Source organism: Arachis duranensis, chromosome 8 (assembly GCF_000817695.3).
Source record: "Arachis duranensis cultivar V14167 chromosome 8, aradu.V14167.gnm2.J7QH, whole genome shotgun sequence".
NCBI lineage: Eukaryota > Viridiplantae > Streptophyta > Magnoliopsida > Fabales > Fabaceae > Arachis > Arachis duranensis.
Window position 1 is genome coordinate 2418823 of NC_029779.3, and position 68528 is coordinate 2487350.

At 35.3% G+C, this 68528-nt stretch overlaps 7 protein-coding genes and 1 long non-coding RNA gene across 9 annotated transcripts; 1 reads left to right on the plus strand and 7 right to left on the minus strand.

Moving 5' to 3' along the window:
- Positions 1–383: 383 nt before the first annotated feature.
- LOC107460138 (gibberellin-regulated protein 11) lies at positions 384–1144 on the minus strand. Its single transcript, XM_016078468.3, has 3 exons — positions 1029–1144; positions 898–940; positions 384–803 (listed from the first exon to the last, which is right to left on the minus strand). The coding sequence occupies exons 1-3, from the start codon at positions 1110–1112 to the stop codon at positions 622–624; spliced, it is 309 nt and encodes a 102-aa protein (XP_015933954.1). The 5' UTR covers positions 1113–1144; the 3' UTR covers positions 384–621.
- A 1658-nt stretch (positions 1145–2802) lies between these two features.
- LOC107460128 (putative pentatricopeptide repeat-containing protein At5g37570) lies at positions 2803–6246 on the minus strand. Its single transcript, XM_021129024.1, has 4 exons — positions 5468–6246; positions 5170–5380; positions 3701–3856; positions 2803–2892 (listed from the first exon to the last, which is right to left on the minus strand). Exons 1-4 carry the CDS (start codon positions 6244–6246, stop codon positions 2803–2805), a joined length of 1236 nt encoding a protein of 411 aa, XP_020984683.1.
- A 12708-nt stretch (positions 6247–18954) lies between these two features.
- LOC107460131 (snakin-2) lies at positions 18955–19900 on the minus strand. 2 transcript variants are annotated; one of them, XM_016078462.3, is made up of 3 exons: positions 19759–19900; positions 19591–19639; positions 18955–19477 (listed from the first exon to the last, which is right to left on the minus strand). In XM_016078462.3, the coding sequence occupies exons 1-3, from the start codon at positions 19834–19836 to the stop codon at positions 19296–19298; spliced, it is 309 nt and encodes a 102-aa protein (XP_015933948.1). In that variant the 5' UTR covers positions 19837–19900; the 3' UTR covers positions 18955–19295. The 2 variants fall into 2 exon arrangements, with proteins under 2 accessions (XP_015933948.1, XP_015933947.1); XM_016078461.3 differs by having other exon boundaries at positions 19591–19642; positions 19759–19899.
- A 3487-nt stretch (positions 19901–23387) lies between these two features.
- LOC107460173 (uncharacterized) lies at positions 23388–25572 on the minus strand. Its single transcript, XM_016078505.3, has 6 exons — positions 25177–25572; positions 24840–25039; positions 24200–24340; positions 24030–24110; positions 23629–23753; positions 23388–23532 (listed from the first exon to the last, which is right to left on the minus strand). Exons 1-6 carry the CDS (start codon positions 25400–25402, stop codon positions 23484–23486), a joined length of 822 nt encoding a protein of 273 aa, XP_015933991.1. The 5' UTR covers positions 25403–25572; the 3' UTR covers positions 23388–23483.
- A 10326-nt stretch (positions 25573–35898) lies between these two features.
- LOC110274548 (uncharacterized) lies at positions 35899–40093 on the minus strand. The gene is made up of 13 exons (XM_021129025.2): positions 40026–40093; positions 39854–39886; positions 39738–39764; positions 39338–39640; positions 38757–39175; positions 38446–38708; positions 38011–38349; positions 37761–37909; positions 37558–37660; positions 37104–37452; positions 36790–37004; positions 36089–36241; positions 35899–35919 (listed from the first exon to the last, which is right to left on the minus strand). Exons 1-13 carry the CDS (start codon positions 40091–40093, stop codon positions 35899–35901), a joined length of 2442 nt encoding a protein of 813 aa, XP_020984684.2.
- Positions 40094–40283: 190 nt separating this feature from the next.
- On the minus strand, positions 40284–44546 carry LOC110274429 (uncharacterized). Its single transcript, XR_002366395.2, has 2 exons — positions 44505–44546; positions 40284–40607 (listed from the first exon to the last, which is right to left on the minus strand). It is a non-coding gene; the product is annotated as an uncharacterized LOC110274429 (long non-coding RNA).
- Positions 44547–45238: 692 nt separating this feature from the next.
- Positions 45239–47373, plus strand: LOC107460184 (uncharacterized). Its single transcript, XM_016078523.3, has 4 exons — positions 45239–45597; positions 45704–45871; positions 45984–46054; positions 46921–47373. Exons 1-4 carry the CDS (start codon positions 45340–45342, stop codon positions 47225–47227), a joined length of 804 nt encoding a protein of 267 aa, XP_015934009.1. The 5' UTR covers positions 45239–45339; the 3' UTR covers positions 47228–47373.
- A 4539-nt stretch (positions 47374–51912) lies between these two features.
- LOC107460148 (tubulin beta chain) lies at positions 51913–54921 on the minus strand. The gene is made up of 3 exons (XM_016078476.3): positions 54296–54921; positions 52890–53159; positions 51913–52787 (listed from the first exon to the last, which is right to left on the minus strand). The coding sequence occupies exons 1-3, from the start codon at positions 54693–54695 to the stop codon at positions 52105–52107; spliced, it is 1353 nt and encodes a 450-aa protein (XP_015933962.1). The 5' UTR covers positions 54696–54921; the 3' UTR covers positions 51913–52104.
- Positions 54922–68528: the final 13607 nt, after the last annotated feature.

Consider the following 68528-nt stretch of genomic DNA (forward strand, 5'->3'; position numbering starts at 1 on the left):
ACCAATCGAAATAAAACCAATTAAAAAATTAATTAACTGTCAACACGGATAATTAAAATAAACAATTATTTAGTAATTAATAATACTATTTAAATTAATCTTTATATTAACAAATAGGAGGACATGTAAATATAAAATTCTACCAATTTTATCTTTAAAAACACACACACACTGCACACTGAACCCTTCTGAACCTCCGTTTCTGTATATATAGCCCTCGAACATTGGTTGTATGAACAGTCAATTAGATAGCTTTAACTAGAAGCTAAACCGAAATTCATAATGTAAGATATTATATATATCATCAATGCATTATATACAATTGCATTTTATTACAATTTTATCTCTTTAATAGAAATATACAATTAATAAAAAACATCTTGTTTGCCCTCCCTCCTATTATAATATAGGAAAAGTTTAGGAGCCAACAATTTTATTGATTTTTGGTCAGCATGTAACCAGCAGAGAAAGGTGAGCCATTAGATGAAGTCTCACACCAATCTCACACCATTAAATCATCATTGATAGCTATTTGATGGCTACTAATCACAAAAGTTGCTGGCCCCTAGCATTGCTCTTATATATATTTACAGTTTCGGATGCATCTATATATAGGTAGTTCTATGGACACTTGCGTTTGCCACCATGGGTGGTTTGGGCGTAATAGCAAGGGCAGGTTTCATAGTTTCCAGAAGTGCCTGGTGGTACGCAGTTACATCTTTGACAGCATGTGTTGCACGATCTCTTGCATAGATTTGGATGCGATGATTTGCTGCATCTAAAATCACATTTCCCTTTGCAATCTGATTAAATTCATCATCAATTTAATTATTATTAACTTTATCTCTTGCATATATATATGCCTATTTCGTATTTAACTAATAATTCAATTCGTACCTATCTTTGGACCGGGAACATCCCCCTCCACTGTTGGTACCTCCTGTATAACACGAAACATATGATCATATATATAATATGAAATTAACTTCATGTTATTGTATAGAAAAAAATCAATGAATGTTTAATACCGATTTATCAGCGGCGTCGACGCTAAGTTGGAGGAGGAGAAAGGATAGAATAAGGGAAGCAGCTAGAAGCTTAGAGAGGGCCATGGCTTATTTTTATTATATATAGTAAGTATATTGCCAAATTAAATAAGAGTTCGAATAATAAATAAATAATTATTGATAAGTGCGTGGAATGAAGAAACGACAAGAACCCATTGTATTTATACTAGAAGAGAGAAGGCCATAAACCGAAGGGAAGTGTTTTACGAACCTATCATTTTGGATATGCTCCATTTTTTTCTCTCTGTTTCTTGTTTTCCCTTCTCTCTCTTCTTTGTAGGAGAAAACAAAGGTGGTATCCATACAAAGTTGTGGCTTTACTTAACATTTCTCTAAATAAAAGATAGGCGCTAGTATAGCTAGCAATTAATTTAGATATCCAATAGCAGCATTGATTAATATTGGGAACTTATATTTTTGGAATGTATGTAATTAATCCATCCAAGAATATTATTCTTACACATTAGAAATTATTTATTAATCTTTTTTCTAGAAATTAATTAATTAAAAATAAAAAGTAAAGTAATTATTTAAATAAGTTCTAAAGATTTTTAAGATTAGACACTTTAGTGCTTTAAATTTTAAAATACACAAAATAATGCCCAACGTTTAATTTACAGTCACCCTCTATTAGTGAAATGTTAACTCGCAAGTTTTCCTTTTAATCGTCAACAAGTTAATGTCCTAAAGGCTCATATATTTAATAGATATAAATAAAAAAAACCAACGTAATATCCTTTTCTTGTAGTACTACCGTTACTTAAGCGTGGTTTTTGGGTGGAGAGAATGTTTATAGCATCAAAAAATAATAAATTTTAATCTCTAAAATTTTTAATCCTTTCGAATTATTCATATATAATTCTTTTTAAATTAATGATTTTAATTTCTAAAATGTTTGGCCTATTTATCTCAAATTTAGTTATTTATATACAAAAATTTTTTTATATATTTTCAAAATAAATTAGCACCTTTTATAAAAAATGAATCCTATTTATTTTTTATCATATAAGATATTAATTTAATTTAATTTAATTTATAGGCACCATATTCCATTATCATTTTTTAATGATGAAAAAAAAATAAATTATCACTACAAAAACGGTTGGTTAAAATAGCAATTTTTTAGGGTCATTACAAAAACAGTCCTTATTCCCAAAAATAGCATTTTCAAAAAACGTTATAATTTTGGGCACTATTTAGAATATTATGGTAGATTCCGAAAAATCGCCACAATTTTCATAGTTTAAAATAATGATTTTTTTTATGTTTAAAATGGTAATTAAAACCGCCATTTCAACCGAATAAAATGATGATTTTTTTCGAACGGTGGTTGAAACTATCATTTTAATCGAATAAAGTGACAATTTTTTGTTTAAAATGGCAGTTAAAACTGTCGTTTTTACTAGTTAAAATGGCATATTTTATATTTAAAATGGCAGTCAAAATTGCTGTTTTTACCTGATAAAATAGTAATTCTTTATTATTTAAAATGACAGTTAAAAATCGTTATTTTAACAGTTAAAAAGATAATTTTTACTCATTTTAAAACCACAATTTTAACCATCATTTTTATCTAATTGAAATGGCAATTTTGTGCCATTTAAAATGACAATTTTTTATCTATTAAAAACTCGATGATGGCAATAACAACGGCGTTGCTTATGGCGGCGAGGTGATAAACAAAGAGGGGAGATGAGCGGTGGTGACTAACCTTAAGATGAAAGCTAGATCCAGATCATAAAAGCTCCTTGAAAGCAGTGACACGGTGTTGCTTGCGGCGGCGAGGAGATGAACCACGGCGGTGAGATAAGCGCCAGCAACAAACCTTCAGATCAAAGCCAGATCGAGAACCAGATCGTAGAAGCTCAATGAAGGTAGCAACACGGAGATGATTTGCGACAAGGAAATGAACAACAGTGAGGAGATGAATGACAGCAACGGGAGATGAAAGGCAGCAAGAGATTATAGTTCATCATCCACACCTTTTGATATGTAACTAGGAGTGGAAAACGGGTCGAAACCCGCCGGACTTGCCCATATAACCCGCCCAAAAAGGCGGGTTGGGCTGAAAATTTGAAACCACCAAACTTAAAAAGCTTGCCTAACCCACACAGCCTAATCCGTGGGCTTCGGTCGGGCGAGGTGGGCTTCCCCAGCAGGCCAGACATTTTTTTTGTCAAGGCCATTTTTTTATAAATTTCTATTATATTATTGATTTACAAGAGGATGATGATGATAATTGAAGATGTTCTAAGTTATATTTTGGATTATATTTTATGTTTGATTGATTATAAATTTGAAAATGATTAATTATATATTTTAGACAATATTTGTTTTGCTTTGAACAATGCTAGTTTTATTATTTTGTTTCAAAAAATTTGGTTTATGATTATGTTTATTACATATTTATAATTATAAAGATTTTAATGTTTGTGAATTTAGAAATTATAATTTTTTATATCTTTAGAAATTATAAATTTATTGAAATGGTTGTGACATTATATATATTGTTTAATATTTAATAGTTTATAAAGATTAAAAAAGAAAATTTTGGTAGGCTTGGCCCGCCAGCCCACTGTTAAGTGGGGTGGGAGAGAAATTCAGCACCGCCTCACTAGGCGGGGCGGGCCAACCTGCCAGATGACAAGCTTTTGGTAGGGTGTACTTTCCTGTTTGTCACCCATATATGTCTTAACACTAATCACTTTCAGTCTATCATATGCAATGACACTCCGAGTTAAAAGACCAATGGAAGAATTATAGTGGTGGTTATAAACTGCTATGATAAACTAAAACCGCCACAAAAATCATCAACATTATGACAGAGATTATGAAACCGCTAAATTATAAAAAATAATGGGAGTTATGTAAAATCGTCATAAAATTAGTGTCATTTTAATCCAACTTTTTTGTAGTGTATGTTCTTTGAAGAGATAGGAGAACTCTTATTTAACATTAAATTTTCCACACAAATAATTGAAAATATTTATGCAAATGGTTAGGAAGTCAATACTTTGGGACTTGCATATAATACGAATCAACTCATCTATGAAGTCAAATTTGTAAGTTTTAGTCAATCGCAAGGTCAACGTGGATGGTTTATAAAATTTCAATGTGAAGCTTCTAATACATTGCAATACTTAAAGACGAAATGTCTTGGCAAATCAAAATGTTCTATTAATGTTTTTTAGAAAATTTTGGGATTTACTAGTTCTAATGTTGAACAAAATAGGCTTGTAGTTAAAGTTATTTGTGCTACCACAGTTAGCAATTATGTCATGACTTAGGAATCTTTTCTAAGTTTATTTAGTGACAACATTTTAGAAGTTTAAATAATAGTCTTGATAATGAAATGACCTTTTAGATTTAGTTGTTATTATTATGGCTTCTATATTATCTCCATATAGATATCATAGATTAATTATTAAATAATTTTATTTCTTATGGCATTTTAGTGTTAAGAAATAAAATTATTTTTTAGTACATATTTTGTTATTTTTCAAATTCTATATTTATTATATATTTTTTAATATTTTATTATTTTGATTAATAAAAAAATAAGGGACAAATAGGTTCCTGGCCTTTTTTTTTGCGGACATTTTTGTCCCTAAAGAATGGAAAATACATTCATGTCCCTGACCCCTCTAAAATGTGGACAAATACACCCCTCCGTTGAAGTCATTCAGTTAGACTCAACGGAAAACGCTGACGTGGCTCCCGTGATGCTGACCTGGCCGTTACGAAATGCCACGTGGACTAAAGCTTTTAAAAAGAAGACGTATTAGTCCTAGTCCACCAAAACCGTAGTGACAACAACTGAAACTGCAATCTCAAGCAGAAATCGATAACTGCGTCCTTTCGACTACCAATGCCGATGACTTCGATGAACTTAAGCAGAAATCGATAACCGCGTCCTTCCGACATCTATCCATCGATCTGCTGTTGCATATATGTTAGACAACAGCACATAGTTAGCAGCATTTTGGGGCTCAATCTCAAAAAGTTGATTAGCAGCAATCTCTCCTAACTCTGAATCACCGTATGCTTTACATGCCCCAAGAAGTGCACCTCAGAAAGTAGCATAGGACTCTACCGACATTACTTTTATAAGCTCATAAGCATCCCGTAAATGCCCTCGATCACGGTTAGGTGTTTCTTCAAATAATTTTAATGCCCTTTCCATGTTTCCACATTTAGCATTCATATCCAGAAGTGCTGCAATCACGTGGTCATGTTTCATATCAATATGAAACAATATGAATTCATCAGGTTTCACATTCATTGATTCCATCTCAAGAAATACTCTCAAGGCCCTGTTAGGTTGACCATTCTATACATACCCTGACATCAAAGTAGACCATGCAACAATATCTTTTTTCGGAGCTTGGTCGAACAAGAACCTTGAGGTAGCCATGTCACCAGCCTTTGCATAACCATCAATCATGATCGTGAAAGAAATAATACTCTTTTCCGACATAGCATCAAGCACTACCCTAGCATTGCCTAAATCCCCCACCTTCACAAAACCCCATTTCATTGCATTCCATGATGCCACATTCCTCTGAGGCATTTTATCAATAAGCCTTTTTGCTTCCACCATATCCCCAACCTTCACATAGCCAACCACCATAGCCGAAACTACATTCTTCTCAGACATTCGATCAAACACCTTGCGAGCGTCACCAATCTTTTCAAATTTCTCATACATATCAACCAAACAGGTTCCAACAAACATATCACCTTCAATCCAACACGTTAACGTCGAGCCATGGAGCAATTTTCCTTTGCAGGATCTGCACATGCTTAAACAGGCCTTAATCACAGAAGAGTAAGTGTACCTATCGGGAAGAGACCCATGTGCCTTCATGCGAATAAAAGCAGAGAAGGCATCGAAAAAGTAACTTTCTTTGGTGTGGGCTCCGATGAGGGAGTTCCAGAGGAAAGGGGAAGGGCCAAGGACTCGGTCGAAGATGGCGGTGTAATATGAAGCAGTGGTGGCAAAGGAGGCGAAAAGAAAAATGAAGTGGGAGATGATGAGGTGATCTTGCTCTAGACCTCGTTGGATGATGGAGGCGTGGACTTGGTAGAGGTGATGAATGGTCTTGCAGGGCTTAAGAAGGGTGGTAATGGTGGCAGTTGAACGCAGCGGAGAATAAGAGTGTTGAAATATTGAATTCATTGGAAGAACGGCATCGTTTTGGTGGACTAGGGAGTAATACGTCCTCTTTTCAGAAGCTCCAATCCATGTGTCATCCCATAACGGCCAGGTCAGCGTTTTCCGTTAGGTCTAACGAAGTGACTTCAACCGGGTGGGTATATTTGTCCACATTTTAGAAGGGTCAGGGACATGAATGTATTTTCCATTCTTTGGGGACGAAAATGTCCGCGACAAAAAAGGTCAGGGACCTATTTGTCCTTTACTCAAAAAATAAAAACATTCGAACGGATTATTTTAGAATTTTTTTAATTTTTTAGGAAAACTCTGAGAGTTTTTAAATCTTTTAGTGAATGTTTTATACTTCACCCTAAGGATTGATTTGTCCAGTTCACACATGTGGATACTTAACGTCCATGTGTGCGAGTTTACATTCCACATCAATAGTCACCGTTAGTTCTTAACAGAAGGGGACTTTATTTTCTAACAGAAGTAAATATTTAGAACTATTTTGTGTATTTTAAAATGAGAGATCAAAGTGTCTGATTTTAAAAATTTAAACAAATGATTTGGATAATTATTCTAAAAATTATTAAAGAAAAATTTAGAGTAGTATTGCTATTGATGCGTGAGCGTCTTTCATATATTTTCCTGGTGAATTTACATTTGAATTGTCGAGTTTAATCAAGATTTAAATATCTTTTAACCACTATGAATGCTACTTTGAATTGTGTGCAATTATATTTATTTCAGGTAGCATTTGGATGGATTTGATGGAGTTTTTGTAGAAGAAGAGAAGAAAGTGAATGATGCTGTCAACCATGACCTCCTTGCACTCCAACGAGAATAACTTAAGTTACAGAGATCCAATGGACGTGATTTCAGTGGCATTGGAAAGCTAACTTACAGAGCTTTTCAACGATATATAATAGTATACACTTATTCTCCAGCAGGCTCGGCCATACTGGCGCCTAACTTGGCTTTTCTAAAGTTAGGCGCCAGAAGAAGGATTATGCGTGAACTAGGTGCTGTATTGGTGGCGCCTAACTTGGGATTCTCCAAGTTAGGTGCCAGGACCATAGGAACTCCCAATTTCTTGCTGCCCACTCCAAGTCTAACTTCACAATTGTGAAGTTAAGCGCGAAGCCTAATGACAAGCAATGGTTCCCACGGTTCCTTAAGGCATGCACGAAGAGGCTATTAAATTTTGATTAAACATTTATTTTAATTATAAATAGGAATAGATATTATTTAGTTTTAGAAAATACATTTTACATTTAATTAAGATTAGATATAAAAGGGAAAAAATTCAGCCCTTCGGGCTCTTCTCTTCTCTCTTACCTCATTTCGCACTTTACAGTTTTTCAAAATCCTTGTTTTCTCTCTGAACCATGAGCAACTAAACCTCCACTGTTAAGGTTAGGAGCTTTGTCTATTGTATGAATTGATACTATTACTTTTCTATTTTAATTCATGTACTGATTTCAATTTTAAAAATTATTTTCGTTCTTTATCTTATGAATCTGAGTGGAACGGAAGTATGACCCTTATTCTAATTGAGTTTTTGTAAACCTTGGAAAAGCAATTTACCTAAACAACAACTTGAAAACAAATTCTTCTAAATCGCTAATTATATGGACTTAACAGGATATGTGACATATAATCCTCTTATATTTGGGTAATTAGGGTTTCTGTGGCACATAAACTAGAATTGAACTTAACCCTCTAATTGGAATCAAGTGACCAAGGAATTGGTGATTGATGAAGGTTAGAGGAGACTAAAAAGGTCTAAGGAATTAGGGTTTACACATATAGTTTGCCATGAATTGAATCTTGCATGATTAAAGTAGTTGGTAAGAAAAGTTAATCCAGAAAATAAACATCTCTGAAGCCTTAACTATTTTCTCCATATATTTCACAACCCATTTACTGCTTGCTTTCTGATTTTCTGAATTTACTATTTGATGCAATTGAACTCTCAAAACACCATTTTCTATTTGTCTAACTAAGTGAATCACTCAATCGTTGTTGCTTAGTCCATCAATCCTCATGGGATCAACCCTCATTCGCTTGAGGTACTACTTAGTATGACCCAGCGCACTTGCCGGTTAGTTTGTGGGTTATAAATTCCACACTAGTTATGCAGATATTTAGCAATTGAAAGTTATGACCAACTTGATGATTGCAAACATTTAGAATGGTTCAAAATCTAATATTTGGGAGTGAAACCTACTCCTCTTGTGAGTATCAATCTTATATGCGTCAAAGTCTTTACTTTGTCAATGAAGAAGAATAAGAAAATAACTTTGGAAAATCAATAAAAAGTAAAAAAAAATGAATTTACTTGATAAATTTAACATAAGTAATACTTCACAAAACTTCGGATTAAAAATTACAAATTACTAAAGAAGATAACTTGATAAATTACAATAAAAAAAGGAAAATGACTTTGCATAAAAAGCAAAGAGTGCATAATTGACAAGAACATAAAGGAAATGCAAAATGAAACCTACGCAGAAAACTAACTTAAGTAAATCACAAAAATTCACTGGGATTTGTGAGAAAACGTGTTTTAGAGTGAGAATTTTCCAATCCCTCGTATGTTGTTCATTAAAATATTTAAAAACATTCTCAACCAATCTTGGTTGCCCTGTGTCGACTCTAGAGTACTACAAAAAGTAATTGTTTTCATCAAATGCAGAACTGATAACCATCTTGCACACAATGTTTACCAATTCCCCCTCTTTATTGAAACGATTGTCATCGAACTTTTTTGGTCAAACGACTCATTACCGATATCACTTTGTCGACCAATAAATTGCACCCTAGGATCATCATCGCTGTCGAGGTTTTATTTCAATAGAGTATGATCGATCATTTGCCACAATTAATTTTATTTTTAAATAAATTCATGATACTCTTTCACTTCCCAAGTAACTGCCATCATCATTGTGACTCCATCAAATATTCCCACGTCCTTTCACATCCCATCAATCTTTTCGTGCCTTTTTCATTTCTTAACTTTCATCTTCCAAGACACGCATATAAAACCAAACTTCTTCTTCTTCTTCTAACCCTTCGTTTTTGAAATTCTATTTCTGCTAACAAAAAACGCTTGCCTTTTTTATTGGTTATCTCTGCTTATCACTGTGCCTAACTTTTGTCACTATCATTACTGTTTCCTAACTTTAATCTTTCAACTTTACACTTTTCTGCATTCTTTTAGTACATTCTCTCATATTTTTATAAATCTCTTGCATGCTATTTCTTATTTTCTTTTCCTTTTATTCCATTACTACTTCCCTTGCAACCAATTATTAACAGCTACTGATACACCCATTAGCATAAAATGATTTCTGTAACAACTCTAATTTTTGCACTAATGCAATTTTTTCTTAAAATAATATTTTAAATTGATTAGTTTTAATTTGACGAGTCAATTTCGAATCCTGAAGTAAAATAAATGGTAATATAATTTTATTATTATGTTATTTATTTATTTTACTTGCTCTAATTATAACGAAGCTTAGATAATAATAATATTATTATTATCAAGTTTGATTTTTGCCGATAAAAAATTAATTATTTTTATTTCTTGATGAATTTAGAGTTACTAAAACTCCATCAAATATCTTTTAATTCCTAAGTTACTAATGGAAAGAAGAAAGGAAAGAAGGAATAGAAACGTGAATCACATTAAGCAATGTTATCCCATTAATTATTAACATGCCTTTCTTTTAATTCAATATGACCAAACTGAAGAAAGAAAGAAAAGAGAGATTTCAATCTAAAACTACCTAGTAATATAACATTGACACATAATCCTTCAATCTAAACATATTGCATGAAGAAAGGGTAAAGTGACCGAGAGCTTTCATCAAAGAAACCGTAACCCACTACCATTTTCTTCCTTTGATTTCACTCAATCCATAATCCTAATCAAAAATCTAATCATGTAAAAGTGTTCGTATCCTCTTCTTTTACGTGTTGGCGTTATTTTTGTCCAGTGGAGGTCGACAGTGACGTAGCTCCTTACCCCTTGAGTTTGGCCAACTGGAGTTCTACGAGGCATAGAGAATTCCAGACATTTTTCCCTTCAGCAGCTCAGTCAGAAGACTCCTCCAGAGCTTCGCATATTTTGATTTCGCACGAAGGTAGAGTTTTGGTAATTTTTCACCGGTTAAATTGGTATTTGATAAGTGAATTGATGTCGTGGTTACTTGTCGGTTGAATTTATATTGATATTTGTGATAAGTTTGAGGTTTGGAGGGTTTAAGTGCAGCCAAGAACTGAGTTATTCTGATGATTGTGATTTCTGGATTACGGTAGGATAATTTAAAAATGTTAATAGTTTTCGGTTTGTTTTATTGGAAATGATTTGAAAAGAGTGTTAAAAACGGTTTGGATGGAACTCGAGAAGGGTGGCAGAGTCTGGATTTTAGGGGAGGTGTCGCCAAAATTTTGTTATAAACCTTAAGAATTTATTTGGACGAAAAAGATTGGATTTGAGAAATTGTATTATTTGATTTTCGAATTATTCAAAAAATAGTTTTATGTCGGATTTAATTTATTTAAGAAAAGTATATATTCTGAGTTTGATTTATTTAGAAGAGAATTATTTTATGGTTTTAAATTATTTAAGAAAAGTAATATGTTTAAGTTTGAATTAAAAATGAAACGGGACTGATGTTTTGAATTTGACTCAGATTTTATTTGGAGGTGTTTTAGTGAATTTCAAAAGTAATTGAGTTTTTATTGAATGAATCCATTTGACGACATCTTGGAAAATGTTAAAGAATTTATGTTAAAAATAAAAGGGGGATTAGTTTTGGTTTTAAAAGAAAAAGAGAAGACAAACCGGCACGTGTGTTTATGAAATAATTAAAAGGTCACAAGAGGGTGATGGAGAGTAAATAGTTATAGTGTTGATGTGAAAATGTTAATCCATGGGCTTTATGTGTGAGTAATTGTACGGGAATGCCCGTGTATATGGAATGGTTTCCAGGAGAAAGTGGCACATGCTTCAGCTGGAGAATCGGCGCCTGCAAGTATTTGCAGAGGTCATGATCGACATACTTCAGCTGGAGAATCAGCGCCTGCAAGAGGTTGAGACCTTGCAGAGGTTATGCCGCTAGAATGCCTTATCTGACTTGCGAGTCGGATTGCGTCGGGTGCAGGTCGAAACCGACAAATGAGGTCATTACCTGTGATAGGACTAGACATGCATCATCCTTGTTGTGCATCTGCATTTTACTTGATACGGTGAAATTATTTGTGATTTGTCTTCCTGTGTTTATGCATTCCTTACAGTTACTCTGAAATGTGGTAATTAGATACTTCTCTGTTATTCCTATATTTTTTAATGTGAATTACTTGAATTGTGGTAACCCTGACTAAACTAACTACCCTCGACCCTAGTAAGAACCCCCCAGTTTTTACCCCTTTTCTTCCTCCCCTTCAGATGGAGACTTGAGTTATATTTTACGAGATGGACCCTTGGTATGCGAAATTGTGATTTACACTTTTCACAACTCCGCATAGCTGACCAGCAAGTGCACTGGGTCGTCCAAGTAATACCTTACGTGAGTAAGGGTCGATCCCACGGAGATTGTCGGCTTGAAGCAAGATATGGTTATCTTGTAAATCTCAGTCAGGCGGATTCAAATGGTTATGAGGTTTGATAATAAAAAGAAAAATAAAACATAAAATAAAATAAAGTTACTTATGTAGTTCCTTTGTGAGAATTTTAGATAAGCGTTTGGAGATGCTTTGTTGCCTCTGAACCTCTGCTTTCCTACTGTCCTCATCCAATCATGCGTATTCACTTCTATGGCAAGCTGTATGTTGGTGGATCACCGTTGTCAATGGCTACCATCCGTCCTCTCAGTGAAAACATGTCCTCTACGGTTTCCCGCATGGCTAATCAGCTGTCGGTTCTCGATCGTGTTAGAATAGAATACATTTATTCTTTTGAACACTGTCACTGCACCCAACAGTCACGAGTTTGAAGCTCGTTACAGTCATCCCATTCTAGATCCTACTCGGAATACCACAAACAAGGTTTAGACTTTCCGGATCTCAAGAATGCTGCCAATTGGTTCTAGCTTATACCACGAAGGTTCTAACGTCACGGATTCGAATGCTCTGTTGTCAGGAGAGGTGATTCAGATCCGTGGGTCAGAGACCAAAGAGAATATACTCCAGCTGTCGTCCAATGACTACGTTGAACATCATGTAGACCGCTTTGTGGTTGTCAGGCACGCGGATCTTAGCTAAGCGAGTAACGAAGATTGAGTGATTGTCATGGGTCACCCCTTCATTCTGACTTAACTGAATTAAGTACAAGAGTATATCTTGGAGGAGAAGTAGGCGTGAATTGAATAGAAAAACAATAATACTTGCATTAATACTCGAGGAACAACAGAGCTCCTCACCTTAATCTATGAGGTGTAAAAACTCCACCGTTGAAAATACATAAGAACAAAAGGTCTAGGCATGGCCGAATGGCCAGCTTCCAAAAGGGGTTCCAAGAACTCCGAAAAGGTCAAAGGCTTCCAATACAATAGTAAAAAGTGCTATTTATACTAAACTAGTAAACTAGGTTTATAGAAAATGAGTAGACAGTGCAGAAATCCACTTCCAGGGCCCACTTGGTGTGTGTTTGGACTAAGCCTTGAAGCTTTCACGTGCATAGGCCATCCTTGGAGTTAAACGCCAGCTTTGATGCTAGTTCTGGCGTTTTACTCCAGAAAAGGGTCTCTGGTGGGCATTTGGACGCCAGTTTGGGCCATCAAATCTCGGGCAAAGTATGAACTATTAAACATTACTGGAAAGTCCAAGATGTCTACTTTCCAACGCAATTGAGAGCGCACCAATTAGGCTTCTGTAGCTCCAGAAAATCCACTTCGAGTGCAGGGAGGTCAGAATCCAACAGCATCTGCAGTCCTTTCTCAGCCTCTGAATCAGATTTTTGCTCAAGTCCCTCAATTTCAAACAGAAAATACCTGAAATCACAGAAAAATACAAAAACTCATAGTAAAGTCCAGAAATGTGAATTTTGCATAAAAACTAATAAAAATATATTAAAAAGTAACAAAAACATTCTAGAAATTACCTAAAAATAATGCCAAAAAGCGTATAAATTATCCGTTCTTCACAACACCAAACTTAAATTGTTGCTTGTCCCCAAGCAACTGAAAACAAAATAGGATAAAAAGAAGAGAATATACAATAAATTCTAAAATATTAATGAAGCTTAGTTCTAATTAGATGAGCGGGACTTGTAGCTTTTTGCTTCTGAACAGTTTTGGCATCTCACTTTATCCTTTGAAATTCAGAATGATTGGCATCTATAGGAATTCAGAATTAAGATAGTGTTATTGATTCTCCTAGTTCAGTATGTTAATTCTTGAACACAGCTACTTATGAGTCTTGGCCGTGACCCTAAGCATCTTGTTTTCCAGTATTACCACCGGATACATAAATGCCACAGACACATAACTGGGTGAACCTTTTCAGATTGTGACTCAGGTTTGCTAGAGTCCCCAGTTAGAGGTGTACAGAGTTTTTAAGCACACTCTTTTTGTTTTGGATCATGACTTTAACCACTCAGTCCCAAGCTTTTCACTTGGACCTTCATGACACAAGCACATGGTTTGGGACAGCTTGATTTAGCCGCTCAGGTCAGGATTTTATTCCTTTGGGCCCTCCTATCCATTAATGCTCAAAGCCTTGGATCATTTTTTTTACCCTTGCGTTTTGGTTTAAAGGGCTATTGGCTTTTTCTACTTACTTTTTCTTTTTCTTTTTTCTTTCTTTTTCTTTTTTTTTGCCATTTTTTTCGCAAGCTTTGTATTTTTCACTGCTTTTTCTTGCTTCAAGAATCAATTTTATGATTTTTCAGATTATCAATAACATTTCTCTTTTTTCATTATTCTTTCAAGAGCCAACAATTTTAACATTCATAAACTTCACTATCAAAAATATGCACTGTTCAAGCATTCATTCAGAAAATAAAAAGTATTGCCACTACATCAAAATAATTAAACTAATTTCAAGATAGAATTCGAAATTCATGTACTTCTTGTTCTTTTGCAATTAGAAACATTTTTCATTTAAGAAAGGTGAAGGATTTATGGGACATTCAACTTCAAGGCATAGACACTAGACAATAATGATCATGTAATAAAGACACAAACATAGACAAAACATAAAGCATAAGAAACGAAAAATAGAAAAATAAGAACAAGAAAATTAAAGAACGGGTCCACCTTAGTGACGACGGCTAGTTCTTCCTCTTGAAGATCTTATGGAGTGCTTGAACTCCTCAATGTCTCTTCCTTGCCTTTGTTGCTCCTCCCTCATGGCTCTTTGGTCCTCTCTTATTTCATGGAGGATAATAGAGTGCTCTTGGTGCTCCACCCTTAGTTGCTCCATATTGGAACTCAAATCCCCTAAAGAGGTGTTGAGTTACTCCCAATAGTTGTGTGAAGGAAAATGCATCCCTTGAAGCCTCTCAGGGATTTCTTGATGAGGGACTTCATCATGCTCTTATTGAGGTCCATGAGTGGGCTCTCTTATTTGCTCCATCCTCTTTTTAGTGATGGGCTTGTCCTCTTCAATGAGGATGTCTTCCTCTATGACAATTCCGGCTAAATTGCATAGGTGATAGATGAGATGAGGAAAGGCTAACCTTACCAAAGTGGAGGGCTTGTCGGCCACCTTGTATAGCTCTAGAGGTATGATCTCATGAACTTCCACTTCCTCTCCAATCATGATAGTATGGATCATGATAGCCCGATCCACAGTTACTTCGGATCGGTTGCTAGTAGGAATGATAGAGCGTTGGATGAACTCCAACCATCCTCTAGCCACAGGCTTAAGGTCCGTCCTTCTTAGTTGAACCGGCTTGCCTTTGGAATCTCTCTTCCATTAAGCTCATTCCACACAGATGTCCTTGAGGACTTGGTCCAACCTTTGATCAAAGTTGATTCTTCTAGTGAAAGGATGAGAATCTCCTCTCATGATTGGCAAGTTGAACGCCAATCTCACATTTTTCGGACTGAAATCTAAGTATTTTTCCCAGACCATTGTGAGCCAATTCTTCGGGTCCGGGTACATACTTTGATCATGGTTTTTAGTGATCCATGCATTAGCATAGAACTCTTGAACCATTAAGATTCTTACTTGTTGAATGGGATTGGTGAGAGCTTCCCATCCTCTTCTCCTAATATCATGTCGGATCTCCGGATATTCGCTTCTTCAGGTGAACAAGTTGGTGACACTTGATTTCTAGTATGATCATGACTTACGGGAATTGGGTCGTGACAATTTCAAATATTTAAATTTCTCTTATCAAGTGATTAAAACTTTGTTATTTGTGAGTAACAAAAATGCCAATGCAGAAATTCCATTTTTGTTTTTCAGATTTCTATGATCATGCATAACTATTCGTCTTTCTTAGCTAATTTTGGGTTAAAAGTCTTCCTTTAGTTACCACGTTTCCACACATGTATTGCAGAAATGACTTCTTCCACCTTATCTAAGTCTTCCCCAGCCAAAAGAAAATGTAAAGAGAAAGTTGAAGAATCTTCTGACAAAACCAACTTGAAAATTTTATAGAAGAAATTTGGCATCATCATCGAAGATCCAATCAACACTATTAATGATGAGAAGATTTTGTTCTCCTTTTTTGTCAAAAATGAACTTCACTATTTTTCTAAGCCCCCTGAACTCTTCGAAGAAAGCAAAAAATGTTTTCCACTATTTTTCTTGCAATGAAGGACAAGATATTCTGATAAAGAATGACTTGTATGTTGCCTCATTCGTCGACCATGCTCGACCTTTTCGCAATAACCCAAAGATCGCTTTTAAAAATGTAAACTTCCTTACTTGGTATAAAAGGATGGAACCCCACAAAAAGGATTCTTGTCACTATTGAGGACTCTACGACCTCATGAGACTTTCTCAATTTTACCCATCAAGACATCATTGGATGATAGGGGCTATGTTGTGCTTTTGGAGTAAAACCACCAACAACCTTCATCTACCATGTGGCATGATTAGCACCCATCAAAGAATAACATGCATGGCTTAAAATATAATTTGCCTCCTAGTCATTTAGATTGTTTGGTCGATCAACCAAGAAATCTGCAATGACATGTCCTTTAATAGCCTTAGCAGGTACATACTGCAAATCATATTCAGTCAAGCAAGCATCCGTTTACCAATTTGACCATGCAGAATTAGATAAGATAGCATATATATGACAAGGTCAGTTGTAGAAATTATCTTGACGGTTTTAGCTACCATATAACATTTGAGTTTAGTGCAAGCTTACTATAGTGATAAACACAACTTCTCGATCAGTGTATAACGAGATTCGAAACTTGTCAAAACTCTGCTCAAATAGTAAATGGCTCATTCATTACCATTGTCATCATCTTAAGAAAACATGTAACTAATAATGTTGTCAGCAAGCAGCAATGTATAGTTTTAAAGGTTCATTTGGTTGAACTGTGGCCATCACGGGGGCATGAATCAAATAGGTTTTGATTGAATCAAAGCCATGCTGATGTGCCTGTGTCCAAATATATGCAGATTCATCTTTGAGCTTCACTATAGGAGCAAAAATATGAGTTTGACCAAATAATTTGGAAATGAATCAATGTAAAAAATTCACTTTTTCCAAAAAAAAGATTGAATCTCTTTCTTCGACTTAGGCGGTAGTAATTCTAAAAGTCGTTTTGGTCTTGTTTTGATAGATTACAATACCCTTCTTTTGCATGACATAACCTAAAAAATAACCAGTTGATACACCAAAAGCATATTTTAAAGGATTCGTCTTTAATCATTTACATCTCATGGTGTTAAATGCTTTATTTAAATGATCGAGATGTTGATCGTTGGAGATAAATTTCACCATGACATCGTTGATATAAACCTCCATAAATTTCCTAGTATATTCATAGAAAATAGCATTCATAGCTCGTTGGTAAGTTACCCCTGCATTCTTCAAACCAAAAAGTATCATTACCCATTTATAAGTACCTAAAGCACCAAAATATCGAAAAGTCGTTTTGGAAAAATCTTCAACAATGAAAATTTGATTATATCCAAAATATCTATTCCTAAAACTCAAAATCTTATTTCTGTTTGTAGAATCAACCAACTCATCTACAACGGGCATGTGATATTCATGTTTTGCATTATTTAAGTCACAAAAGTCAATATAAACACGTAACTTCCTATTCTTTTTAATTACTAGAATGATGTTGGACACCCAATTGATGTAACGAGTTGTGCAAATGAATTTGACTTTTAAAGGTAAACGATGTTCGACTAAAGAGGGATCGAGGCCAGATATTTCATCATAAACAAAACAATCTTTGTATTCATTCAAAAATGCAATTAGTTTTTCTCGAAAATTAGGGCCAATGTTTTTGCTAACATATGTTGGCCTCTTAACCTCATTATTTCCTAGATTAATTTCCTCAAGTGAATCTTGAGATTCGAAACATTTTTTGATATGGTCATCATCGATTAAGGCTTTTTCAAAATCCAAAGGTTCAAGACCGTAAATACAATCTGAAGAAAATTTGACAAAATTATTATAGAAAGAACTATTTTTATTTATATCGTCAGATAAATCAGTTGTCGATTCTTTTTTAGTATAAAGTTTTTTCAGATACATCAACGTTTGCTTGACCAACAGACCAAAGCATGCATAAATGACACACAATAAAACTGTCCCACCAAGTGTGATAATTTGTTATGCAGATATTTAGCAATCGAAACTAATGATTAACTTGACGATTGCAAACATCTAGAATGGTTCAAAATCTAATATCTAGAAACAAAACCTACTCCTCTTGCAAGTATCATTCTTATTTGTGTCAAAGTCTTTACTTTGTCAATGAAAAAGAAGAAGAAAAAAACTTTGCAAAATCAATAACAAATAAAAAAAATTGAATATACTTGATAAATTTAACATAAACAATACTTCACATAACTTCAAAGTAAAGGTTACAAATTACAAAGAAAGATAACTTGATAAATTACAACTAAAGAAGAGATGATTTTACATAAAAAATACTGTAGAATTGACAAGAATATAAAGGAAATGTAGAAGGAAACCTACACAGAAAACTAACTTAAGTAGGTTACAGAAAGTCGTTGAGATGTGTGAGAGAATAAGTGTGTTTCTGAGTGAGAATTTTTTGACCCCTTATTTGTTGTTCATTACGCTATTTATAAACATTCTCAACCATTCCTGATTTGCCATGTGTCGACTTTGGAGCACTGCAAAAAGTAACTGTTCCCGTTAAATACAGATCTGATAACCGTCTTGTACACAACGTTTACTAATTCTCTTAACGAATCTTACCTTTGTCGAGACGATCATCAACGAACTTTTTCGGTTAAATACTTCATTGTCGATATCACTTTGTCAACCAACAAGTATTATTCAATAATTTATTAGTCTTCTGGTACTGAAATTAATTAATTATTGTTTTTCTTATTTTAATTATCATATATTTATATATAAATATATATTATTTAATTTATTTTCAACGTATATTTTATATTCTAAAATATATGTTATATTAATAACTAATTTTAATATATACTCATCATTCTCCATTATTATAGATGGTCAAGAAAAAATAAAAAATAATACAAACATACATCATAACGATACATAAATGAAAATTACAAGAAAAGACAATAAAATACATAAGATGAACTTTATTTTACTCCAAAACAAACACTCACAAGGATTCAACACGCATTATTGAAATCAAAACACAGCTTATTATGTTACAGGACGCTGGTCTCGTGACCACATCATTTCATGACCTCTCATACACATATAATAGCAATTAGCAAACACAAACAAAATAGATAGCAATTAATTACTAGTCAACAACTTATTGATTAAATCTCATACACGTTTATCTTATTAAAAGTTGAAAGGGGTATATCCGATTATTATCATCCTTAATTGCTTGTCTTCATATTTAATTTGTAGGCAGTTGAGATGATTTCATTTGCATGGAAGCTGCTAATAAGGTTTAAGGGCACTTGCGCCTGCCACCGTGGGTGGTTTGGTTGTAATAACAGGGACACAGTTTTTGGTTGCCGGAAGTGCCCGGTGGTACGCAGTTGCATCTTTGGCAGCATGTTCCACACGCTCTCTTGCACATCCTTTGACGAGATGCTTTGCTGCATCTCACACTGCATGCTCCACTGCAATCTGATCCATGTAACCATCAAGCTATTATATATATCATTTTTTATTCCCTTAAACCTGGCTTAATAATTAGCCTTCGCCTTTTAAATTTAAAATTAAACTTAAATTTATCGTACCTATCTTCTTATTATTAACAGAATCCTCAATTGTCTGCTGGGGTGCCTCCTGCTACATGTTAGGAATCAAAAAGTAAAAGAGAGTATAATCATAGTGAACTAATATTAATTATAATGCAGAAATTAAGAAGGCAAAAAGAAAGTATAAATATAATAATCTTTAATTACCGATTCATAAGCTTCCCCAAGATGGAGGAGGAGAAAAGACACAATAAGGGAAGCAGCTAGAAGCTTAGAGAGAGCCATGACTTAGTATGGTTGTTAAAAAGTAGATATATATATATATATATTCTCCTTCACAAGTTCGCAGAATAATGGAAAACAAAGAGTTCTATTTATAGTTAAAAAGAGAAGTCCGTAAACAAAAGAATGCTCTATTATTATTATGGTTAAGATAATTGACTTTAAATCATGTTGTTTGTATATATATTATACAACATAACCAAGTTAGGGGTACATAACAAAACAGCCGCTAAGGGTGTGTTTGGGGTTCACATTGGAGAACAAAAAACTCGTTTGAATGTCTTGAACACTACATTGTTATATTTGGCAATTTTTTGGAATCTCTAACCCAAAAATGCTTTTATCTCCACCTGTGAACGTACGTTCACATGAAGCTAAAAATTCAAGCTTCTGCGTTCACGTTGGAAAGATTAATGACCGTTGGAGGAGTTAGGTGAAAAATTTATTTTATATCTACCAACTGTACCCTTCATTTCTTCTATAAAAAGGATGTCCATAACCATATAATTTCACACAGTAGTTCTCTCTATATTCTTCGTTACAGAATTTTTTTTATCAAACTCTTTCTAAGTCACTCGTCCGTATAAATTAAAATACATATTGAAATACTAAATATATATTAAAAATAAATTAAACAATATATATATTTATATACAATAAATGTTAGTGGACTGATTTTCTATAAACACATAGTATTTTTATAATAATATTGTATTAAAAGTATAATTTAGCTCTTGAAGAACTCGAACTTTGTTCTTGATGTTTGAAGGCATAGTATACTTTGGATTTTTGGAGAAAAAAAAAATAAAAACATACTTTACACATTCTTAAAAATATATTTTATAATTGGCAAAAAAGATATAAAGAAACAATGAGAATACTAAATATTATGAAAAATAGAATAAAAAAATTAAAATCATAAATCAAATTATGAATTAATTATTTTTAATTTCAGATTTTAAAATTTTAAAAATAAAGATTTGTAATTAAACCAAATCACAATTGGCACATACAGTTACTCTTAGTATCACGCTAATCTCCTATTCTCCATTTGCGATTTTCGAACCACAGAGTCACCCCGGCGCCAGTGCACTTCTCTGCTGTCTGGTCCGACAACGCCCAGCCTCTCTGCGTTTCACTTACGTGTCGTAGCAATAGAGGATCGCGCCGTAGCAGCTCCGTGCATCCTCGTTACCATTGTCCACCCGCCCGCCGCCCGTGCAGGCTCCACCGTAGGCTGCCGCCTCTCGTCGCGTGTTCAAGACGCACGTTATCCCTGTCATCTGTCCTCCCCGTCGCGCCGTTATTGCTGCTATGCCGCACCTCATCGACGTCGTCCTTCCTCCCACCGATTCGATTCCTCCTCCTCCTCTTTCATCTCTGGCTGCTGCGCATTCGGGTTCGAAGCCCACAGAGCAGATTCACAACCTCGCCTAGTCGAAGTTGTTGTTGCATGGCTGCTCCGTCGCCGGATCTCCTCCCTTGCCTCCATGTGTCGCTGTCGACTCTCTCCACCCTACAAATGTGCTGGATGTTCAATTCACTAGATATGTAGATGTTTTTTTTTAATTCTTAATTGAATAGTTATTTTGTTCAATTCAGTTTAAGTATATACAATTAACAAATGTTGGATGATCATTTCACTAGGCAGCCAAATGATTATTTTAATAACTATGTGGATGGTTGTTTGATGACGATCCCGCGACGATAATGGAGGAGGGGCTATAGAGGTGGACGATGATGGCCGATAAGCGAACTTCAAACGCCGGAGAGGGTGTTTGGGTGAATTCCTTTGGTAAATTAGTGTTGGGATAGTTAATTTTTTGAAATAACTATTTGAATTTTTTGGCTTAAGTAATTTAAGAAATTTTCTTTTTTTTTCTCTTGTATTAAGCCCATTATTTATATTGTTTAAATTTTTCATTGTCTTCCTAATAGAGTTGATTGGTGAATTAACATTTTGAATCTTAATTACTGGTGTGAAGATTAATGAATACAATGGAGACTATAATGTAGTTTTATCCGTTACGAACTTATAGATTAAAATGATCGTTTGTCCGAGATATATCTTGAATTTAACTTAGTTATCATGACTAAATCAAGAATTATATTAAAAAAATGTTATATACATCGATTATATATATGTTTGTATTAAAAATGATTAATAAGAAGTTAAAAAAATAAAATTTATAACAAGAAAAATATTTAAAAAAAAAAGAAAAATACTATGGACTATCAGAATTTATTATTTTTTGTCATTATTTAACTATTAACTCAATTCTTTTAGTTTAGTTCTTTTAATTTAGTAATCTAACAATACATATATTTTATCCTATATTTTTAAATACTAGCCAAAAACAATAAATTCTAATGTCTCTCTATTACTTCTCTTAAAAAAATACACAAAACATGTAGTGTAAATATTAAATCTTTTTATAAAAAAAGATTAGGATATTCATTCAAATAGAAGTTTTCAGTAAGCGATAGATAGAATTGCCTACTCACTATTTAATTTGCTTAATACATAAAGAAAAAGTATAGGTAGACAATGAAAATATTAAACAATGTAAATAATAAATATATCAGATGTTCATTTTACTAGTGTACGGATGGTTATTTTAATATTAAAATTTAGACAATTAATTTAGAAGTATAGTATGTTTTAATTTGATTGGTGATTATTTATATTGTTCAACAAAATCATTGTCCCTAGTATTCCCCATATATAAATTAGCAATTGGTTTCTTCCGTTCTCGCAATGGTAATCCTCATTATTCCAAGGGAATCAGTGTTTTCAAACCCAATGTTAATATATATGAATAATAATTGAATATGGCCGACCTAAGGAGAGTCAAATTATAGGAGCAAGTTGCATTATTATTGTGTTTTGGGGCAGGGGAAATAGTAAAGGATGAAGGGTGGGTTCGGTTTTTCGGATACATGGAAAATTACGATTGCTGAATTATTATCCTAACAACCAAACACATTACCAAGTGCCCTCCGTAGTGTTAGGCTTTCGTAGATCGATGGTGATATATTTGGATCACAGTTCATGCATTCTGTAGCAAGATCAAACTATAGTTTATGTCACATTATTCTTTTAACTTTTCTTTCAACTGTACTCGCTCCGTTTGCATGCCATTTTATCAATTATCTTTCAAAAACTCAAATAAAATTATACAACATTTCAATTTATAAAACTATTAATTTTCAGATTCCCTGAAACAGGAACTGATGCAATGCACATAAGAATACAATCATATGAATTCAACTATTCATATTAAAACAGCCAGCTATCTATGTATCTGTATAAAATATATATTAAAATAAAAAGTATATAAAACAATATATATAAATATATGATAGCTGTTGTTCTTTATACATAGCATTTTATTTTTATCAAAAGTCCCTGTTGTTTACATCCAGCTCAAGTTGATAACGACCTTTTTAAATGCATGCTTTCTCTTTATTAATTATATATAATAATATTCCCAGGCAAATTGACTTGTCATTATAGCTAGCGAGGCATGCACACATCAATTTGAGTCAATTACTGATAAAGTACTAAATTAAGTTTATTTAGGTTACATGTTTTACAGACCCACATAAAAAGCTTCTCTTGGGGATCTTAATGATAATTTGTTTTAGTTTTAAACTACTCCTGATGGAAGCCGAACTACAAGTTGTCCCCCAATAATGCTGCACCGAAAGAAAACACAAAGGATCAGGAATTTAAACAAGAGCATAAAAATTAAGATGTAGATTGTTCAATTGATGCGAGTTTATATTATGCACCTCTTGACATAGTAGTAGCAAAAGTCTGCTAGGATGAAAGTTTGGACAATTTCAGATATAAGCACCATTGAAGGCCACAATCCATAACCCAAAACAACTAGTAGGCGTCCGCGTGTATCGATTACCTGAGGAAGATATGCATAATCATATATAGGTCACTAGACCAAGGGTTTCTGATTAAATATGCCTTTTAAGTATTTCCAGAATAGAACAAGTTCCTCTAAAGTGATCCGAAATTGGTAAAGTGCGAAAGTGAGAGTTTAATCACCTTTAACTCAAGGTAGTAGGACTTACACATGATAAAAGTTACGAATTCAAAAGTGATTAACTCATTACTTTATCACTTTTTCCTTCCACGATTTAGGTGATACAAAGTTAGAGACATGTTAGTTTGACCGAACCTGGAGGACCCAATGTGCACAACTCAAGAACCTTGCTACTCCAAGTGCAAAAACATAATGTGCTGTGATTGGTTCAACAATCTGAAAGTTAAATTGAGGAATTAATTAGAGTTATAAAGAATGACATGCAAAGGAAGAAGTAAAAGGCATAAATATATTTTGTAAGAGACCTTAGTATTCTGCATAACCCGAAGCTGTGGTAGAACAGAGACGGCTTCAAGATAAACACAGAAGGCCCAGAGAATCCTGTTAACGATAGAATTCCGGGTCGTTGGATGGATAAAGAAGGACACTACAGCACAAGGTGCCACCTGCATTTCGCCACTCACAGCACTCAGGTAATCATAGAACAAGCATTATTCAAACAATGACAGTTTCGTACTTAATGCTACTCTGAGCAATTATTGTTACCGAATGTAAGAAATGAGATATATTATAAGTGAAGTATACTTTTTGTTCCTGAAGTTTCGAAAATACTCCGAAGTTTTATTTTGTTTCAATTTTGTCCAAAAGTTTTTAATATGCATCAAATATATCTCTTACCGCTAATTTTTCAAAAAATTTAAGATCAATTCAACAACAATTTTATAAGAACAACCTTTAATATAAACAAATCAAACATAATTTTCGTGCATTATTGTTAGATTAGTCTTAAATTTTTTGACAATTTAGCCGTCGATGGTATATTTGATGCAAATTGAAAACTTCTAAGACAAAATTGAAACAAAATAAAATTTAGAGGCATTTTTTAACTTTTTGCCAAATTTTAGAGACAAAAAGTATTAACACACAATGAAAAGGCATACTTACGACCAAGTATATAGCGAGATTATCCTTATCATCCATATAAGTGGATTTGAGTTTGAAGCGGATCATATAGATAACCCAAAGGGTGGTTACCAGTGTTGCCAGATCCAGAATTGTGTGTATATCATATTCCATCACAAAACTGCAGTACAGTCTAACAGCTAGAAACAAAGCCGTCAGTTCCTGCGACTTCAGTGACAGCCCTACAAATATTCAAAAGACACACTATTCTAAGATAGATTATTGCTTTTCCTAAAATCACAATGACAACATTTGACTCAACAAGAATAAAAAGGAAATCAATTTGATAAGGAAGACCCAATATGATAAGAAAGGGTACCAGCACAAGTTTTATCCTTGGTGAGCTTGTAGATGAGGAGGGAGATTCCCAAAGCATGAACAGCCTCGGCGGCGACGAAGAGGTTGTCGTGGTCGTTGACTACCATCCTGAGGAAGACAAGGGCGGCAATGGCGGAAAGAAGGGCGAGAAAGGCCTTCATTTTTGGGGGCTGGCGCCGAACCCATGTTGTCACGGCGTATATAGGCCTCTTGTTGTTTCCCTTCATTCCTTCTTCTGAATAATTGAGACAATAGAAGCTGATGAACTTTGCAAAATGAAAATGGGTTTGGAATTAAGGCATTCAGATTTCAGAGTGTGTTGTTGGAGTACTACTTTGGAGTTTGTGGGACACGTGGAATTTCGGATACACCTGCATGTTTCTTAACATGAAAAACGCGACGGGTGGGGTGGGTTGCTCAACTACACTCTTATTTTGTCTTTTCTTTTTAATATCCATTACAATAATGGATTTTTTATTTTAATATTGGAGAATGAATAGAGTTTTATGTTATCTATTAATGGTGTGCTCTTATATTTATTTACCATATGAATTAGGATTGATGTTTGTTAATAAGGATGTAGTGTTGTATTGTGGAGGTATTGCATATGTTATTATGCTGTAATTAATTATGTAATGATCGGAATTGTATGAGACTAAGTTTGGGCTAAATTTGGAAATATAAGGAACTAAACTAAAAAATTTGAGACTTTTTATTAAATATACAATTTGTGGCAAATTTTTAAAGTTGGATTGTTAAATCTGTCCTGCAGCAGAAAGGGTCAAATAGGGCAGTAACTTGTTTGTCTTGTTGCGACTTCTACGAATTGAGTTTTGAAGTGAAACCAATTTTATTATAAGATTTGATTAACCAGATTTATTGCTCTAAAACTTCAAAATTTTAAGAGTTGAGGATTGGAAATTGTGAATTTTTTAATATTGGTGGTCAAAGCCGAAAAAAAACATATTTCAACAACTTATGCACCAATTTTCAATGCTTGTAACTCTTAAAATTGAATTACAATTGGATTACAACCAAAACACACTTATTAATGTTACAAAAATAAAATTTTATAGTATTCTGATGACGCTATTCTATACAAATACAATACGTAGAATATGTATTGCATTGATAATACGTAGACTGTGTATTGTTTTTATAAATTAAAAAAAAATAATTTGACTGTACTTTGCAAATTGTACAATTCTTATAATTTTGCATTGCAAAATACGATAGTTTTCAATATCAAAGAATTACACCAAATTTTATTCGGATGAACATCTAATAACATTATTTTATCATATTTTATCATTTTTAATAATTATCTTTATATAAAAGTATTTTTCTGAGAGTTAGTTCAAAATTTTTTTGTCAGAATTCTAACGTAATTAATTAAAAAATAAGTAAATAATTTTTAATTAATCAATTTTAAATAATTATAATTAATAATTATTAGTTTTATAATTTTAAAAAATAAAATTTAAATAATTATTAATTAATAATAATTTAAAAAAATAAAATATAATTTAAAAATATTTATTAGGTTATTGTTGCCTAGATTCGCTATTAATTATATAGCGGAATTGAATTAATTATTGGCCATTTTTAGATATTTGCTATCATCATTAAATAGTATTTCATAACCAGAATTTTGTTTTTTTTTTTTTTGGTCAAGCATAACCAGAATTTTAACATCTCATATTGACTCGTATTTATAGAATTTAAAGCTTTTATTGACTTCCTTTTAATTCCTGTTTATCCGAGATTTGGTCAACCATAAAATATTACAACGTAATGCCACGTCTACTCACCTTATCCTCAAATTAGAGCCCATTGCTTTTCTTTTTTTTTGGGTAATTAGAGTCCATTGCTTTCGAAACTCACTCACTCACTGATAAGGAAAAGCGGCCCGAAACCATAAGAATTATAAGAAAAATAGAAAGTAGGTTTTTGTCCCCATAGTTTTTAGTCTGTCGTGATAAAAAACAGACTGTGGGTCATAAAAAACAGTTTTTGTCCTCGGTATTTAGAATACATTCTAAAATCAATAAATCATTGCTAACTTTCAAATTATTCTATTTAAGTTTTACACCAGGTCCAAAAAAAAAAAAAGTTTTACACATTTTAAAATTATTTTAGTTAGTAATCTGTTAATAAATTAACAGTGTGATAAAATTAAAACGATTTTAAAATATTAGAAACTTAAATAGAATAAAAATATTAAAGACAAAAATGATACGTTACTCATAGAAAAATTATCAAATTAAAGGAAATGAAAGTAAATTTTAACAAAATAAAATACATTATAATTTAAGATTTTTGCTCATCATAGAATATTTATAAAATAATTAGTAAATAAACTTTTTTAAAAATAAAAAGAATGAGTATGATGTATATATAATAAAATATAAATTATACTTTTTTTATGTCTAATATATCAAAATTCTTTAATGTTTAATTTAGTTAAACTTTAATTTTTATTTTATCCTTTAATAATATCAATTTTTACGATAGATAATTGTTCAATTACTTTTTTTAATTTTATCTAAATAAATTACTCTTAATCACCTTTTTTCATTCTAAATACATTTATTTTTTAGTTTCAGTATTAATCACATTACTTTTATTCTAAATATATTTATTGTTTAACTTCACTCTTAATCACATTACTTTTATTTTAAGTAAATTTATTTTTCATTAAAAAAATTAAAAAATAAATTGAATAATTATCTATCATAAGCAAATTGAAATTACTGAAAAAAATTAAAATTTATTTTAAAAGTTAAAAATAAAGTTTAATTAAATTTAAGGTTAAAAGAGTTTTATATACTTTATTATATATATACCATGCTTTTTTTTCCGAAAATTTATTTACTAACCATTCTACAAGTATTGTAACACCCTAATTAGCCTAAGCCTTACCTCGCGTCGTAAAGCAAATGTTAATTAAAGGTTACGACAGTTCTAAGTTTATACATATATTATATAGAAGGAAGTAATAACAACTAGAAGCCCGATGAAGAACATAGCTCAAAAACAGGATTTCAAAAGCGCAAAACGTACTAACGAAACTACTGACTTAAAACATAAGAAACATGTATAGAATAACAAAACATCATAGTATAATAGTATAATATCATAAAATACTAGCCACGACTCGCGGAGTTTGAGCTGGCTAGCCATATACAGACCATGTATGAAATTAGACAGTAAAAAACAGATATATATATATATATAATAACTCAAAAGGACTCCAAAAGATATTCAGATCCTCCGCTCCTGTCACCAACTAGATAACTAACCGAGGTGGGTTGCGACCTGCATCTGAAAAACACAACAGAAATATGGTATGAGAACCGGAGGTTCTCAGTATGGTAACAATGCCTAGTGATGTAGGATATAAGACCCCGGGACGCCAAAGGCAATCCTAGACTCCATATCCATCACAAGAATTCAAGCTTAAAGCATACTAAACCAAAACAGCATAATATGTAATCCCTTAATACAACTTAAGCCGTAGTACTATAACAGGGTAATCTATCTTAGTGAATTTCTACTCTAATCAAACACCGCTGTCCCACAGCCTTCACCAACCGATCCGCCATGCGATCCCATCGTCACCGCCGTTCGAACCTGCTCAACCCCAATAAAAGCACAAGTATATACAATACAAGTAAAACACAAGTAGAGGCATATACAACAATTAATACAAGTAGCAATTAGACATGTTAAATAGATAGGGAACATAATATCAAGTCGGCAAAGCATACAAACAGGTAAAAAATGCATATGATGAATGTCTGCCCTACTGGCTGTGATATCATAGTGTCGGTTCAACTGCCAACCCGACACATCTCCATAGAGATGTTGTCCTTCAGAGTTATGGTGTGGGAACCCTCAAGATATAGTGTTCGGATCACTATCCAGGGTTTTGCACCTGTACGCTCTGATGATCCGAAGGGATGTGAGTGGGATCTATTGCTACTGACCTCACATCTAAGTGCAAGCAGGACGAACCACCGCCCTTACGCTGCCGCCGCTACCTCGACAGGCAGGATCCAACCTCAGCCCTTGCCTGGTGCATAACGTCTCATAATCTCAATGAAAAGTGATACAGTGGTTTTCAAAAACATTTGTAGTACAAGATGGATCCATCACTTCATTCAGAGTCCTCGACTCCTTTCAACCACTGTTCATGCATAATTCAGTTCCTTGATTTCGCATAATACAATGACCGCGACACAATTAACTCAAAAATGAATCGAAATTACATAATTGATTGTGACACAATTAACTCAGAAAAAAAGAGAAGCAGAGAAAAATGGTAAAGAATCTGCAGGTTTGAGAAGTAATGGATGTTAATAATAAAAGATTTCAACATGAACTTAAAGATTTTTGCATGTGAATTTCAAGTTCAACTGAAAAGAATTTAGCTACAACAGAAGAAGAAGAAAAAAAAGCCTTTTAGAGAAAAAGAGTATATTCCTGGTATCTTATATTAAATTCATAATTCATATCAGAACTGTTTGGGAGATTTTATTTTTTCGAATTGTGAAAGTTGATGAAATGCTTTTTCTTTGCCTTTGTAGAATATTTGGAAAATATTCATTGTATTCATTATTTCTTATGTTTTTTTATTTAATTTTACTAGTTTTCTAAGGTTGTCCAAGAGCTAAACTCAAATTTAACACATAAACTAAAAAATTGTATTAAATTTGAGTAAATCAAGAAGAATTTTGAGAAAATAAAATAAGAAGGAGAAGATGAAGAAGAAAAAGATGAAAAAGTAGAATAAGAAGCAGTAGAGGATGAGGTGGAAGAGGAGAAAGAGTTTTAAATTATGTAGAACAATGAGTCTAAATACACCATAATTCACTCAGAAATGAACATAAATTATACAATGACTGTGACACAAGTAACTCAGAAATGAACCAAAATTATATAACAATTGCGACACAATTAACTCAGAAATGAACCGAAATTTACCATAATAATTGCAACACATAAACTCAGTTCGAAAACAAGCACACAAACAAGACTGAATCATAAAAAAAATACATCCAAAGTCAATTTTAAATCAGACAACGTCATTAATATCTTTTTTCTTCTTTTTTGTTTGATATTTTCTCTTCTTTTTCTTGGTTTTATTCCTATCAAAAGAGTAAATCAAAAAGAATTCTGAGAAAATAAAACAAGAAGGTGAAGATAAAGAAGAAAAAGATGATAAAAAAAAGAAGAGAAGCAATAAAAGATGAGCAGAAAGAGTTTTGAATTGTGTAGGAGAACGAGTAAAAATACACCATAATTCACTCAGAAATGAACCAAAATTATAAAATGATTGCGACAGAATTAACTCAGAAATTAACCGAAATTACATAATGGACTGCGATATAATTAACTCAGAAATGAACCAAAACTATATAACAATTGTGACACAATTTATTCAGAAATGAACCGAAATTACATAATGATTGCGACACATAAAATTAGTTCGAAAATAAGCACACAAACAAGATTGAATCATGAACAGAAACACATCCAAAATCAATTTTAGATCAGACAACATAATCAACATGGCAAAAATTTAACAATAACAATAACGATAACTACGATAACGATAACAACGATGTGTATAAGAAGAAGACGACAATGACGATAACGATAACGATAACAATGATGATCATGATGATGATGATGATGATGGAGGAGAGGGATAAAAAGGAAGGAGGAGAAGAAATTCCAATGAGAAATGAAGAAGAAAGAGGAGGAGGAAGAGGTGATGGTGTTGTTGATGACAGTAACTAAAGTAAAAAATAATAAAAAAAGGAGGAGGAGAAGAAGAAGAACGCATGCGTGAATTTGAAGCAAGAAGAAGAAGAAGAAGTAGCGTGAGGGGAGAAGAAACCGGAAAAGAAAGCGCATGATCTAAATCACTTGGATGAACTTGGATGTAGAGAATAACTATTTAATATATTTTATTAATTTATTGGAAGACTTTCTGGTATGAAGGTGTACTTATTGGAAGAGCAGAATTCCATGTACAGTACACCTCTTTGCGTTGACATTGAGTGAGCGAAAAGTAACTCCATTTCTTCCATGTACTACTACCTCTTTGGTTGACACTAAGTGGGTGAAAAGTAACCCTCGCTAGCAACCGCAAGGGCTTTGGTGATTGAGAAACCCCAATCCTCCTGTGCCTTGAACGACTACCGCCTCCCATTAACAATTCACCGCACATCTACTGCTTTGCCTCAGTGAGGACGTTAAAACCTTTGTATTCGTTGCCACTGAAATCTTCAACTTGCTTCCTGCAATCTTCTCATTTGTCGTATACGCTAGGAATGAATTCTTTTCTTACAGCATAATAAGAAAATCTCTCTAACTCCATTGAACCACCGAAAGAAGCTTTCAATGGAGAAACACCCTTTCACCAACACACAAGACCCTTTATTAGAGTTTCCTTCACGAGTGAAATGATCCTCTCGCCTCTGGTTAGATATGCAGTGGAAATAAGTATTGTCATTTTAGAACGTCTCATCATACCTTCCCATTAATCTAAGACCATTTCTAGTAGGGAACTCATTTATGGGTCACTTTTCATAAAAAGTAACTCCACATAAGTTTTTGCGTCATAAACAGTAAATAGGAACTCAAAGCATCTCTTTCTTCTCCATTAGGAAGAACTAACTTTAGTCCCTATTGTGACCCCACTTAATTAATTAATTAATTAAAATTAATATAGTTACTATTTTTTGTAATAATATTATTAAAATGTATAAATTCAAAAATTCACTAATAAAAATATTAATATTTTAAAAAATTAATAACTTCATATATAACAATAGTGCACAATATGTAATTCGAGATCAAACTAATTTGTGAAATACGCAATATAAGACAAAAAGCATAGTAGAACTCTATAGTTAACGACAAGTATTGTGAAATTGCCATATGTGTTTAATTAAGTCTTCTTTCAACGGTTGATGCTGCGTAATTATTTAATTAATTATTATTTAAATAATTTTATTAAAAAATTAATATAAATTAAACTAAATAAAAATATAATTATTTATTAATTATAAATGTATATAATTATTTATTTTTATAATAATTTGTCATGTGGTAAAATATTATTGGACGATGAAAATCCCTGTTCAGATGGACTCTTTCCTCTTGGAAAATACGCTGAGTGTAACACCCTACCACACTGAGCTTTACACTTAAGTCATAAAACAGAGATGGAGTGCTATTACGACCTCTAAATTAAAATGTGTACATATTATATTAGAAGAATTATAATATACTACGAGTCTTAAAAAATAGAGGAAATAAAAATCGCGAAATAAAAGCGTAATGCTCAAGTAACGAGTTATCCTGCATACTAAGAAAGCTATAGCTGTTAAATATAAAGTAACCAAAAACAGGAAAAGAGGGTCAAAGATACAAAGTAACAACCTCCTAACTCAGCCCGCGAAGTCAACACTGGCTGGAGAATATACACACATATATATACATATCCAAAACCCAAATGTACATAAACAAAATCCTATCTCTCCATAAACCTCTAAGAGGATCAAAAGAATAAGTTATGCGGAGAGAAAGCTAAGTACATATATATACATCACTGTACAACAAAATAACCCAGTAACCACTTCGCTTCAGGAGTCCAGACGCCTAACGAAATGCCTCTCGACCTGCATCTAAAAAACAACAACATAGTATGGGGTAAGAACCAGAGGTTCTCAGTATGGTAAAGGTGCCACACACATATAATATATAAGGTCTTGGGAATGCCAGCGGCAATCCTAGAACGCTGACACTCAGATCAGAGAGCTTAAATGATTAAACAGAAGCCGTAAATGGTGGTTTTCTAAGAGTATCTAAGCCTAACTTAACTTAATCTTAAATCTAAGTCCCATACTGCCATTCCTCCATACCTCCATCTCCGTCAGCATATCACAGATAAATAAACAGATAAAGGCAAGCACAAGAAGGTTACAAATACTGCAAGTAACAATATATATTTAACATGGCAAGTACACTTAGGCACACCCAGTTAATGCACAAACAAGTAGTTCAAGTAGTATGCATATGATGCATGCTTGTCTTATGACTGATGAGGCTCATCTGTCGGTTATCCAGCCAACCCGACAAGTTCGAAAACCTTAGACATGTGCATCCCCAAGAGTCTATGCAAAGCTTTTTCTCAAATAATCAATATTGCTCAATAGGGGTTAACATTTTCGGGAATTTATAAGTGCCCGGTCACCCTTACGTCATAGGGTTAACAGAGTATCGAGTTTTCAACCTGGTACTCGTGGTGGCAAGTTACGGTAATTTACCCAGTGAATATCATATCTCAGATCATTTAATCATTTAAGCCAAGTATTACACATGATCAATCATTTAATTATCAAGCCAAGTATCATACATGATCATCGGTAACATTTCATAATCAATTAATCACTTTTCAACTTTACTTCACCTCCAAGTTATCTCCACTTCCTAACTTCATCTAATTATCAGGTTTAATACTATTATTAATGACTAAAGGAATGAAAATAAAGGTTTAGAAGTTTGAAATACGGTTAATATTATTGAAAACCATGTTTATTGAAATAAGGGCCATGCGTACGCGTGGCTCAACGTGCGCGTGGGAGTGTAAAAATGTAGCTTGCGCTCGCGTCCTCTTGTCATGCATACGCGTAAGTGAGTATCTCATGTCACGCATACGCGTAGGGTTCCTCGCATTCGTGCAACCAAAATTCTGGCCCACGCGTACGCGTGGGTCATGCGTACGCGTTGACGTATGTTTCTTAAAAAGAAATTGGCAGATCAACCAGAAAGCTGCAAATCCATGGTAAGTTTAGCTGCAAAATTACATATTCCCCATCCAAACTTCTGATGGGCATAACTCAATCGTTTTATATCATTTTCCTTCCGTTCTTCGAATGGCATAAACTTCACGAATCCAATTTTTATTTAAAACAAGTTAGAGTCAATCTAGGGTTTCAGAAGCCAAGTTATAGCCCACCGAATTTCAGCCCAAAACAAAAATTTTTGCAATTCTCTTCCAAACCTCATTTTCAATTCAGAAGTTTCATTTTAAACACTTTCAAACCTACCAATTCAACACTGCATATCCTTCCTCATTACCATGACAATGACCACAATAATCATATTTCAAATCATCCACAAATTCACCAAATCACCACTAATTCATCAAGCATCATCAACTATAAACTTACATTCTCAAATCTATAATCAACAAGCTATTCAATTCACACATACACCAAACCAAACCAACTAATTTACAAGATGCTAAGCAATAATTATATACACATTCGTTCCAACCTATCCTATGGTCATCTAGCCTAAGTTTTCACAGAACATTATATATTAAATGCAAAAAATCTAAAACATACCTTGGCCGATTTTCACGTAGCGACCAAAGCAATTTAATTAAAACTAAGACAACCCCTCAAAAGCTCAATAAACTCTAGGATCAGTTTCCTCCATGTTCCAATATTCACAATTTCAAGCTCCAATTATTTATTCACAACCTAATACACATTTATAACACATATATACCCAATTTAATACTCAAAGCTCAAATTCAATGAAATTAAAATAGAATTATGGTATCCTCACCTTACCCAAGCTTTACATAAGCAAGAGTGAACGTTTTTCTCAAGCTAATTGGATCATAAAAAGTCAAAAAGAAAAGAAATTCAATATCTCCACTTAATTTTCCAAAACTGGGGGAAGAAGTGGCTGAGAAAAATAAAGCGAGTTACCTATAAAATTGTTCCAGTAGAAATGTAGAGCTCGACACGGTGGTCGCGTGGCTGCAAACGGTGTGGCGATCGGAGGAGTTACGGCAAATTGAATTTACCGTAAGGGTTGAAAACGTTTTCCCGTTCTTCCCTTCCCTCTGCTCGCTGGAATGTGTATAAGGGAAGAAAGGGGAAATGTTTGAGTTTCATTTAATGTCCTTTTAGGCTGGTTTGGGCCCGGTTCAACCGGTTCGGTCCGTTCGGTCCAATTTTGGACCGATTTTTTCGAAATTAGTGTCAAAATTCTTGTTTCGATGAGCTCTATCCTAATTTAATATAATATTTGCATTTCTAATATTCTTTATTAAAAACTAATTTATCGACTAATTATTTACTAATTTAATGGGGTTTACATCCCACCCACCTAACAAAGAATTTTGTCCTCAAAATTCGAATTCAGTTACCTGAAAAGAGATGTGGATAGTCTTTCCGCATATCTGATTCGAGTTCCCAAGTATGTTCCTTAATACCAGCTCGACTCCAAGCTACTTTTACCGAATTACTTCCTTCCCACGTAATCGTTTAATGCTGGTGTCATCAATTCTCACCAGAATTACTGGAAGTGTTAGATCTTCTCTCACTTGGAATGGTTCCAGTTTTAGAACATGACTTGCGTCAGGAGTATACTTCCGAAGCTATGACACATGTAACACGTCGTGCAAGTTCGAAAGATACGTCGGTAAGGCAATTCTATAAGCCACCGGCCCTATTCTTTTCAGGATCTCAAACGGTCCAATATAACGGGGATTCAGTTTCTTAGTCTTAATAGCTCTTCCCACTCCGGTAGTTGGTGTAACCTTCAGAAAGACATGCTCCCCTTCTTCAAACTCCAAAGGCTTTCACCTTTGATCAGCATAGCTCTTCTGACGGCTTTGGGCTATAAGCATTCAGCTACTAATCTTCTTTATCTGCTCAATAGTTTCAGTTATCATCTCAGGCCCTAATATACTTCTTTCTCCAGTTTCATACCAACATAGTGAAGATTGACATTTTCTGCCATACAGAGCTTCATATGGAGCCATTCCGATGCTTGCATGGTAGCTATTATTATAAGCAAACTCTACTAATGGCATATACCGGTCCTAGCTCGCCGGCTGGTCCAAGACACAAGCCCTTAATATATCTTCCAATGTTTGAATAGTTATCTCTGATTGACCATCTGTCTGAGGGTGATACGCGATACTCAAACTCAACTGAGTCCCAAATGCACGCTGAAAGGCTCCTCAGAACCTTGATGTGAAACGAGGATCTCTATCAAATATAATGGTAGAAGGCACGCCGTGCAACCTGACAATCTCTTTGATGTACATTTGGGTCAATTCCTCTATTGTGCAACTTATTCGAATGGGGAGGAAGTGAGCTAATTTTGTCAGTCGATCCACAACTACCCAAATAGCGTCACAACCAGTCCAAGTCATAGGCAAACCTGTCACAAAATCCATTGCAATACTCTCCCATTTTCATTACGAAATCTCTAAAGGCTGAAGGGTTCCTAATGGTCTCTGATGCTCAACCTTAACCTTATAACACGTTAAACATTTAAATACATGCAATGCTACATCAATCTTCATTCCTGACCACCAGAACATCGCTTTCAGATCTTGATATATTTTAGTGCTTCTTGGATGGATTGAAAACCCACTCTTATGAGCTTCCTTCAAAATACTTTATCGTAGGTCTCTGACATTTGGCACAACAATCCAGTTCTTGAACCTCCACAAACCATCCTGACCTTCTGACACTCTCCACTATTTTCCCTGTTCAATTACTAGTAATACCTTATGTAACGCTTCACCATCTTGATGAGCCTTCAGTAGTTCTGATTTAAAATCACTTGAAATCTGCAACTGACTCAAACACAGAATTCTATATTCTTCTCTAATTCCCAGGTTTAAACCTTGAAATTCCTTTAATAACTTTTCTTCTCGTAGCATCATCCAAGCTGCATACAAAGACTTTCGACTCAGGGCATCCGCTACAACGTTCGCTTTTCCTGGATGGTAATTCAATTCAAAGTCATAATCCTTTAGAAGCTCCATCCACCTCCTCTAACGCATATTTAATTTTTTCTGCTCAAAGAGATACTTCAAACTCTTATGGTCTGAGAAGACGTGGAACTTGACACCATAGAGATAATGCCTCCAGATTTTCAGAGCAAACACAATAGTAGCAAGTTCTAAATCGTGAGTCAGATAGTTCATCTCATGCAGCCTTAATTGCCATGAGGCGTATGCTACAACATTCTGGTGCTGCATCAGAACGCACCCCAAACCCTTTAATGATGCATTACAGTACACTTCAAACGGTTCACTTAGCTTAGGCAATACCAACACGGGTGCAGTAGTCAACCTTTGCTTCAATATTTGAAAACTCTCTTCACACTCTGAAGTCCAGACAAAAGGCGTATCCTTCCTAGTCAGCTTATTTAAAGGTAAGGTGAGCTGTGAAAATCCCTTAATGAATCTTAGATAATACCCCACCAAACCTAGGAAACTCCTAATCTCTGTCACTAAAGTTGGTCACTCCCATTTCATCACTGCTTCCACCTTAGCAGGATCCACAGCTATTCCTTGCTTGCTCACTACGTGACCAAGAAATTTCACCTCACTCTTCCAGAACTCGCATTTAGATAACTTAGCGTATAACTTCCTGTTTCTCAAAATTTGCAGCACAGTTCACAAATGATCAGCATGCTCCTCATCAGACTTTAGAGTAAACAAGAATATCATCAATGAAGATAATGACAAACTTGTCCAGGTACGGCCGGAAAATCCTGTTCATATAATTGATGAATACTACTGGAGCATTAGTCAATCCAAAAGACATCACCGTATACTCATAATGACCATAACATATCTTGAAAGCAGTTTTCAGAATATCTTCATCTCTAACACTTATCTGATGATACCCGAATCGCAAATCAATCTTAGAAAACACACAGCACCCTATAACTAATCCATTAGGTCATCGATTCTAGGTAGCGGATATTTATTCTTCACAGTAATCTTATTCAATTGCCGATAATCAACACACAAGTGCATACTTCCGTCCTTTTTCTTTATCAATAACACTAGCGCTCCCCACGGAGAAACACTTGGTCGAATAAAGTACTTACTCAACAGATCTTCCAGCTGAGCCTTCAGTTCAACCATTTCTAAAGGTGACATCCTGTACGGAGTAATCGGAATTGGACCAGCTCCAGGCACCAACTCAATTACGAATTCAACCTCCCGGTTAGGTGAGAATTCATTAATATCATCTGGAAATTCACATACAACCGGAATCTGCTCTAAACTCTTATCATCACCTGATACTCCCGCAGTTAATAACATAATACCCTGACATTCAGTTCCAGAACAGTTTACTATCATAGAGTTCAAATAATAACTATTCACCACAACTGGCACTTCCGACCCTTCCGGCATAAATTATACTGACTTTTCAGAACAGTCAAGCAAATCATGATTCTTAGATAACCAATCCAATCCCAAAATGAGATCAAGACCAATCATCGGCAAATAAATTAAATCATGCACAAATTTACGTTGCTGTATTCGAAATGGAACTTGTGGACATCCTAACCTAGTCACCATAGCCTCATGAGTAGCATTATGCACTTTCAAATCATAACCTAAAACCACCATCCTCAATCTTAATTCATTAGCCTTTTCAAATGCAATAAAGGAATGAGATGCTCCTGAATCAAATAAAGCATTTAAGATTTTAATAACCATTTCATAGTTACCTCTAATAAGTGTCTCAGATCCCTCAGTACCTGCTGCAGAAGTAATATATACTCTCTCTAGCTGTTGTGCCCTACCAATCTCATACTTTTTCTTCTCCGGACAATTATTGGCCAAATGCCCGGGCTGTCCACAAAAATAACATACCCCAAGTCCTGATTTGCACGGAACTCTAGGATGATACTTTTCACACCTATGACAGTTTAAATCCTGCTGTGGCTGCATTCCAAACCTTCTCCCTTGATTAACATTAGTATTCAACATTTTGTAATTACCCTGACCTTGATTCTGCTGCAGAACAAAACCTCCACGCTTGAAATTTCTACCTCTCGGAGCAAAGTTCCTCCCTGAAGGCCTCTGGAAAGGTACCCTTAGACTTCCTTTCTCTACTGCCACCTTTTTCACATATTCCTCAACCACCCTATTCTTATTCACCAATTCAAAAAATACTCTGATGTCCATTGGGGCAACAAAGTGCAAAATATCGCTCCGAAGACCTCCCTCATATTTAATACACTTTCACTCAGCAAAATCTTTAGGCGCACCTTGACAGATACAAGAAAAGCGACATAACTCCTCAAACCTGTTAGTATACTCAGTAACAGTCATTTGGCCCTGCTTTAATTGCATCAATTCAAGTTCCTTGGCATTTTTGACTGAATTAGGAAAGTATTTCTTATAAAACTCTGTTCGGAAAACCTCCCAAGGAATCGCAGCACCATAAGGCTGCAGGATACGTCGTGTTCCCTGCCACCAATACTGAGCCTCACTATGCAGCTGATAAGTTCCAAATTCAACCCATTGCTCTTCAGGAACCTGTTGAGCTTGCAACGCCCGTTCTATAGCCTGAATCCAATTATTTGCATCAGTGGGATTTGAGGTTCCCCTGAAGGTTGGAGGGTGAACTTTCAGAAATGTAGCAAGTGTCATAGGACCGTCCTCATCATTATTGTTCCCGTGATTATCCTAGTTTATCTGATTACCTAGTGCCTCGGTTGTCGCTTGCATAGCTGCAGCCATATTTCCCAGAGCAGCCATAAAATCTATTGGATTCCCTGTCGTGCTAGGAGTAACGGTGCCTATCCTACCTCTATCTCACCTGCGACCGCGTCCGCGAGTCAACATCTGGTTCCTATATACACCAAACAAGTGATATTAAGTTGATCAGTTTCAATATCACAGGTCTAATGCTTTAAGTTCCAAATGCATGTTTACAAATATTTATGCCATATATATCAGTCAGATATCCTAATGCACATTAACACATATACAGAGAATGCACAGAAACATGATCAGTCCGTCTTTCAGGATCTATAGGAACAAACTGCTCTGATACCATAATGTAACACCCTACCAAACTGAGCTTTACGCTTAAGTCGTAAAACAGAGGTGGAGCGGTATTACGACCTGTAAAATAAAATGTGTACATATTATAGCAGAAGGATTATAATATACTAGGAGCCTTGAAGAATAAAGAAAATAAAAATCGCGAAATAAAAGCGCAATGCTCAAGTAACGAGTTATCTTGCTTACTAAGAAAGCTATAACTGTTAAATATAAAGTAACCAAAACCAGGAACAGAGGGTTAAAGATACAAAATAACAAGCTCCTAACTCAGCCCGCGAAGTCAAGACTGGCCAGAGAATATACACACACATATATATACATATCCAAAACCCAAATGTACATAAACAAAATCCTGTCTCTCCATAAACCTCTAAGAGGATCAAAAGAATAAGTTATGCGGAGAGAAAGCTAAGTACATATTTATACATCATTGTACAACAAAATAACCCAGAAACCACTTCGCTTCAGAAGTCTAGACGCCGAACGAGATGCCTTTCGACCTGCATCTGAAAAACAACAACATAGTATGGGGTGAGAACCAGAGGTTCTCAGTATGGTAAAGGTGCCACACACATAATATATAAGGTCCTGAGAATGCCAGAGACAATCCTAGAACGCCGACACTCAGATCAGAGAGCTTAAAGTATTAAACAGAAGCCATAAAAGGTGGTTTTCTAAGAGTATCTAAGCTTAACTTAATTTAATATTAAATCTAAGTCCCACACTACCATTCCTCCATACCTCCATCTCCGTCAGCATATCATAGACAAATAAACAGATAAAGGCAAGTACAAGAAGGTTACAAATACTGCAGGTAACAAATATACATTTAACATGGCAAGTACACTTAGGCACACCCAGTTAATGCACAAACAAGTTGTTCAAGTAGTATGCATATGATGCATGCTGTCCTATGGCTGATGAGGCTCATATGTCGGTTATCCAGCCAACCCGACAAGTCCGAAAACCTTAGACTATCCCTCGACGTGCATCCCCAAGAGTCTATGCATAGCTTTTTTTCAAATAATCAATATTGCTCAATGGGGGTTAACATTCTCGGGAATTTATAAGTGCCCGGTCATCCTTACGTCATAGGGTCAACAGAGTATCGAATTTTCAACCTGGTACTTGTGGTGGCAAGCCATGGTACTTTACCCAGAGAATCTTGTATCTCAGATCATTTAATCATTTGAGCCAAGTATCACACATGATCAATCATTTAATTATCAAGCCAAGTATCATACATGATCATCTGTAATATTTCATAATCAATTCATCAATTTTCAGCTTTTCTTCACTTCCAAGTTATCCCCACTTCCTAACTTCAAATGATTATCAGGTTTAATACTATTATTAATGACTAAAGGAATGAAAATAAAGGTTTAGAAGTTTGAAATACAGTTAAAATTGCTGAGAACCATGTTTGCTGAAATAGGGGTCACACGTACACGTGGCTCACGCGTGTGCGTGGAAGTGTAAAAATGTAGCTCGTGCACGCATCCCCTTGTCATGCGTACGCGTAAGTGAGTATATCATGTCATGCGTACGTGTGGGCCATGCGTACGCGTGGACATGCCTGCTGGTCCATCACGCGTACGCGTAGAGTTCCTTGCATTTGCGCAGCCGAAATTTCGTCCCACGCATATGCGTGGACGTACGTTTCTTAAAAAAAATTGGCAAATCAACTAGAAAGCTGCAAATCCATGGTAAGTTTAGCTGCAAAATTACACATTCTACATCCAAACTTCCGACGGGCATAACTCAATCATTTTAAATCGTTTTTCTTTCGTTCTTCGAACGGCATAAACTTCACAAATCCAATTTTTATTTAAAACAAGTTAAAATCAATCTGGGGTTTCAGAAGTCAAGTTATAGCCTGTCAAAATTTGGCCCAAAACCAAAATTTTTGCAATTCTCTTCTATACCTCATTTTCAATTCAAAAGTTTCATTTTAAACATTTTCAAACCTACCAATTCAACACTACATATCCTTCCTCATTACCATGACAATGACCACAATAATCATATTTCAAATCATCCACAAATTCACCAAATCACTACTAATTCATCAAGCATCATCAACTATAAATTTACATTCTCAAATCTATAATCAACAAGCTATTCAATTCAATTATTTGAGAAGTTGGAAACTAGTGATGGTTATGATGAGCTGAGGGCTTGGAAATGAATAATGTGGAAATTATTGGATTATATGGGAGTGTGCGGAGCCTATATCTCCGGCGTGGCAGATTTTTCTACTGCATGACTAGTTGTTGTTGAGAGTGTGGGAGGTCTATATCCCTGGCGTGGTAGATTGTTCTGCTGCATGATTTGTTGTGGTTGTTTCCTTCTCTGCTGCATGAAGTGTGCGGGGCCTATATCCCTGGCGTAGTAGACTCTCTACTGCATGAGTGTGCAGGGCACTATATCTCTGGCATAGCAGATTCGCTGCTGCATGAGTGTGCAGGGCATTATATCTCTGGCGTGGCAGAAAAGGCTACATCTGGAAGGATGTGTCGGGTTGGCATTTACAGACCGACTAGTGATATCACGAGCCAATAGGACAGGCATTCATCATATACATTTCTTATGTGCTTGTTTGCTTTGATTACTTGAGTTTGCCTAGTTATATGATATGCCTACTTGCTTCTTGAATTACTTGTTATATATGATTACTACCTGTGTATTACTTGCTTGCATTATTTGTGATTGTCTGGTGCTGAGGAGGTTAGGTAGGCGGTGGCGATGGGATTGTACGGAGGTTAGGTTGGCGAAGGCTGTGGATACAACGGTGTGATTAGTATTAGTTAGAATTCCCCTAAGTTTAGATAACCCTGCTTATGGTTTAATTTATTTATTTATTTATTTTATTCTAAGCTTGAATATCCATATTCGATGTGAAGTTATAGGATTGCCTTCGGCGTCTCGGAGTCTTACATCTTACATATTGGGCACTATTACCATACTGAGAACCTCCGGTTCTCATACCATATGTTGTTGATTTTCAGATACAGGTCGTAATTCACCTCGGTGAAATTGCGGACATGGTGACAGAGCGGAGTATGGTTTATTCTTGGTTTATTTTTGTTTTATTTTGTTGTAGTACTATCTCTCACCCTTTTTGTTTTAGACTTTATGGCCTTAGAGGCTTACTTGAGAAATAAGTTGTATAAGATGTTTTAACTCAAAGACTCTGTATTTTTCTATTGTAACCAGTTGGCCTAAGCTCCGCGGGTTACGACTAGAGTTCTTTTGTTTATTACACTTATGTATATCTATCTTGACTATTATTATATTAAGTCTCATGTTGTACCCTGTGCCTTTACATTTTAGTTATCGTGTGTGGATGTCTCACGCTTGTAAATCTGCTTTATGCGATTTTGAACTTTATTCCTTCATCGGGCTTCTAGTATTATTATCTCCTTCTATATTTATTGATGTATGAGCTTTAGAACTGTCGTGACGTCTTGTTATCCTTCGCTTTACGGCTAGAGGTAAGGTTTAAGGTAACAGGATGTTACACACTACTCTCTTATTCACCAACTTTACCCAATAGGCCAATACTTCTTTTCGTGGCTTCAGGCCTTCTATCAAACAAAAGAAGTTTGTTATTATCTGAGAGATAGAAGCCCACTTAGTCATTCTTTTAAAAACTTAGGTCGGCTATGCACATTAGCTACGTAACCGTGTCTTGGCTTTGGCTTCACAGCCTCCAAACATTAGCTGCACTCTATGTATCTATGCGTAATCGACAAAGCATTCTCTCAATATAAGAGAATTGCAGGTTACGATCTTTCCAACACTAAATAAAACTATAGAACATCCTAATATTCTTAAAGAAATCACATCCATTCATATTATTTTAATTTACATCTCAAGAACTACATAATTGAAATTTCAAACATAAAAGTTTTCTTAATTTATTATCTAATAAAACTTAATTAACATCTCGTAGTCTTTACCTATTTAAAACTCAGAAAATGAAAACTTCCATCAATCATCTTTTGATTTGGGTATGATCCATATGAGTTTTAATTAAGTTAAACTTAATTATAATAGTAGTGTTAGAGAATCAGAATCAATATCTTTTGTGATGTGTAGTTATTAATTATCTATCATTAATATTTTTAATAATATAAAATTATATTTAATAGTGTAAAATTATATACTCTTTTTTAATGGTTAAATACTAACTAAATTTTAATAAAAATGCTAACTCTAAAACTTTGAAAGTTAGTCCGACTAAACTGACTACCGTTACTAGTACATGAACATTAAAAAAAAAGGCAAAAAAAAAAAAATTATGGATAGAGTGAGGACCGATTGAGGAATAAGTAACATTTGTGTATACAATACAATACAATAATTACTATATAATTAAAGTAACATATTTAAGATATTACCAATTAGTAGGATCTCCAAACCAGTGGCGACCACATAGACCTTCGCCCCATGGCTCGAGCAAGGGACGAGACAGGGGCCGGAAGGACGAGGCGCGAGCCATGCTTAGATATGGAACGTGCAACGAGTATTAAGAGAAGTGGAAGAAACAAGAGGAGAAAGTTGAGGTTGATGGTGGCTGTTTGCATGGTTGTCCTCAATTTAATGTAAGAAGGGAGTAATAGCAAAAACATCACAATGCCAACTATGGCTACTAGTTGAAATGGAGGCGCCGATATGGATGACAATGTGTTCATTGTCCACCCTTGCTTCCATGCTGGACCCCTTCTCTCCTTCAATGGCCACACCATTTTTTCTCTTAACTCCTAAGTCTCTCTAGTTGGAATTTATAATGCAGGCAAAAGAGAAAAGAAAAAAGGTTGTCTTTGTGTGTCACTCTCTGATTTATGTTGGCTTTAGAATAGATTCCGAGATGGTACTGACTCGATCAGATTCTTGATTCTATCTCCACTTCAAACCCGAACCATCTCTTTTATTTTTTAACTTTTTTTTCTCCTTTGAGCTTTTATGCCCAATTGCCCACCGAGTTATATCATTCGCCACCCAGGATTGATACCAAACAACTTGTACCCGTCTATTTTAGAAGAAGAATAATATGCACTCTTTGTTGAAGGGTGATGGGTCAAATTGAAGGCCTTGTTGGGGGCCCAATTATATTCAGTAATAATAAGTCAAAGTCAAACAAATTCAAAACGCAAAGTTTTGGAGCTCGAAACCCCAACTCTGCTGAGATTGCTCAAGGGAAAGTGTGGCGCTGCTGCCACCTTCACCGGAAGAATGCCGTCTGAAGAATCGAAGCAGGTAAAGAAAGAGGACGCCAACCACAGCAACAATAAGAGTTCTTCGTCTTCCAAAAAAGCCACAACCTCCAAGCTTCAAAATGTGAAGAAAGAAGATTCTGACAATGATTCTTCTTTCAAACCCCTCAAGCCCAAGCCTTCCGCTGCTGTGTCTCGCTCCAAACCCAAGAAGGAAGAGTACTCCGACGACGACGACGACGTGCCCATTGCCAAAAGAGCTTCCAACAATTCCAAGGTTTCTCAATATTGAAGCTTTCTTCCTACAATTTATGTGGCCATTTTTGCTTCTTTTATTTTTTTTTTTACTCTCTTAAAATGTGTACTGTTTTTTGGGGATGAAGGAAGTAGTGAAGAAAAGGAAGAAGGTCAAGGAGGAAGAAACTAAGAAGACAAAGAAGAAAGGGGAAGATGCTGCTGCTTCTTCTGCTTCACAGCAGCAACAGGAGAAGAAGAAGAGAGCGAAAAAGGTGTATGATTTACCTGGCCAGAAACGAGATCCACCTGAGGAGGTAGATATACAATTATATACATTATACATGTATGCTTTATTCTCCTATTCCTTATAGCTTTTCCAGTTTTGTATAATCAGTGTGTTGTGTTTGTTTCCTTGTGACATTTCAGAAAGATCCTCTCAGGATTTTCTATGAGAGTTTATATGAGCAAGTTCCGACAAGCGAAATGTCACAAGTCTGGTGAGTTTTTCTTTCCTTACCATGATTTGTCAAGGGTGGGAGACACATTACTGTTTATATGCAACTTTGAGACACTACTGATAGTGTAGTTTTGCCTTTAAGCAACAGATCGGTATAGAGTTGAAAAGGAAATTGACGAATCAACTGTGTCTGTGTCTGTGTATGCAAGAAATACATAGAATGCTTCTAATTTAAAATTTTTTGTCACAATCTATATTTGGAATATATAGCAATGTCTCAAACTACTGAAATTTCAAGTTCATTTAGGGCCTCATTTGCCTGAATTCCTATAAAATTGCAGCATCATCAAGTGATACGAAATTAGGCTAGTTACGAGACCCTTGCCAACCAACTGGAGTTTGTATTAGTAGCATCATGCTCTTTAATATTGTTATAATTTATGTTTTATACGAAATATAAATTTCAGTTACATTGAGAATCCATTTTAAAAGGTAGAGGTAGGCTTTCCCTGTCTTTCTCCCTCCAATATTGTGCTTGAGTAATCATGCATCCTTCATAAAGGGTCATTGTGATGAACTAACTTTCAATACTGACCTTAAAGCAAAGTATCTTAAGGTTGTCTTAGTAGTGTTCCAGGTCAGGTTGAATCGTGTCAAATTTTGGAGGATGTGTATGTTTAATTTTAACTAACCTTATAAACATGCACTGCCTCTTTAATTTGTGAACCCAGAACCAGTAATTGGTTGTAGGATGTCTGCTAATGCATCTGCAAATTGGCATTTGTGTATCTGGTTTTTCTTTTGCTATTGCCTGCTAGAGATTAATAATGTTGAAGAGTTTGGTGTTGCATTTTAATCTGGAATCTTGGATTCGAATTGTTTATTTCTTATTGAATATAACTGCAGGTTGATGGAGTCAGGCTTACTTCCTAAAGAGGTGGCAATGAAAATATTTGAAAAGAAGCAAAAGAAAGCTCTGCAGCCGAAGCTCACTTCTCCGGTTAAAGCTGTAGCATCAGCAAAGGGAAGCACACGATCCGTCACGGTCAAGAAGAAAAGCCCAACCTCCCCTGTACCTTCTGCTAAGAAGAAGACCCCAAACTCCACAAGGAAGCAGTCCAAGAAGCGGAAAGCGGAGGATGCAAGCTCTGAGGATGACTCTGACGATGACTATATTTTGTCTTCTAAGGCTAAGAAATTGAAAACAAATTAATTGTGCTCTAGTTGAATTTTATCCAATTCTTACTTAGTTGTACCACCATTGATTAGGTTAATCTCAGACTTGTAAGGTATTCGAGTGGATGATGTTATATATGACTTCGTAGAAGCATTCATATGTGAAGGATTTCTTAACTGTCAATTGCCAAATTGATAGTTTTATATAGCCTTTCCCTTATTGGAAGGGTTTCTAGTAACTTATTATTAGTCTATACGGTCAATTGCCAAAACTATCTTTGGTTGTTCATCAAATACATGATTTGATGATTACTTGAAAGTTTGACTAGAACGCGAACCAATTGATTATGAGCTAATTTTGATATTTTTTAATTTTATTTTAGAGTGAAATCTCACTCCATTCCTAACAATTTTGATGGAAAGAGTAGTATTTTGATTTGTCCGTGCCTTTTATATCTTTGATGATGTCGTCGCGTTTGGTGTTGAATTGAGTGTAGGATTCATATCGCGGAGTTGGTTTGAAGTTCTTCTTGTGTTCTCGTGTTTTATCGTCGTCTCTGTAGTGTGGTTTCTCTGTTTTCCGAGCTTGTCGGAGTTTCCCGATGTCGATCTGACCTTTAGCCTTTTCACAGAACTCGGCCATAGTTTTAGGTTTGGCTATAGCAATGGTTTCCTGGAATTTCCCTGGTCGGACTCCGCTTTTTATTGCATGCAGTTCCGCCTCGGGGTGGAGATCGGGTATACTCATGGCTATCTTTGTGAAGCGCATCATGTAGTCCCTAACGCTTTCGTGCTAGCCTTGCTTGACTGCATTTAGGTAATCGGAGTCTTGTAGGTAGATGGCTGATCTAGCAAAGTGCTCCTCAAAGGGCTTTGATAGGTCTCGAAAGCGAGAGATAGAACCTGTAGGCAAAGAACAAAACCAATCAACTGCAGGACCGTCTAAGTTAGATGGAAAGCAACGACATAAAACTTTATCAGATGCACCATTTACTATCATTATGGAGGTGAACTTTTTTATGCATTTCTTCGGATCACCTAACCCATCATAGGGAATTAGGGTGTTCGGCAGAGTGAACCTCCTGGGTAACACGAAATTCATCACCTCGGCCGTAAATGGTCCAGGGGAGCTTTCTTGATTGTCGTCCTCATCGTTTGGCCGAACTTCCTCATTATGCTCGGGTTGCTCCTCTTCGTGTCGAGCAGTTTCAGAGACGTGTGTCGAACCTGACTGATGCTCGACTTCTTCTGTCCTTTCTTGCCGATCGTTGTTGTTTTCGATTCGGGTGTTATTCAAGTTAGCAATTTGATTTGGCATTCTTTGGTTCTCTTCGGCCATGCGTTGGTTGGCTTGCCGTAACTCGGTCACCATTTGAAGGAGTTCGGATGGTGTGGGTGGAAATTGTTCAGCCATGACTTCAAGCGAGAATGTCGAGGCCGATGATATATGAAATGAGTTATGTTCTTGGCCCCACGGTGGGCGCCAATTGTTCTTGTATGGATACCTGAAGGGAGAGTTCAGTCCCTGGGAGTCGACGCCGAGTTGTTATCTTCGGTGCCGGCCTTTGAGCTTCGTGGAAGTCCAAGCTTTACTCCGAAGGGATGTCCAATTACGCAAAGCGTGAGCAAGGAACAAGGGGGGAGTGTACCTGCAAAGGCACTCCGAAACTTACGTCAGTATTGAGAATTCAATGTGTCTATAAGATAGAATACTATACCTTTATAGGTGAAGTAAGGTCAGTTACATCTCTGTTGGTCTTCGAAATTGAAGAGTCATGATTAGGCTTTTATGAATCATTCCGTTATATTGGGCGTTTCAGGATATAAGCCATTGGGTCTGGTTGTAACGTAAGTTGCTGATTAATGACGTAACGCCGAACTATGATGCGTTCTACTGAGTTATGGCTCATAATGCCGAGTTATGACTTAATATTTGTAACAGCCGGATCAGATCCGATCCGCATATTTGCAGATCGAATATCGAATATATTCGCAAAATATATAAATATTTTAAAAAATTTATTTTTATTAAAAAATATCAATAAAAATATTTTTTTACTTTTTAAATATGTTTACTTTTAAAATATTATTAAACATACTTTTTTAAATAATAAAAATAAAATAATATAATATATATGATAATTATTAGATGAAATAAAACATAAAAATAATATTTACTTATTTATTTAGTTATTTTTGCGGATACACAGATCAGATATGCGAATACTTATATAAAATTCGCAATCTGATCCGATAGCCTTGCAGATTGGATCGATATCTGCAATTTTCGAATCAAATTCAGATAAATACTACATATCTGCAGATTAAATCTGATCCATAAACACCCTATTCATATCACCAATGAGTACTCACATTTTACACTATACATTAGGAGTGTTCAAACCAATCCAATCCGAACAAAACCGATCAACCGAACCAAAAAAATCGATAACCGAACAAACGGAAAACCGAAAAAAGAAAAAAATTATTTGTGCAGTTTTTTGCGGTTCGGTTTTCGGTTTTAGTAAAAAAACCGAACCGAACCGAACCGGTGTTACTAAAAACCCTGCTATAAAAGCAGCCTCCCTCCTAAACCAGCCGCAGTCAATAGCCATCCCTAGCAGAAAACCCTAACTCCCTCGATCCCTCTCTCTCAACCTCTGTAGCGCTGAATCTCAGCGGAAGCTCTTCCTTCTTCTTCTCTGCCATCGACGCCGCCGGACAGCACCATCGCGGCGGCGCGGCTCTCTTCTCTTCCTCTCTCTTTCTCGTAGCTCGTAGCGCTTCTCTTTCTTCCTCAGCCTCGACAGCTCCACACACCACCTCTCCAGCAGCCGTCACCTCCACGAACCAACAGCCACTGTCTTCTTCGACGAACCGCAGTAGCACGCACCTGACGCAGTCGAAGCAACCGCCGTTCATCGTCCGTCTCTCGTTCGTCGTTGATCTGTCTGGTCTTTGGTTCGTCGTCGCCGCCGTCTCACCATCCTGCACCTCCGTCGTCCTCTGCAATGGAGCCTAAGTCTCAGGTAGTTTGTTTTGTTCCGATTCTATTTTTATTAATTCTGGTTTAGTCTTTTTATTGATTTTAATTTGTAATGAACACTTGGTTGCCTTATTCTTGATTCTATTGTTGAATTGTTGATTCTGATTTTGCTTTTTTAATTTTGAAATTTTTGTTCTGTTTTGATTTAGGAAAATTCTTGTTTAGGGTTGATTCTGATTTTGTTTTTTTAATTTTGAAATTTTTGTTTTGTTTTGATTTAAGGAAATTCTGGTTTAGGGATGATTATGATTTTGCTTTTTTAATTTTGAAATTTTTGTTCTGTTTTGATTTAGGGAAATTTTGGTTTAGGGTTGATTCTGATTTTGCTTTTTTGGTTCTATTTTTTGATTTAGTTTGGAATTGGTGCACCATTTTTGCAAAATTTTTGGAATTAGTTTGAATGTATTTCTTTACTTTCTTGCAAAATTCTGGTATAGGGTTGATTCTGATTTTGCTTTTTTATTAGTTTGAATGTATTTCTTGACTTTCTTGCAAAATTCTGGTATAGGTTGATTCTGATTTTGCTTTTTTAAATTTGAAATTTTTGTTCTGTTTTGATTTAGGGAAATTCTGGTTTGGGTTGATTCTGAACGTTTTGTTTATTTAATGTTAATGCAGAAAAGGAGAAAGTGAAAGAGGAAGAACTTGTGGAATTGGTGCACCACATGAACATTTTTGGAATTAGTTTGGTTGTATTTTTTATTCAGTTTGGTTCTATTTCTTGATTTAGTTTGGAATTGCCCCGAATTGGTGCACCATTTTTGCAAAATTTTAGGAATTAGTTTGGTTGTATTTCTTTACTTTCTTGATGTTCTGTTTCCCCTGTTTTTGCAACAAAATTGCTAATGATTTTAATTTGTGCTTCTGCTAATTTGTTACTGATTTATGAGTCAAGTTGATCATTGTTCCATCTGCATCTATTGATTTTGCGAAATTGTTAATTATTTTAGTACCCTAGATATGATTTGATGATTAGAATAGGATAGGTTTTCAAAACAATTTAAAAACCGAACAAATTGAACCGAACCAAACCGAATTTAATTGGTTTGGTTTGGTTCGGATGGTTTTAATAAAAAAACCAAACCAACTGAACCGCACAATTAATATAACATTGGATCGGATGACTTTTCTTTAAAAAACCGAATAAAACCACTGCGAATACTCCTACTATACATTACTTGCATATGTATTCCCACTCACTAACAAACTCATACAACCCTTTACTGCTTCAGCTAATTAACCTACTAATTCTTACTATAAATATCTATTTTCTTTTTATTAATTACTCTATTAAATAACCACTATTAACAAACACGGATCCAAGACTTTAGGGCATGATTTCTTAATTCAAAAAGTTAATGATTAACATCCCAACAAATCAGTAGTTTCACATGGTGTTTTTCACCTATTTGTTTGTAGAATATCGATCTTTAAATCGGTTGCTTATGTTTTAGCGACCCACAAGCATCACCAAACTGTACCATCTTAATATGGAACAGCAACAAATAAAGGATACCCATCTTTTGGCCTGGTGAGAGGTTCTAAGTACAAGTTTGGCTTCCTCTAAAAGCGCAGGTAACGCCAGTTGGCGAAGTGGCGTAGCTTTTCTTTCAATTTTAGGATGACAGAATACCACAAGTTTACTAAATGCAATGTGAATTGGAATGATACCAAACTAATGAACTTGCATGCTTGATATTATTAAATCGAAATAGAAATATATATGAATAAACTATTGTCTTTGTTTGACAGGCCAGAAATGTAACACATTTAAACGAGTAAATCAGCAAAAATATAAGCGGTAAAGCTGTGTATTGATTTAGGTGGCTACAATGGAGACATCTCTTAGGTAGCAAACATTCTTGATTCTACTCGTTATAAGCCTCTTCACCATCATCTTCATAGAGCTCCTCCTCCTCATCCTCGGCTGTTGCATCCTGGTATTGCTGGTACTCCGCAACTAGATCATTCATGTTACTCTCTGCTTCGGTGAACTCCATCTCGTCCATTCCTTCCCCAGTGTACCAGTGCAAGAAAGCCTTGCGCCTGAACATTGCCGTGAACTGCTCACTGACCCTCCTGAACATCTCTTGAATTGATGTCGAGTTTCCAATAAAGGTGGAAGACATCTTCAGATTCTTGGGTGGAATATCACACACACTGGACTTCACATTGTTGGGAATCCATTCCACGAAGTACGACGAGTTCTTGTTCTGCACATTGATCATTTGCTCATCCACCTCTTTCGTGCTCATCTTTCCCCTGAACATTGCTGAAGCCGTCAGGTAACGGCCATGTCGAGGATCAGCAGCACACATCATATTTTTGGCGTCCCACATCTGCTGAGTCAGTTCTGGAACAGTGAGGGAGACATACTGCTGCGACCCACGAGATGTGAGAGGCGCAAACCCCACCATGAAGAAGTGAAGACGTGGGAATGGGATCAGATTGACTGCCAGCTTTCTGAGGTCAGAATTCAGTTGACCAGGGAACCTTAAGCAGCACGTTACCCCACTCATAGTTGCAGAAATCAGATGGTTCAGATCACCAACTGTAGGTACACCACGAAGGAAAAGAAATTAACAGAGGTTATTATTGTTTGGTTATATGCATAATCTTTTAAAGCATATGGAACAGATGAGATAATACTTACAGCTTGGCGTACTGAGCTTCAAGGTCCTGAAGCAAATGTCATAAAGTGCTTCATTATCAAGAACCATGCATTCGTCTGCATTTTCCACCAACTGGTGTATCGATAAAGTTGCATTGTATGGCTCCACAACAGTGTCTGAGACCTTTGGAGATGGAAAAACAGAGAATGTGAGCATCATTCTATCTGGGTATTCCTCCCTAATCTTCGAGATCAAAAGTGTTCCCATTCCAGAACCAGTGCCTCCTCCTAGCGAGTGGCAAACTTGAAAACCTGATAAAATCAAATATAATATTTAGAATAAAGGGCAACAGATATCCATAAGTTCAAAAAAAATACTGAAATCTCAAACAAAATTAAAATATTAAAATTCGAATAACGAATCTCTAGCAGTAGGTTCGGAGTTTGAGCCACATCCCCATATTCGACATAGTATAAACTCTTTATCATATAGTTCCAGGTGGATTTCAATTCTAACTCTTTTCGGAGGCAGATCAGTTTGTTTCATACTCCTTTTAATTTAATTATTCATCCAACTTAGTTCCATGGTTTATTTACACAAAAGAACCATGTTTCGACAATCGAACAAAAAAATTGTACTAATGGTAATAGACTAATGGAAGAAGAAACAAACCATGCACTAGCATAAAAAGATAATGTGGTCCCTCCCTGGTCATCCCTTGTTACGAGTCCTGACAACTGAGGCCATGTTAACAACTCAGCCTCACCAACTTGAGAAAAATGATTGAGTACCAATTATTGTAGTGGAAAGCTGTCAGAAAAAAAAAAAATAAAAACCGATGCTAACAGTTCTAGACCTACTATTATTCGCTCTCTGTTTCTTTTTCTTTTCTTGTGATAGATCTACGGATAAAATAGAGAATAAACAATCCAGAAAACAAGCCGAGTGAGATGTCATTTGTGATGCAATTACTTTCGATTCATGGTGTCCATTTATCAAGATCCCCACAGTATTCATTAATGCCAAAAATAATTTATTCTACAAGAGAGAATCGGATCTCTTAGAAAGTGTTCTATCATTCTGTCAAACAAGTACAAATGATTAATAAACCTATGAAATATGGTTTATGGCGTATAAGTAATTCAACGATTTCTTTGCGGATTAAGTCAAACTTAGTAGTCGAATTTCACAGCCTCGATTAGAACTTACCAGATCAATTCTCGAGCATTACAATACTGATAAAATCAAACTTCCACATCAAGCAAATTCATCGATATCAATAGCTAGAAATATCTACATCGAAATTTAACAAATCTAAAAGCACATCGTATCACACACATTACTCAAAACGAATCACATTCAAGGGAGCTTAATCGTGAAGATCGTTCAAACAAAAGACAGAGAAACTGAGCTAAGCAGAGAAGCACAGCTAAGGAAATGAAAGTACCTTGCAAGCAGTCGCAGTTCTCGGCCTCTTTGCGAACGACGTCGAGAACGGCGTCAATCAACTCAGCACCTTCGGTGTAGTGACCTTTCGCCCAGTTGTTTCCGGCACCGGACTGGCCAAAGACGAAGTTATCAGGTCGAAAGATCTTACCGTATGGACCAGATCTGATGCTGTCCATGGTACCAGGCTCAAGATCCATGAGCACAGCCCTGGGAACGTACCTTCCACCAGAAGCTTCATTGTAGTAGACATTGATCCTCTCGAGCTGGATATCAGAGGAGGCTTGGCCGTTGTACTTTCCAGTAGGATCGATGCCGTGCTCGTCGCAGATCACCTCCCAGAACTTGGAGCCGATTTGGTTCCCGCATTGACCTCCCTGCACGTGCAAGATCTCTCTCATCGCTGTGGCGGTTACTTCTCTGAGAGAGAGATTTAGGTTAGGGACGAGATAGAGTGACTGAGTGAGTGAGTGAATGAGAATTGAGAAGTGAAGATTTGAGATTTTTATCGGAGAAAATGAATGGGAGGAGGATAGGATGGTAATAATGGAAGGGCGGGATATTTTGTTTTCAAGTGTGGTGTCGTGTGCCGTTCATTCTTGAAGGTAATCAAGGTATGGTACGGGCACCAACTATGCCCAACGCATACTTCATTACTTCTACCCCACCCACGTTCTCTCTCTTCCTTCTCCATCTAAGACACTGGCCCCACCCATCCACTTTTTTTTATTATTGTTGCGATTCTATTATTGAACAAAATTTCGGTGCATCGGTAAAACCGAACAAACAACTTAAGAAAATACCTAGCGTATAATTTAGCCCAGTATGAGATCCAAAGAAAAAAAGCCCATCATATAGCCCACCATGCAAATCAGTATTTATTTTTGTCACTCTGACAAATAAAAAAGGTTATTATGTCATTCTCTTTCAAGAACGACCGTTTCCACGGTTCAATTAGCTCTGTGGTCAAGTCCAAAAGAAAATCAAATTAGCTCTGTGGTATCTCATCGTTGAGTATTGATAAAAGGTCCTCCTACGTATTTTAGTGCAGGAAAATCAAACGTAAATTTTCAGTAAACATAGCACGTGCACAAAAAAAAGAAAATCCAATTGAAAATTCCAACTTCTTTCTAGTCCTGAACTTCAAAATTCTATTTTGTCATGTGACTGCAGAGCTTGGAACCCAAACTTTGAATTTGTCATTTCTTGCTATGTACTACTCTTCAATTTTAAACTTAGTACATATGGAAATATTGAGTGTGTTTTTGCTAAAAATGGATCAATTTGGTGTAATTGCAAGTGGGTGAAAGTTGGAGGGAGAGCATGTCCAACACCCAAATAGTATGTTGCGCCAGCAAGTAGGACGCGTGTTAGACAGTGGCAAGCTCTAATCCAGCACGCATAGAACGTGTTGGGCACGTGTTATGTATTGATTCGATGTAATTTCAACATGTGACTTGTGTGTTGAGTGGTCTGTCTATAAATATAAAGCTCGTTGTCATTTTACTTCATTGTTAGGAGAGTTGTTTTAGTGTGTTGGTGGTATGATGGAGGGTACACAATATACTCGTGTATTACAATAGTGAGATTATACGAAATACATATGAGGGGTGAGTTTTGCGTGTGAGAATCTGATTTTGTTTGTGAATCCTTGCACTACAACGTTTGCAAAGCTACAGTGCAGTCTTTGTCAAAGCATAGAGAGTGATATCTTAAAGAAGGTGAGCAATATTTTATACAAGAATTCCATTATCGTATTTGGCGGTCTAATATAGTATGCAACATATATTTTATATTCACCAGCAAATTCAGGTGCAACAGTAGAAGATAGAGTTGTATGTTGAGTTTGAACATATAACTACAGATGAGATTCAACATGACTCAGACATAAAAGATGACAAAGCTGAAGTGTACGAAGGAACGAATAGTGATAGCAAAGAGGACTTCGAAGCTAACCATGAAGCAGTGATGAGAGTGAGGATAGTGATGGGGCAGGTGAGGCAGTCATGGAAAACGTAGTGATTCCACATGCAGTCAATTAACCCATTGATATTCTACCTTTTGTGTGTAACTTGGATCTTGATACCATGCATCCATCAGATTTCCTCGAATATGCGAACATAGGTACGTGAGGAGTGAGTAACACATTTTTCTTAATTTATATTTTGGATAGATTGATGAGTGACAATTTATTTTTTCTAAAGGTATTATTGTTCCTAAAGACGAGGAGTTTAGGATCGAAATGAAATACAGTTATAGATAGTCAGTCGTTGCGACAATTAGGAGCTATACTATCTCTAGAGGAGTCAATCATACTGTGTATGAGTCCGAGACACAGATGTTCTATACAAAATTCAAGATGTATGGTCATGGATGCGATTAGCTTATTCGAGCTAGCTTGATACGTAAGAAAGGTTGTTGGGAGATACGGAGATACAACCGGAGGTATACGTGCACCATGGGAACAATTTTCACAGGGTCATTGCAAGTTGGACTCAAACACTATTGCAGAGGCTATAAGGCCATTGGTTGAAACCAACCTAATCCTGAAGGTGAAGTCTATGATTTTGGAAGTTCAGTCCACGTTCAACTACACCATCAGTTACCGAAAGGCTTAGTTGACAAAGTAGAAGTCAATCAAAAAAATCTTCGGTGGTTGGAAATAATCTTACCAAGCTTTTCATTTATGGTACACGATAATAGTTCAGAAGATGTCTGACTCAGTTGTCCAAATAGAAACACGACCCCTATATAACAGGAGTGAAGAGGTGGACGGCGTCAAGATACTTCATTTGATATTATAGAGTTTCAATCCATGCATTAAAGTGTTCCGACATTGCAAGCCTCTGGTTCAGATCGACGGCATACACCTTTACGAAAAATAGAAAGGTGTCCTTTTGATTGCAGTTGCACAAGAAGGAAACCAAAATATTATGTCAAATGCTTTTGGCATCGTGGAAGGGAAAGACTGCTAATGTGTGATACTTTTTCTCAGTAATTATGAAGGCATATTATTAGGAGAGATGGCGTGAAGATAATCTCTTATCACTATGAGTCAATAAGGACAACAGTAAATCATAGCAACAGTAATTGACAACCTCTAAGAGCATGTAGATGTTTTGCATTAGGCACATCAGTAGCAACTTCTTAAGGGTATTCAAAGACCCATACTTGCATAAGCTTGTTGTCAATATAAGTATTTGATGATACTATTATTTCTACTTATGATGTGTTGGCAGTGCCTAATACAACGATGTACACTGTGATTTGTAAGCTATTCAAGGATAGTAGAATAATACAACATCAACTACAAGAAGTTACAAGAGCGAGGTGAGACATATTTCTGATGGTGCGACAACATCAAAGTTTCTCAATAGGTATTGGAATTTGACAAGGGACATTGATGAAGTCACATGATGACGAACCTAGTCAAGTGCATAAATTTAGTGTTGAAGGGTGCCAAAACCTTCCTATGTTGGCGTTCGTCCAAGAAATATATTATCAATTAAATGAGCTATTTATACGGAAGAGTTATAAGACTTACAAGTGCAAGCATGCCGGATTTAGTTACTCTGAATTTGTCACTCATCGGATAGAAGCAAATTTATAACGTGCAGAAAATATAGTTCTAGGTCGTCAGGTATGATCAGGCCTTGATACGGCCACTAGACAAACTGAAACATATTATTGGAAAATTAATATCATAATTAACATTAACATACATAGAGCACAAATACTGGCCTCTTCCATATCATATATTTCTTGCTTAAAAGATGTTGTGCTCTTCAATGTATACACTTGTTTTGTGCACAATGACTCCACTTGCAACACATGATGTTAAAACACATAACATATGTACTGTTAGTAAAATACAGGTAAATACGAATAAAATACAAATTAAAATATGTACTATTATCTTTGAGCAACTGATACATAACTAGTGCAAGTTGTCACACCTTATTACCATAAGCCATACCTATAGCCATAAAGCAAAGGATGATAAAGCATCATGACAGTTCTACAGCTTATACAATAATATATATAATAAAAAAATATAATATACTAAAAGTCCGATGAAGGAATAAAGCTCAAAGACGCAGAAAATAGAGATACAAAAGCACAAAGCGTTCATATGTGATAACTAAACGCGTAGATACAAATAAATAGGATAAATAGAGTGTGTATATATATCCAAAAGAAACCAAGTCTTTGCCCGCGGAGTTTAGGCCGACTAGTTAAAACAGATACAACAGAGTTTTTGAAAGATAAACACATACATCTTATCTCTCAAAGTGACGCCATCTAAGGCAACAAGTACAATATACAAAAGTGAAAGAATAAATATATCAAAATAATCAAAAGACCAAAAGAGAGTCATTCTTCGCTCTGTCACCATCCACAAACTCATCGAGGTAGATTGCGACCTGGATCTGAAAAATAACAACAACATATGGTATGAGAACCGGAGGTTCTCAACATGGTAACAGTGTCCAATAGATAAGATATAACGTTCCGGGACGCTAAAGACAATCTTAGAACTGCAAACCAAATATAAAGATTCAACTTAAAATTAAACTTAAGCTATAAAAGGGTTTTCTATCTTAAGGGAATTCTAAACTAACAGAAACATTGCTATCCCACAGCCTTCGCCATCCTATTCTCCATGCAATCTCATCGCCACCGCCTTGATAAGTGGATAAATTTCGGTCAAGAATTACCAAAAGTATTTTTCCAAATCAACGTTGCAAGTACAGTCTTAACCGACGAGATTTCTGCTATCGAATTTAAAATGTGTCACAAATGAAATAAATAACCGAGAGTAAAATCCCACGTCGTTTTTCCTAGGAGTTGACACAAGATGCAATTTATTAGATTTTTCGAGCTTGAGAACAAGGAAAATAGATAACTAGAAATTAAAGCAATGAATAATTAGCAAGAGTTGTAAAATAATCAATATAAAAAGCCTTGGTTAGGGGTGAGAAATGGAATTTCTATCCTCATTGTCTTTCCAAAGTGTGATGGTACAGGCTCATTGCTCTCACTTAGTTATCCTTGAGCAAATGAAATAAAGTCAATTGAACATCACTAACTTTAGCTCACAAGTCCTAGTCACTTCATAGAGGAGAACTAGAGTTAGTGAGTGATAAGCGGATAATTTATACGCTTTTTGGCATTGTTCTTAGGTAGTTTTTAATATGTTTTAATTACTTTTTAGTATATTTTTATTAGTTTTTATGAAAAAATCACATTTCTGGACTTTGCTATGAGTTTGTGTGTTTTTCTATGATTTCAGGTATTTTCTGGCTGAAATTGAGGGATCTGAGCAAAAATCTGATTTAGAGGCTGATAAAGGACTGCTGATACTGTTGGATTCTGACCTCTCTGCACTCAAAATAGAATTTTTGGAGCTATAGAAACCCAAATGGCGCGCTCTTAATTGTGTTGGAAAGTAGACATCCAGGACTTTCCAGTAATATATAATAGTCCATACTTTGCTTGAGTTTAGATGAGGCAAACTGGCGTTCAATGCCAACTTTCTGCCTTATTCTGGCGTTAAATGCCAAAAACAAGTTGCAAGCTAGAGTCAAACGCCAGAAACAAGTTACAAACTGGCGTTCAACTCCAAAGAAGGCATCTACACATGAAAGTTTCAATGCTCAGCCCCAACACACACCAAGTAGGCCCCAGAAGTGGATTTCTGCACTATCTATCTTAGTTTACTCATTTTCTAAAAACCTATGTTATAGTTGAGTATAAAAACTACTTTTAGAGATTTATTTTGTACCTCATGACATTTTTACATTTGAATTTGTATCTTTGACGGCATGAGTCTCTAGACCCCATGGTTGGGGGTGAGGAGCTCTACTGTGTCTCGATGAATTAATGCAATTATTTCTGTTTTCTATTCAATCACATTGTTTCTATTCTAAGATATTCATTTGCACTTCAATATGATGAATGTGATGATCCGTGACACGCATCACCATTCTCAACCTATGAATGCGTGCCTGAAAACCACTTCTATTCTACCTTAGATTGAATGTATATCTCTTGGGTTCCTGGCTCACGAGTTTGACTGCCTCTCCTGATAACAGAGCGTTCAATCCGTGAGACCAGAGTCTTCGTGGTATAAGTTAGAATCAATTGGAAGCATTACTGAGATTCGGAAAGTCTAAACCTTGTCTGTGGTATTCTGAGTAGGATCTGGGAAGGGATGACTGTGACGAGCTTCAAACTCACGAATCTTGGGCATAGTGACAGACGCAAAAGGATCACTGGATCCTATTCCAGCACAAGTGAGAACCGACAGATGATTAGCCATGTATATGGACCTTTTTCACTGAAAGGACGGATGGTAGCCATTGACAATGGTGATCCACCAACATACAGCTTGCCATGAAAGGAGCCTTGCGTGCGTGAAGAAAAAGACAGTAGGAAAGCAGAGATTCAGAAGACAGAGCATCTCCAAAACTCCAACCCATTCTCCATTACTGCATAACAAGTATTTATTTCATGTTCTTTTATTTTTCGCAATCAAAACTAAGAACCATTATTGATATCCTGACTAAGAGTTACAAGGTAACCATAGCTGCTTCAAGCCAACAATCTCCGTGGGATCGACCCTTACTAACGTAAGGTATTACTTAGACGACACAGTGCACTTGCTGGTTAGTTGTGCGAAATTGCAAAATTGTGATTGTAATTTTCGTGCACCAAGTTTTTGGCGCCGTTGCTGGGGATTGTTCGAGTTTGGACAACTGACGGTTCATCTTGTTGCTTAGATTAGGAAAAATTATCTTTTGTTAGTTTAGAGTCTCTTTATTTTCTTTTCAAAAATTTTCAAAAATCTTATTTTTCCTAACTAATTTTCTATTTTTACTTGAGTTTAGTTTTATGAATTAAGTTTGGTGTCAATTGCATGCTTTTTGTTTTCCTTCAATTTTTCAAAAATACTTCTCTCCTGTTTGATCCTTGCATTTATTGAATGTGTCTATGTTCTTGTGAATAGTTGCTCCTTTGAGTCTTTCTTTCTAAAATATTTTCAAAAATAATTTTCCTTGTTTGATCTCTAGTTTTTCTTGTTTTGTGTCTTTCCTTGTTTATTCTTGTGATTTTTGAAAATTCCAAAAAGATTTTTTTGAAAATACTTTTTCTTCCATAACTCAGTTGGTTAGAGCGTTGGCTTATGTTTTTGGTATCTTCTTTTCAAAAAAAAATAATTTTTCTTTGATTAAATCTTATGTCAAATTTTAAGTTTGGTGTTCTCTTGTTAATTTTTCTTTAGTTTTCAAAAATTTTATTTTGGTTTTCTAAAAATTTTAAGTTTGGTGTTCTTTCTTTATGTTCTTGTTGTTCTTGTGAGTCTTCAAAGTGTTCTTGAGTCTTCTTTGTGTTTTGATCTTAAAATTTTTAAGTTTGGTATTCTTTGGTGTTTTCCCTCCAAAATTTTCGAAAATAAGGAGCACTAGATCTAAAAATTTTAAGTCTTGTGTCTTTTGTGTGTTTTTCTCTTTCATCATAAATTCAAAAATAAAAAATATCATTTCCTTTAATTGCTCATAATTTTTGATTTCATTAGGTTGATTTGGTCAAAATTTTAAAAATCATATCTTTTTCAAAAACTCCTAACCACTTTCTCTCTCTTCATTTTTCGAAAATCCTTATCCCTTTTTTTCAAATTTTTTAATTAATTAATTATTTTAGTTTTGAATTTTCCTTTATTTATTTTTCTAATTTTCAAAATTTTTTATATTTTTCATTTATTCTATTTTACTTTATTTTAATCTCGGTATAAAAAAATAAAATAAAATAAAATAAAAAAATAATTTATATCATCTCCCTTTCTCTATTATGGACCTAAGTAGAAATGAACAGTCCAGAAGGACTCTGGGGTCATATGCTAACCCCACTACTGCTTTATATGGGAGTAGTATCTGTATACCCTCCATCGAAGTCAGTAGTTTTAAGTTGAATCCTCAGCTTATTATCATGGTGCAGCAAAATTGCTAGTATTCCGGTCTTCCTCAGGAAGAACCTACTAAGTTTCTGGCACAGTTTTTACAAATTGCTGACACAGTACATGATAAGAAAGTAGATCAGGATGTCTACAGATTATTACTGTTTCCATTTGCTGTAAAAGACCAAGCTAAGAGGTGGTTAAATAACCAACCTAAAGCTAGCATAAGAACATAGAAACAGCTGTCAGAAAAATTCCTGAATCAATATTTCCCTCCTAAGAGGATGACACAGCTAAGGCTGGACATCCAAGGCTTTAAACAAGAGGATAATGAATCCCTTTACAACACCTGGGAGAGGTACAGAGAGATGCTAAGGAAATGCCCCTCTGAAATATTTTCAGAGTGGGTGCGGTTAGACATCTTCTACTACGGACTTACAGAAAAAGCTCAAATATCTTTAGACCACTCAGCTGGTGGATCTATACACATGAGAAAAATAATTGGAGAGGCTCAAGAGCTCATAGATACGGTTGCTAGAAATCAGCATCTGTATTTAAATAGTGAGTTTTCCATGAAAGAAGAGACTAAAGCAATATCCACTGAACTTAGTCCTCCAGAACAAGTTGCTGAACTTAATCAGCAATTACTTTTTCTAACAACACAGTTAGTAGAAGTTAAAGAGATGCTACAAGACACTCAAAATGCTAACAAGAATATGGAAGCACAATTGGATCAGACAAGACAGCAAATATCTAAACAAATAACAGAAGAGTGCCAAGCTGTTCATTTGAGGAGTGGAAAAATATTAAATACCTCAACTCGAAGCAGCAGAAAGCCAAGAAAAGAACAACTAGCAGAAGATGATGCATTCAATTGAAGGACTAATTCTCCTCTGTCAACATCAATCACAGCTCCTGCTGTGGCTAGGAAAGGTCTTCCAAGGATGATGCATTCATCCTCCTCCTTCCTAGTGTCTAAGATTATGAAATCAGCAGGGATGTAAAGGCGTTCAACCTTTACCAACACATCCTCTACCAATCCATAAGCTTGTCTTACTGACTTGTCTGCCATTTGCAATGAGAATATGGCAGGCTATACCTCAATGATCCCCAACTTCTCCATTACAGAGAGTGGCATAAGATTTATGCCTAATCCTAGGTCACACAGAGCCTTTTCAAAGGTCATGGTGTCTATGGTACAGGGTATTAAGAATTTGCCAGGATCTTGTCTCTTTTGAGGTAATGTTTGCTGAATCCATGTATCTAGTTCATTAATGAGCAAGGGAGGTTCATCTTCCCAAGTCTCATTACCAAACAATTTGGCATTCAGCTTCATGATGGCTCCTAGATATTGAGCAACTTGCTCTCCAGTTACATCTTCATCCTCTTCAGAGGAAAAGATTCACGTCCTCTCCTTCCTCCCTAGGTTCGGCCATGTTGATTATGTCAATGGCCTTGCACTCTCTTTTTGGATTCTCTTTAGTGTTGCTTGGGAGAGTACTAGGAGAAGTTTCAGTGATTTTCTTACTCAACTGGCCCACTTGTGCCTCCAAATTTCTTATGGAGGACCCTATTTCACTCATGAAACTTAAAGTGGCCTTAGACAGATCAGAGACTAAGTTTTCTAAATTAGAGGTGCTCTGCTCAGAATTCTCTATCTGTTGCTGAGAAGATGATGGAAAAGGCTTGCTATTGCTGAGCCTATTTCTTCCACCATTATTAAAGCCTTGTTGAGGCTTTTGTTGATCCTTCAATGAGAAATTTGGATGATTTCTCCATGAAGAATTATAGGTGTTTCCATAAGGTTCACCCATGTAATTTACCTCTGCCATTGCAGGGTTCTCAGGATCATAAGCTTCTTCTTCAAAAGATGCCTCTTTAGTACTGTTGGATGTATTTTGCCATCCATTCAGACTTTGAGAAATCATGTTGACTTACTAAGTCAACATTTTGTTCTGAGCCAATATGGCATTCAGAGCATCAATTTCAAGAACTCCCTTTTTTTGAGGCATCCCATTACTCACGGAATTCCTCTCAGAAGTATACATGAATTAGTTATTTGCAACCATGTCAATGAGTTCTTGAGCTTCTGCAGGTGTTTTCTTTAGGTGAATGGATCCACCTGCAGAATGGTCCAATGACATCTTGGAGAACTCAGATAGACCATAATAGAATATATCCAGAATGGTCCACTCTGAAAGCATGTCAGAAGGACACCTTTTAGTCATCTGTTTGTATCTTTTCCAAGCTTCATAGAGGGATTCACCATCTTTTTGTTTGAAAGTCTGAACATCCACTCTAAGCTTGCTCAGCTTTTGAGGAGGAAAGAACTTAGCCAAGAAGGCTGCGACCAGCTTATCCCAAGAATTCAGGCTATCTTTAGGTTGTGAGTCCAACCATGTTCTAGCTCTGTCTCTTACAGCAAAGGGGAAAAGCATGAGCCTGTAGACTTCAGGATCTACTCCATTAGTCTTAACAGTCTCACAGATCTACAAGAACTCAGTTAAAAACCGGTAGGGATCTTCTGATGAAAGTCCATGGAACTTGCAGTTTTATTGCAGTAGAGCAACTAGTTGAGGTTTCAGCTTAAAATTGTTTGCTCCAATGGCAGGGATTGAGATGCTTCTTCCATCAAATTTGGAAGTAGGTGTAGTATAGTCACCAAGCATCCTCCTTGCATTATTATTTTCGGCTGCCATCTCTTCTTCTTTTTCAAAAATTTCTGTAAGGTTATCTCTGGATTGTTGTAATTTAGCTTCTCTTAGTTTCCTCTTCAGAGTCCTTTCAGGTTTAGGATCTGTTTCAACAAGAATGTTCTTGTCCTTGCTCCTGCTCATATGAAAAAGAAGGGAACAGAAAATAATAATAGGGATCCTCTTTACCACAGTAGAGAGATTCTTTTATGTTAGTAGATGAAAAAGGGAATGTAAGAAGAAAAAGGTAAGAATCCAAACACAAGGATGAAGATAGGTTCAGATTCTTGAGAGGAAGAGAAGTGTTAGTAAATAAGTAAATAAATAGAACAAGATGAGAGGGAGAGAATTCGAAAATTAATTTTGAAAAATGGTTAGTGATTTTTGAAAAGTAAAAGAAGAATTAAAATTAAAATTAAAATTTAAAATAATTAGTTAATTAAAAGAATTTTGAAAAAGAGGGAGGTAATTTTCGAAAATTAGAGAGCTAAAATTAGTTAGATGGTTTTGAAAAAGATAAAAAAAATAAACAAAAGTTAGTTGGTTAGTTGAAAAAGATTTGAAAATCAATTTTGAAAAGATAAGAAGATAAGAAGATATTTTGAGATCAATTTTTTTTTAAAAAGATAAAATTTTGAAAAAGATATGATAAAAAAAGATATTTTGAAAAAGAATTGATTTTTAATATTAAAATTTAATTACTTGACTAACAAGAAACTAAAAGATATGATTCTAGAATTTAAAGATCCTTTCTTAACAAGAAAGTAACAAACTTCAAATTTTTGAATCAATCACATTAATTTTTAGTAAAGTTTTCAAAATTTTGAAATAAAGATAAGAAAAGCTTTTGAAAATAAATTTTAAAAATTTCAAAAATAATAAAAAATGAAAAAGATTTGATTTTTGAAAAAGATTTTGAAAAGATAAGATTTTTAAATTTGAAAATTCGACTTGACTTGTAAGAAATAGCTAAGTTTTAAAAATTTTTGACCAAGTCAACTCAAATTTTCAAAATTTATGAGAGAAAAAAGGAAAAGATATTTTATTTTTATTTTTGAATTTTTAATGATGAGAGAGAAAAATAACAAAAATGACTCACAACATGAAAATTATAAATCAAAACCAATGATGCATGCAAGAACACTATGAATGTCAAGATGAACACCAGGAACACTTTGAAGATCATGATGAACATCAAGAACATATTTTTGAAAAAATTTTGATGCAAAGAAAACATGCAAGATACCAAACTTAGAAATCCTTAATGCTTAGACACTATGAATGCAAAAATACACATGAAAAACATCATACAACACAAAACAAGAAAATTTAAAGATCAAACAAGAAGACTTACCATGAACAACTTGAAGATCATGAAGAACACTATGAATGCATGAATTTTCAAAAAATGCAAGAACAAGATGAATATGAAATTGACACCAAACTTAAAACATGACACAAAACTCAAACAAGAATCACAAAATATTTTGGTTTTTTTATTTTATGATTTTTTTGTATTTTCTTTATATTTTTTTTCGAAAAACATATAGGAAAAAGAAAATAAGAAATTCAAAATTTTTTAATAAGAATTCCAGGAATCTTTCAATGTTAGCCTAAAGCTCCAATCCAAGGGTTGGACATGGCTTAATAGCCATCCAGCTTTAGGATATAAATCAGGCATGCAACAACTGATACTTCATCCAACACCATATACATGCCTTTTATGTTGACAAGTGGAAGCCTCAATCCAAAAGAATTTGGATATGGCTTTATAGCCAGCCAGGCTTCAACATGTTACCATGAAACTCTAGAATTCATTCTTAAAAATTTTGAATAATTTTCGAAAACAAAAGGAAAAAAAATTCTTTTTTGAAAGAAATCCACTTCCGGGGCCCACTTGGTGTGTGCTTGGGCTGAGCTTGAGCTTTACACGTACAGAGGCTTCTTTTGGAGTTGAACGCCAAGTTTTAACGTGTTTTTTTGGTGTTCAACTCTGGTTCGTGACGTGTTTCTGGCATTTGACTCCAGAATGCAGCATGGAACTGGCGTCTAGCGCCAGTTTACGTCATCTAATCACAAATAAAGTATGAACTATTATATATTACTAGAAAGCTCGGGATGTCTACTTTCCAACGCTGTTGAGAGCGCGCCATTTGGAGTTCTGTAGCTCCATAAACTCCATTTCGAGTGCAGGGAGGTCAGAATCCAACAGCATCAGTAGTCCTTTGTCAGCCTTCTTATCAGAGTTTTGCTCAGGTCCCTCAATTTCAGCCAGAAAATACTTGAAATCACAGAAAAACACACAAACTCATAGTAAAGTCCAGAAATGTGAATTTAGCATAAAAACCAATGAAAACATCCATAAAAGTAACTATATCCTACTAAAAACTACCTAAAAACAATGCCAAAAAGCGTATAAATTATCCGCTCATAAGAAGCCGATGCCCCAGATTTTCTGCTTCAACCTCTTCAAGTGCGTCATCCGGACTTGAATGCTAACTTTGAGCTCAAAACCGCTTTGATCAATCTTGTAAAGTTCCATAGACTTTCCGCTCAAGATCCTATTAGACACCTTAGGGACTTCCAAGGTGAATGTTCTACTACTAGGCGGGAAGGTTCCGATGAGATTGCTATTTGGTTGTATGCTTTTCCATTCTCTCTTGAGGGGAGAGATAAAGAGTGGTTTTATACTTTGCCCAATGAGATTGTTAGCGATTGGAATTTTCTTAGAAGGGAATTCTTAGACAAATTCTTTCCTCCAGATTTGACGGATAGATTGAGGAAAGAGATTTCATGCATTGTCAAGGTGAATTGAAGACTCTCTACGAGTATTGGGAACAGTTTCGGAAACTTTTTGACTCATGCCCTCACCACATGATTGACACTCTAGTGTTGATTAGCTATTTTTGCCAAGGAATGAAGCCGCAAGACAAGATTCTCTTGGATGCCTCAAGTAATGGTTCCTTGACAAAGTATAGAATGGCGGAGGAAGCATGGAAACTTATCACCGATTTGGCCGAGTCCACCTAACATTCTAGACAAAGGAACAATCACCCAAGGGCCTTAAATGAAGTTTCTTCTAATGGTGAGACCGCCGCCTGACAAACCCCAATTTGACGGTTTGTTTTGTATTGAATTTAGAGTATTTTTGATAACCTTTTGTCACATTTAGCCTATGAATTAGCATGGTTTTGTATCTCTCCCATATTTGTGCTTAAGTGTAAAAACATGCTTTTCAATCCTTATTTTGATGAATTCTAATTTCTCTTTGATTCCATAAGATGCCTTGATGTGTTTGCTAGTAATTACAGGATTGAAATAGGCTAGGCATGGATCAAAGGAAGCAAGGAAGGAAGCATGCAAGTGGAGAGAAGCACAAAAAGCCAAAGAGTTGATCTCGGCCAAGCACGCGTACGCGCACAAGGCGCTCGCGCGCACATCGCGAAATTAGCCAGGGACGAGCACGTGTACCGTGCGCGCACGCGTCGTGGTCCGCACGTGATTCTTTTATTGCAACACGTGCCTGGCGATTTTGGAAGGTTTTCAGCAACCAACTTTGGCGCCAAAATGCATATAAGAGCCAA

Coding starts and splice junctions, on each gene's coding strand:
- LOC107460148 (XM_016078476.3), bottom strand. CDS start 54,695: ATGAGAGAGATCTTGCACGTGCAGGGAGGTCAATGCGGGAACCAAATC. Junction 53,160..54,295: donor GAACTGCGACTGCTTGCAAG/GTACTTTCATTT, acceptor TGATTTTATCAG/GTTTTCAAGTTTGCCACTCG. Junction 52,788..52,889: donor GAAGCTCAGTACGCCAAGCT/GTAAGTATTATC, acceptor GTGTACCTACAG/TTGGTGATCTGAACCATCTG.
- LOC107460173 (XM_016078505.3), bottom strand. CDS start 25,402: ATGAAGGGAAACAACAAGAGGCCTATATACGCCGTGACAACATGGGTT. Junction 24,341..24,839: donor ATCTCGCTATATACTTGGTC/GTAAGTATGCCT, acceptor GGCGAAATGCAG/GTGGCACCTTGTGCTGTAGT. Junction 23,533..23,628: donor TGCTACTACTATGTCAAGAG/GTGCATAATATA, acceptor CTTTCGGTGCAG/CATTATTGGGGGACAACTTG.
- LOC107460131 (XM_016078461.3), bottom strand. CDS start 19,836: ATGGCTCTCTCTAAGCTTCTAGCTGCTTCCCTTATTGTGTCTTTTCTC. Junction 19,643..19,758: donor TTGGGGAAGCTTATGAATCG/GTAATTAAAGAT, acceptor CCTAACATGTAG/CAGGAGGCACCCCAGCAGAC. Junction 19,478..19,590: donor TGTTAATAATAAGAAGATAG/GTACGATAAATT, acceptor TACATGGATCAG/ATTGCAGTGGAGCATGCAGT.
- LOC107460138 (XM_016078468.3), bottom strand. CDS start 1,112: ATGGCCCTCTCTAAGCTTCTAGCTGCTTCCCTTATTCTATCCTTTCTC. Junction 941..1,028: donor TCGACGCCGCTGATAAATCG/GTATTAAACATT, acceptor CGTGTTATACAG/GAGGTACCAACAGTGGAGGG. Junction 804..897: donor TGTTCCCGGTCCAAAGATAG/GTACGAATTGAA, acceptor GAATTTAATCAG/ATTGCAAAGGGAAATGTGAT.
- LOC107460184 (XM_016078523.3), top strand. CDS start 45,340: ATGCCGTCTGAAGAATCGAAGCAGGTAAAGAAAGAGGACGCCAACCAC. Junction 45,598..45,703: donor GAGCTTCCAACAATTCCAAG/GTTTCTCAATAT, acceptor TTGGGGATGAAG/GAAGTAGTGAAGAAAAGGAA. Junction 45,872..45,983: donor AACGAGATCCACCTGAGGAG/GTAGATATACAA, acceptor GTGACATTTCAG/AAAGATCCTCTCAGGATTTT.
- LOC110274548 (XM_021129025.2), bottom strand. CDS start 40,093: ATGGTATCAGAGCAGTTTGTTCCTATAGATCCTGAAAGACGGACTGAT. Junction 39,176..39,337: donor GTTACTGAGTATACTAACAG/GTTTGAGGAGTT, acceptor GAATAAGAATAG/GGTGGTTGAGGAATATGTGA. Junction 36,242..36,789: donor ATGGTGAAGCGTTACATAAG/GTATTACTAGTA, acceptor TTTCACATCAAG/GTTCTGAGGAGCCTTTCAGC.
- LOC107460128 (XM_021129024.1), bottom strand. CDS start 6,246: ATGAATTCAATATTTCAACACTCTTATTCTCCGCTGCGTTCAACTGCC. Junction 5,381..5,467: donor GGTGACATGGCTACCTCAAG/GTTCTTGTTCGA, acceptor TCAACCTAACAG/GGCCTTGAGAGTATTTCTTG. Junction 3,857..5,169: donor ATGCTTATGAGCTTATAAAA/GTAATGTCGGTA, acceptor TGGCGGTTTTAG/TTTATCATAGCAGTTTATAA.